General features: G+C 36.5%; 9 protein-coding genes and 1 non-coding gene across 10 annotated transcripts; 4 read left to right on the forward strand and 6 right to left on the reverse strand.

The window, feature by feature from the left end:
* Positions 1-4,531: 4,531 nt before the first annotated feature.
* Positions 4,532-7,345, forward strand: LOC106406264 (transmembrane protein 214). Its single transcript, XM_048761324.1, has 9 exons — positions 4,532-5,107; positions 5,266-5,403; positions 5,476-5,673; positions 5,762-5,899; positions 5,977-6,095; positions 6,192-6,324; positions 6,406-6,535; positions 6,608-6,834; positions 6,911-7,345. The coding sequence occupies exons 1-9, from the start codon at positions 4,640-4,642 to the stop codon at positions 7,166-7,168; spliced, it is 1,809 nt and encodes a 602-aa protein (XP_048617281.1). The 5' UTR covers positions 4,532-4,639; the 3' UTR covers positions 7,169-7,345.
* Positions 7,346-14,344: 6,999 nt separating this feature from the next.
* LOC125589092 (uncharacterized protein At4g22758-like) lies at positions 14,345-15,368 on the reverse strand. Its single transcript, XM_048761325.1, has 2 exons — positions 14,783-15,368; positions 14,345-14,680 (listed from the first exon to the last, which is right to left on the reverse strand). Exons 1-2 carry the CDS (start codon positions 15,009-15,011, stop codon positions 14,514-14,516), a joined length of 396 nt encoding a protein of 131 aa, XP_048617282.1. The 5' UTR covers positions 15,012-15,368; the 3' UTR covers positions 14,345-14,513.
* Positions 15,369-26,590: 11,222 nt separating this feature from the next.
* On the forward strand, positions 26,591-28,456 carry LOC106402937 (protein C2-DOMAIN ABA-RELATED 9). The gene is made up of 4 exons (XM_013843758.3): positions 26,591-26,972; positions 27,561-27,656; positions 27,829-28,132; positions 28,214-28,456. The coding sequence occupies exons 1-4, from the start codon at positions 26,859-26,861 to the stop codon at positions 28,255-28,257; spliced, it is 558 nt and encodes a 185-aa protein (XP_013699212.1). The 5' UTR covers positions 26,591-26,858; the 3' UTR covers positions 28,258-28,456.
* A 283-nt stretch (positions 28,457-28,739) lies between these two features.
* LOC106406504 (protein C2-DOMAIN ABA-RELATED 7) lies at positions 28,740-29,921 on the forward strand. The gene is made up of 3 exons (XM_013847185.3): positions 28,740-29,015; positions 29,316-29,411; positions 29,501-29,921. The coding sequence occupies exons 1-3, from the start codon at positions 28,905-28,907 to the stop codon at positions 29,789-29,791; spliced, it is 498 nt and encodes a 165-aa protein (XP_013702639.1). The 5' UTR covers positions 28,740-28,904; the 3' UTR covers positions 29,792-29,921.
* Positions 29,922-30,551: 630 nt separating this feature from the next.
* Positions 30,552-33,787, forward strand: LOC125589093 (phosphomannomutase/phosphoglucomutase-like). Its single transcript, XM_048761326.1, has 8 exons — positions 30,552-31,197; positions 31,570-31,833; positions 31,907-32,216; positions 32,299-32,505; positions 32,684-32,883; positions 32,964-33,076; positions 33,154-33,297; positions 33,420-33,787. Exons 1-8 carry the CDS (start codon positions 30,670-30,672, stop codon positions 33,493-33,495), a joined length of 1,842 nt encoding a protein of 613 aa, XP_048617283.1. The 5' UTR covers positions 30,552-30,669; the 3' UTR covers positions 33,496-33,787.
* A 495-nt stretch (positions 33,788-34,282) lies between these two features.
* Positions 34,283-35,812, reverse strand: LOC106405445 (MLP-like protein 43). Its single transcript, XM_048761328.1, has 3 exons — positions 35,271-35,812; positions 34,653-35,057; positions 34,283-34,398 (listed from the first exon to the last, which is right to left on the reverse strand). The coding sequence occupies exons 1-2, from the start codon at positions 35,647-35,649 to the stop codon at positions 34,780-34,782; spliced, it is 657 nt and encodes a 218-aa protein (XP_048617285.1). The 5' UTR covers positions 35,650-35,812; the 3' UTR covers positions 34,283-34,398; positions 34,653-34,779.
* A 608-nt stretch (positions 35,813-36,420) lies between these two features.
* On the reverse strand, positions 36,421-38,373 carry LOC125588546 (proline--tRNA ligase, cytoplasmic-like). Its single transcript, XM_048759949.1, has 2 exons — positions 36,668-38,373; positions 36,421-36,589 (listed from the first exon to the last, which is right to left on the reverse strand). The coding sequence occupies exons 1-2, from the start codon at positions 38,371-38,373 to the stop codon at positions 36,421-36,423; spliced, it is 1,875 nt and encodes a 624-aa protein (XP_048615906.1).
* Positions 38,374-38,424: 51 nt separating this feature from the next.
* On the reverse strand, positions 38,425-39,735 carry LOC125588547. The gene is made up of 2 exons (XM_048759950.1): positions 39,109-39,735; positions 38,425-39,054 (listed from the first exon to the last, which is right to left on the reverse strand). Exons 1-2 carry the CDS (start codon positions 39,733-39,735, stop codon positions 38,425-38,427), a joined length of 1,257 nt encoding a protein of 418 aa, XP_048615907.1.
* Positions 39,736-48,943: 9,208 nt separating this feature from the next.
* LOC125589401 lies at positions 48,944-49,050 on the reverse strand. The gene has a single exon (XR_007325594.1). It is a non-coding gene; the product is annotated as a small nucleolar RNA R71 (small nucleolar RNA).
* Positions 49,051-66,571: 17,521 nt separating this feature from the next.
* LOC106405444 (MLP-like protein 43) lies at positions 66,572-67,656 on the reverse strand. Its single transcript, XM_048761329.1, has 2 exons — positions 67,254-67,656; positions 66,572-67,033 (listed from the first exon to the last, which is right to left on the reverse strand). Exons 1-2 carry the CDS (start codon positions 67,570-67,572, stop codon positions 66,756-66,758), a joined length of 597 nt encoding a protein of 198 aa, XP_048617286.1. The 5' UTR covers positions 67,573-67,656; the 3' UTR covers positions 66,572-66,755.
* Between the last annotated feature and the right edge of the window lie 2,179 nt (positions 67,657-69,835).

A 69,835-nucleotide genomic window follows, 5' to 3' on the forward strand; every position in this document is an offset into this window, starting at 1 on the left:
AGTTAGACGTCTCAGCTGCAGGAGAATGTGGCGTTGTAGGAAGATCGTGTGATGGTGGAGACTCTGGCATTGGTGAAGGTGTACTCGGAGAGTCAGATTGCTCCGTCGGAGGAGTTATATCAGTCGAAGCAATAGGAGTTACATCAGTCGGAGCTAGTACTGATGTCGTAGGAGGTTGTTGCTCCGGCTGGGCCACCGTATCAGGTGAGACAGGTGATTGAGTGTTCTGTGGAGGTATGTCAGTGCTCCCCCTTGATGTCAAAGCCGGTGCCAACCAGTCATCGATTGGTTCATTCTGTTGCAAACTTGGTGGTGACACATAACTTGTATTTTCAACTCCAGGAAACTGATCTTCAAAGAAAGTAACGTCTCGACTGATAAAAAATTAGTGAGTTTCAATATCATACATTCGCCATGCCTTCTTACCAAACAGATATCCAACAAATATACACTTGCGGCTTCGTTCAGCAAATTTATCCTTGCTCCTTGGTCGCCACTGTGGGTAGCAAAGGCTACCAAATACTCGCAGTAAATCGTACACTGGTGGTTTTCCATGTAGGAGTTCGTAAGGGGTTTTACCGTTAAGTACTGGTGTTGGTGTTCGATTGATTATATGAGCTGCGACCAGAATATTCTCGCCCCAAAAATCTACTGGAAGACGAGCCTGGAACAAGCATGCGCGTGCCACATTCAGAATGTGCATGTGCTTACGTTCGACTCTTCCATTCTGTTGTGGAGTGTCAACGCAGGAGGTATGATGTATGATGTATGATCCCTTGTTCCTGAAGAATGATTTGAGCACCATAAACTCAGTGCCATTGTCTGTTCTAATCATCTTTACACTCCGATCAAACTGTTTCTCACTCATGGCGCAGAAGTTTTTAAGAAGAGTAGAGACCTCAGATTTTTCAAGCATTAAGTAAGTCCACACAGCTCTTGAATAATCGTCAACAGCAGTCAGAAAATAAACTGCTCCACAAGAAGCCGGCGTACGGTAGGGTCCCCAAACATCACAATGAATTAAACCAAAAGGAACTTCAGCTTTATTAAGACTATCAGAAAAAACAGATCGAGTTTGTTTTGCTTTAAAGCAAATGTCACAATGACTAGAAGCAGAAAAATCTATCTTAAGTGTATCAAAAACCGGTAGTGTAGCTAAAACTTTGTAGGAGGGATGTCCAAGTCGACGATGCCTTAAAACTGAAGAAGAAGTCGATTTTGCAGCCCCATGAACTCGTGCAACTTTAACACCTGTAAAATAGTAGACCCCCTCACGTTCTTCGCCTGCTCCAATCAGAGTCCTCGAAAAACGGTCCTGTAAAACACACAACGTATAAGTAAAAATCGCTATGCACCCAGTTTGTTTCAACAATTTCGAAACTGATATTAAAGTGCAATTAAAATCCGGCACAAAAAGAACATCATTCAACGAGTAGTCATTGCTAAGCTTTAATGTGCCCCGTTTCGTTGCATTAGATAGTTGGCCATTAGGGAATGTAACCGAAGAGGGAAAATCACTGATGTTGTGTAGTAAGGTAAGATCACCCGTCATATGATGCGAGGCGCCTGTATCAATAATAACATTAGTATATTTAGGTTTACCCGAAAAACGTTCTGAAGAGAGATTGGTTTGTTGATTCTGAAGCAATGAGATCAACGAGGCAATCTGATCCGAGTTGATTTGTGTTGTATGAGCTGCGTTGGCGCGACCACGCCCCCGGCCTCTGTTCCCACCAAATCGTCCTCCACGACCACCTCTATGGTTATTGTTTTGTCGTTGTTGCTCGTTATACCAGTCGGGATACCCATGTAGAAGAAAACATTCTGTATTGTCATGGCCTGTTCTTCCACAATGTGTACACGAGCGTGCAGGGTCTCTTGACTTTGGTGGAACAGAATCGGTGATTGCAGGAGGAGCTTCTTTTGTAGAATATTTTTTGACCGAGAAACCTAGTATGTCAGAACGTTGCTCTTTCGAACGAGTTGTTATCATGTTCTGTTCTTCACGGATCACCCTCGAGTAGACAATATTGAGATCAGGCAACGGGTCTTCATCTGTGATACGTGATCGGATGGACAGAAAACTCGAATCATCGAGTCCAAAGAGGAACTTGTGTACACGTGCATCCTCTTTTCTTTCTCAATATCAGAAGCTGCCACACACGTACTGAGAAACGAAACTTTAGTAATCTTGTCTTGGAGCTGATGTATATGTGCCCCATTCTTAACTGAGAAACGAAACTTTAGGGTTTCCCAAAGCTTATGAGCGTCAGGAACATGAGTGACCGTTGATCGAATTTTGGGGTCAATGGACGTTCTAATCCATCTGAAGATCATAGAATTTGCAGCCATCCATCGAGGTATATCAGGGCTATCATCTGCTGGTTTAGTGATAGACCCATCTATAAACCCGAACTTTCGCTTGGCTTGTAAAGAATTTAGAAGTTCCATTGACCATTTAGAATAATTCTCGTTTGTGAGAAGAACCGAAGTAATTAGGGCACACAGATTGTCATTAGAATTGAGATGATACGGAGAATCATCACGTTGTGTAGTTGTAACAGAAGAATCAAACATCTTGATTGATGAACAAGATTCATAGTTGAAGTAGATGTAGAAGTAGAATTAGTAAAATGGAAAAAAAAATTCATAGAGCTTAGCTCTGATACTATATAGCAGAGTATGCAGAAGAAGTGTGTATATTATTCATCAACCAAATAAGGTATATATACAACATAGAGATTGTATAAGCTAACTAGGAATAGGAAACTAGATTAGTCTAAATCCCCAAGTATTAGGAACCTATCATTATCCTCTCATTAATTCTTCAACTCCGTGTCTATTCTCGGAGCTAGTCGACTTGCGTCATAACCACTGGGGAGCGGACAGTTGTTCATGTCCCACCACACCACCGTTTCAGATGTCGCGTACTCAGCCGTCGCCTTCCTCACCCTCTTAATCATCCTTTTTTTTTTCTGTTTTGTTTTACTGACTAAATAGCGAATTCAGAGAATGTTCAACTGGTTTATTCATGGACCTCAAGGTCTTATATTTATATCGAATACAAGATCCAAACCTAATGGGATAAGGAAGTTTATCTAAATCGTATTTATCTATTTAGGAAATATAACATATTCCCACAGAAATTTATTTGTTCTAATAAAAACAGATACTAATCAAAACATCAGACAACACATTTAGGAAATATAACATATTCCTATAGAAATTTCTTTGTTTTAATATTCCTATATAAATTCTTATAAATATATAAATTTACAATTAAAATATATTTATAACCATTTACGAACAATTACTTACAAATTTTATAAGTTTTTGTTGTTCACCTTGTTTGCAACTTTATGATTACATGATTTAATAATACAATCTATCATTAAAATAAGTTTTTTTTTTATCTTATTAAGCTACTACAATCTAAAATTTGAATATAGTAATTTTTATTTTAGAATTGATAAAAATAAATAAAATCTAAAATCCCATCAAAATTGTATCAATTTGTAATAGTTACCAAAAGTCATGTAAATGATTTCTGTGTTAATAATAAGAAATGTCAAATATACATTTATACAATTATAAATAGATTTAGAAGCATTTAAATGATTTTTTAAAATTTTATAACTCTTATAAATGTATTTATAATCTCTTATAATTTTTTTTGTTTGTTTTGAAGAGAAAACTCGATTTTGTGTTTTGGTGAGAATACTCAATTTTCATTTTGGAGGAAAAATTAATTTTTTTTGTTTTAGCATGAAAATTCATTTTTTCGATTTTAGCAAAAAATTCAATTTTGTGGTTTTATGGAAAAACTCGATTTTCACTTTTAAAGTAAAAGTTCGGTTTTGCGGTTGTATAAAAATTGGCTGAAGCAAAATAAATGGGTTAAGCCCTATAAACTTCAGAACCAATTTTTGGTACAAACTTGTTAGGTTGAGCTAATATTAACGTCCCTGAGTAATGAACACCCAGAAATCCCTGAGTAATGAACACCAAGAAGTCGTATCTTTACGAGTATTCTTTAGTGCAAGACATTACCCACAACACTTATAATTAGTAGTACACTAATAATAATTGTTTCGCTTTCCTCTACAGACCTTTCTTGGGTTTGGCTATGAGTTGATTTTTGTTACGTAATGAGTGGATCTTCATAGCCAGTGATTTGTCAATGGCTTTATATGCAGCCTCCAATCTTGGGGACACGAAACAATTATGTTAATTTGGTTCGAGCGTAATGAGAGAGTCAAATAACATATGCACCCAAGGAAATTTAATTTGACTGAAAGCAAGATAATAGAGGAAATGATACATTTGATTAGAAAACAAACTACTACACAGTATCGATTGATCAAAATCATATTCACCACATAAGCGCAATCCGGTTTGAGAAATTAACCTTGTTTTAGTCAACTGGTTTTCGACGTGGCAAGAATTACTTTTATTGGCTGATGTGTTTCTCTGTTATTGGTTGAAATACTTATGTCTACGTGGGGACTTCAAATTTTTAGTTCCTCTATAGATTTTCTTCTTCCCCCTTTGGTTCGTCAAACATATCTCCCTGTCTGTTTTTCAAGCCCGAGAGAGAGGACAGAACCATCTAATAAGAAAAAGCGAACAACTTTTAAAAATGGATCAGATCGAATCTGTGGAGTACAACGGCTTCGAGATCTCCAACGGCCACGTCGACCACGGCTGGAAGAAAGTCGTCTACCCGAAACGCAACCGCAAGCAGAAACCCGCCGATCAAACGGCGACTAACGGCGGCAAAAATGCAGCTAACGGCGATAACGTGTTCCGTTCGCTGGAGGAGCAAGCCGAGGATCGGAGGAGACGGATCCTCGCGGCGAAGATGGCTGTTTCGGATTCGGATGAGGACGAGTCGAGATCTAAACGCCGATCCAACGGTTACGGTTTCGACGACAGCGAGGACGAGATCGCGGCGAGGAAGGAGGCGGAGGAGGAGAATGTGAAGGCGGAGGAGGCTAAGAAGAAGAAGGCGAAGGCGAAGAAGGAGAAGAAGCCGAAAGTGTCGCTGCCTGAAGCTGCGGCGAAGATCGATCCGTCGAATCTCGAAGCTTTCCTCATCGAAGCATCGGTAAGTTCATCATCATGCAGTGTTTCTGATCTGGAAATCGATTAAACCCCAATTGTAATCAAAACTCGAACTTTTAGTTGAATTCTGATCTGAAATCGAAAACCCACAAATCAAAATTCAAACTTTATATTGTTTGGTTTGGTTTGGTTTGGTGATAGGAATCGTATGCGAGTCAGCCGGAGATTCAGCTGATGAGATTTGCTGATTACTTTGGGAGAGCGCTCTCCGGAGTCTCTTCTGTGCTGTTTCCTTGGGTGAAGATGTTCAAGGAGTCTCCTTTGTCCAAACTCATCGATGTAATAAGCTTTACGTGTTTTTTTTGTATATTCTGATCGATGTCTAGGAGCTGATACCTTTTATGCCAACAGGTTCCGTTGTCTCATGTTCCTGAACCGGTTTACAAAACATCAGTTGATTGGATCAACCAACGTCCTATTGAAGCTCTTGGATCTTTTGTCTTGTGGGCGTTTGATTGTATTCTCACGGATTTGGCAGCACATCAAGTAGGAGGTGCTAAAGGTGGGAAGAAAGGTGCTCAACAACAGCATACTTCTTCCAAGTCTCAGGTAAATGTTAAAACTTTTTCCTGATCACTTGATTTGATGATTGATGGATCTCTCTGATCTTCCTTTGTTCTGTTCGTTTGATGGTTAGGTGGCGATATTTGTCGCATTAGCAATGGTGTTGCGTAGGAAACCTGATGCTTTGACAAATGTGTTGCCTACTCTGAGAGAGAATCCTAAGTATCAAGGCCAGGACAAGCTTCCGGTCATAGTGTGGATGATGGCTCAGGTTTGTGTTTATTTGTCTCCTTAGGACCAAAAGTGTCGGAATGATCTTTGTTCTGAGATTTTGTAAAATGTGGACAGGCTTCTCAGGGTGATTTATCCGTAGGGTTGCTTTCATGGGCACACAACTTGTTACCTGTAGCTGGTAGTAAAAACTGCAACCCTCAGTCTAGAGATCTCATCTTGCAGTTGGTTGAGAAGTGAGTCTAATAGTTTTCTTGTGGTCTCCCTTTGCATTATGTTTGACAAATCATCATCTTAATCTTATCTTTTTTTTATGTAATTTTTGGAATTAGAATTTTGTCGAATCCAAAGGCTAGGACCATACTTGTAAGCGGAGCTGTTAGGAAGGGAGACCGATTGATTCCACCTCCTTCATTTGAGATCTTGGTCCGGCTTACCTTCCCTGCTTCATCCGCAAGAGTCAAGGTAAGTTGTAGTAATTGAAAATTTATAGAACAAGAAAGCTTGATTGCGTTTGTTGATTCTGATTGTCTCTGATTCACTCAGGCAACAGAGAGGTTTGAGGCAGTGTATCCCTTGCTGAAGGAAGTGGCTCTTGCCGGTGCACCAGGGAGCAAGGCGATGAAACAAGTCACACAACAGATATTCACTTTTGCTCTTAAATTAGCTGGAGAAGGTATTAATAACCAAACCAAGTCTTGAATGAATCCTTGCTTCACTCTCTCTAATGTGTTACCCGTTGTTACAGGAAATCCTGTTTTAGCCAAGGAAGCTACAGCAATCGCTATATGGGCCTTGACCCAAAACGTTGATTGCTGCAAGCTCTGGGACAGTCTCTATCAGGAGAATCTTGAAGCTAGTGTTGCTCTTCTTAAAAGGCTTGTAGAGGAATGGAAGGAGCATTCCCTCAAGCTATCATCATCACCGAATAATACTGCTGCTCTCAATCGAACTATGAAGAGCTTCAGGCTAAAGGTATTAATGCCTCTAGCTAATGTCACCCTCCATTTGTATGTAATATCAGCTCTGACCTTGCCTTTGATGTTCTTAGAACGAGGAAGCAATCACTGAAGGAAAAGGCAACGGTTCTCTATACAAAGAAGCTGACAAGTCCTGCAAAGTGATTTCAGGGAGACTCTCCCGTGGAAGTGCCTGCCTCAAAGGAACAGCCATTACTGTTGTGGTTTTAGCAGCTGCCGCAGCATTTCTGTCTTCCAACCCTGAGGCTACATCCGAGCTGAAGAGCCTGGTGGACTCATTGGAGCTGCACCAATACTATAACCCAATCATTACAGCTTTTAAAAATTAAGAGAGGAGAGAAACAAAAACAACCTGGGGATGATAACCAGAGGTTAACTCTGATTGTAGACTGTTTAAATTTGAGTCAAAAGATAATTTTGTTTCTTTTTTGATCAAAAAGATAATTTTTTTTCTTTCCATCTTTTTATTTTTCCATAATGACAATAAAGTTATTTCTGTTTTATTATATGCCTTGAGTAAAAGAGCCTGCTCAAGTTGATTCATGCGACTAATGAGTATATAGAGTCACAAGCATCTTAATAGTCGTAGTCTTCTGGCTTTGCAAACGGGTACTTGAGGTAACCGTTCTTTATAGTGGAAGGGTTTTTTGGTTTGTCCCAAGGATGCTTCATAGATGGATCTCTTGGGAACTTTCTGAAGTTGAGAAATGCTGATTGTCATAATGACATATTATGCTTTGTCTTTGTGTTATGATATAGAATTTTAAGATGGGTTGCGTTGATTGTTCGGTAATGTTCGGTAATGTTAGGGATTTAAGAAGATGAAAGAGGATTTTTCGTGTTTAGAGTATACTAGGGGGTTTGTCCGGGCTACGCCCGGATTATTTGTTTATAATTCTTTGGGTTGTTTTTGGTACAATTTTTTTAAAAGTTATACATAATTTAAAATCAATAAATCCTAAAATGTCTACAACATTAGCAAATGAAGATAGAGATTTTTTTTATATTGTTGTCTCGTTAAATTTAACATTTAATCTTCTATATTCTTTTTGCATTTTCATACTAATTATATGTTGTTTAATTTGATGCATATGGTTTTTCTGAAGCTGCCAATAACATCAATAGTGTGGTTTAAGTAAAATAGTATTCGTAGTAAGTTGAGTCTGTTAACTTTTCTACATTCTTTCTAAAATTAATTACTATGGAACATTCACATACGATGGATGGGCTAAATGATGAGCTAATGAGAAATGTCATATTGATACCTAAACCGGCTTTGGATCTAAATTTATTTGGTGTTAAAGTTGATGATATAGCAACTTTTTACTGATAGAAATTAAAATTCACATGTGGCATAGTTAGGGATGCTTTAAGCAAAAATTTTTACAATAATAGTGATATACTTTTTATTAATTTTATTTTCATGATTTTTAGTGTTTTTAGATAATTATCCCTTTTTAATTAATCCTCTTTCCATAGAATTAATCTATAAATCCAGTGATTTTTTAAATAGTTTTTTGTTTGTTAGTCTATTTACTACTTTTATTTAAATAGTAAAATGTGGAAGCTACTACAGCATCACAATGGGTTTCTGAAACTGTGAAAGCTGGAAATTATTCTGAGAGCATTAGAAATGACCGATGTTTGTGATGGTCAATACCTTTCCATGTGGCTATGTGTAGCTCTCATAGTTTATTAGTATGTTCCCATTGGCTGGAAGAGTTGTTGCTAGAGACCCATGTGAATTTGTAATTGCAATGTGTGAGAGATATATTAAAACTTCGTCATTAAATTTTCAAGTACTACGCATCTTTCTCTCAGTGATCGATTCTTGTTTTAATCAGGTGGAGAACCTCTATTTCAAAATATGCACAACTATATATAAATTTCAAAAGAACCTCTAAAGGAAGTTTCCTAGGGTGTTAGGATTCGTTTTAAGTTGGTCTTTTTGGCATTTGTATTTAAATTTATATATCATAAATATATATTGAATAATTTATAAAATTAATTTAGTAGGCCAAATTTATAATTATTATTTGGATAACAAATTTTAAATATTAAAATTCATCATATTTATTGATTAAATTTATGTAAGGTATATGAATAAAATTTTAATTAAACTATATATATACGATCAAAACAAATTTTATCTTGCTTATTTAGGTTTTTTGTTAGAAATTTCTTAATTTTACAACTAATTTTAACTTTGTTTTGACTTAAAATTACAAAATTACCATTTTCTATTCTTCTTCAAAAAATTAATGTAAAACCGGACTTAATCTAGCTAAATTTACAATTATGCAATCTTGGTTTCATATATAAACCAATTTTTTTTTGTCAGAATCCAAAATTTTGTAGATATATTATTGCGAAGCAAAGATTAATAGATAGTTTCATCAAATCTTAAAATAATTATGGAAAATTAAATTGGTGAACATGATTTATGATTAACTGATGAGTTAAACAGGTTATTTTTCCATACCATTCCAAAGTGGTGATCAGTTGAAAGTATTAAACAGTAGAACGAGTAAATCACAGTAATTGATTAATAATAATTCTCATTGTTTAGAGTTATATTGTTATGATAGGTTACGAGAGTCATGTAAAGATATATTCTCTTATATGATTTTATCACGGATGTGGCAGCTCAATTGGTTTAAGCGCATGCGTTGATGTTGTTGCGTTCCTGGGTGTAATATATCGTGGGAGAGATACTTTAAGCTATGGGTATTGTCTCCATGGTATCAGTGTCTGCTGGGTCCCGGGCCTAGGGGATTATAGGCCTTGTCTCAGGAATCTCTGGATAATAAAAAAAATGTTAAGATATATAAATCATTTAAAATGCCGCCAAAAAATCTATTTAAAATAGCCATTAGTGTAAGAAATTTCAAATCAATCGAATGACCCCACAAAAAGTAATATAGAGTATAGATTACTGACTATATCACTGAGTTATTATAGTGACTTGTCGTCTATGTCTTCTGATATGCTATTTACGAAATCATTGTGAAGTAAAAAACTTGAATGATTTATACGAGTTTTCAATTAACTATTCAGAGATAGAGCTTCTTTATTTCGCAATATATATATAATAAAACACTATTTTATCACGACTCGCGAGATCAACATTAAACTATAAAATCACAGAAAGAAACTGAAACATACAGAAGCCACTATTTGAAACCTACACAATAATTAGCAATCATAAAATTTAGAGCAATACAGAGTAGTGCATAAAGAATTGTAAAATTCTTACATCAATGCATATCAAAAGCATGATGAAAGAAAAGAAATAAGCCATACTAAGGGCATTTCCAAGAATGACAATCACATTTGGCATTGAAATTACATTAAATTTAGTATTTTGGTGTCATAATTTTTTTATCATTTCTAAGATTAACACCAAATTTTACACTAAATGTATTATTATATATTATTTGATGTTTTCAATTCTTAAAGTTTTATATTTTTATTATTTATTTATTAATAAATAATTATTTAGTCACATTTCGATTATTATTTATATTTTATTATTTGTTAATGATAAATAATAATAGTCATTTAGTGATTTATTTTGAAAATAAAAATAAAATAAAAAGTTGTAATTTTTTTAATTATGTGAAGATAAAATAAAATACAATAACATAATATATTTATTTTTAATTACAAATTTGATAACAATGGAACTATATTATTAAATAAAACATAATAAAATATGTATTTTAAAATTTTTGTGTGATGAATAGTACTACACTAAATTTGGTGTAGCACTATTCACATTACACCAAATTTGATGGGATATTGTCAAAATTGATGTTTTATTGGAGATGAAATTACACCAAATTTAATATTTTGGTGTCTTGTTGGAGATGTCCTAAGACAAGAAGTTAACCATAAATAAAACAGCCATGATAAGATTAGCAACCAATGTAAGATTCTATCAAAATTATTTCAAAAAAAAAAAAAAGATTCTCTCAAACTGAGTAGGTGGGAAAAGTTAGATAGAAAATATGAAACATATCATTATACTTAACCTTTTGACACTGCTGCTCGTGTGATGGCAAAGAAGATTCAACTGAATTCCTACTTTCTGTGCTCTGATCTGGATGTAAATGTATCTATTACGACCAATAACTCCGACTATCAAAAAGAACAACTGGTTACTGTTACTTAATGTCTTCAATGAGTCATTGATCAGATTACAACCGACACATTAATAGTAGAGAACTACCAGAAATAAACTTCTCATAGGAATATCTTCGGAAGTAAATGAAAGTGATTTAGATTGCTGCTGTAAAACGTCATCTTCTTGTGAGACCTAAAATATGGGTGAGTTTTAAAATCGAAATCAAATATTCAATTTGAATCCATCAAGTAGAACGATTTGGGAGAAACAGTCTACAACATTAAAATTAACCACATACAAAATATATAGCTCAATTTAAAAATCAGAAAAATTCATAAACCATCGTTTACGAAGTCATACCTTCAGTAGACGCCTTAGTTTTGCAGAGCAAAGCTGGTAGCTTTCAACTAATTTAGAGGACACTTCCAAATCCCTAGCTTCCTGGGAGTTTGGCCGTGATCCCTCATTCGGAAACCAAATCATACTGTGTCTGCACATTCTAACACAGAACGAAAAATGTAATAAAGTAAATACGCTTGGTAAGAAACAGGGGACTATATAGTACATACCAAGAGAATCTGATTTTGTAGAATAAAACACAAATTGCGTTTCCATACGAATGGATTTTCATCAGCTATTCCAAACCCTTAAAAAAATGTGGAGATCGTGGATTTCTGTACTGCAACAGAATAAGAAAGAAAAGGAAGCGATGTAAAAAGGAGGTAAATGAGTCTTATGGCCTAATTAAACCTGTAATATGATCAACTAAGACTTGGATTCCCAATCGTATACGGCTAAATAAAACGGAGAAGCCGAGAAGGTATCGATCACGCTCTTGTAAGAAAGAGGAGATTGTTGTGGCATCACTAATAAAAGAGTTGACATGGGATGGGATCCTTTGGACTGTAAAACAATTGACAAATCAAAAAATTCAGTAAACTCCTCAAAAACTATAGCACTGAATTTAACTCATTCAAATATCTTATCATTGTCATCTTGTGTTTGTGACTTACCTCATGCACTCCTTACTAAAAAATACTTGCGCGTTCGGCTCAGCTTCTGGTTTGGTTACCTCTGACTCGATGATTCTCATACTGGAGTTAAGAATATGTTTTATACGCAGATCCAAAAACTACAGTAATTAATAAGTAGATGAGTGATCACTATATCATACCAATCATCCGCAGTATTTCTCCAGTGTCCTCTTAGCTTTTGGAGTTGAAAACTCATGTTTATAAGACTGAGGTGTAGATAAATAGATAATGGAATTGAATCAGTCTACAATTAGGCTACTTTATACGTGTTACATTTAAGAGAATGGGAAGGTGTGGGAGATGAAAAGAGATTATAACTGAAGGGTTTGGCTGAGAGATGGTCGTCAGAAGCAAAGCGTTACGTATGTATGAGCACAAGAAGAGTCACAATTAGGTTATAGTTTCTTTGTTTTTTTCTCTCGTCGGATTTCGGTTATAGTTTCTTTGTTTTTTTCTCTCGTCAGATTTGATGATAGTTCTTTAAGATGATGTGGCAATTTAAACCTTTGTGATAGGTTAATTATTTGAGCTGATGTGGATAGGCTAAAAGTTGATGATATTCTCCTTTTAGTATTGTTAGATTTTTCGTTTTATCAAAACGGTGTAGTTTAGTGATGTAACATATGTTAAACATTAATTAACGGAAAATTAATTAGAACATTAAAAATGCTTGGTTAACGATTGTTCAAGATTTTTTCGTGTTTTACTAAGAGTTAATGAATTAAATAGCCTGTTTTAGAATTCAACATTTTTTTGGCTTATTTTTGAAAGTTCAGGATTAAAAAGTCAATTTTCCCGAATAAAAATCCTCAAACACATTTAAATTTCTATTAGATAAATATATGCTCAGGACAAAACACGTTTCTCCCAGCGGTTGTTGGTGGGTGTGCTTGTGAGTGGAAGGTGTATCTCTCCTGATTGTTGTTGTCTTTAAAGACCTTTTCGTGAAGTAGTTTTGTCCATGCGGGGAGCAAATGTAAACGACATTTGATCTTAGAATATGATGAGATCTTGTGACATCGGTGCGGTGTCTTCCAAAGGCTTGAAAACGGAAAAGTGAAATATGGGCCAGAGGACGGCCCTCTTATATTCATCAGACTATTGTTAGGCTGATTAGGAAAAACAAATCGAGGACTAACCATTATGCTCATGGACTGTAGTTAATTTTTGCATCTATTGATTTTGCAAATGTTTTGTTCAAACTGAGGCCATTCAGCCCATTAAACTTCTAATCGATTTAAGTTTAGAAGCCCTGTAATTTATTGAATCTCTTGTTTATATTTTCCTCCTTTTATTATTATTTTTCCATATACTTTCTAGTTTCCGCACCGAATATATGCTAATTTTGTCCGCTTTTACAGATCTTAAAAATAGTCAAATGCTAATTCGCAACGAATTACAACAACCAACTACAAGTATATAAGGAAAAAAAGAGAGAAAGAAATGGATAATATATCTATGTAAACAAAAAGGATAAATCGTGTATGGTGAATGTGTCACCGAGAGCTTAGTCATAACACTTTACTAATATGTCTCAAAACCTTAACATGGTGTACACCGTACACGTGTGCCTTATAAACTATCTCATCGCCATTGCATGTGTAATACTTTGCTGGCCATCTATAGCGAGACAAAAAACATCGTGTGGTTAAAGTTCTGGTAGAAGTATCGCCGTGTTGGATAAGGAGAGGTGGAAAGACGTGGGGGGACTAAATAAAACAGTGCGTCGTTTTCGTGGTATGGAGAAAGAAGGGAAGTGAAGCACGGCAATACTTGAATAGAAATACACGAGGAGTTATTAGTAACTTAGTAGAAGAAGAGTACAAGTTGGTACGGAATCTTGGTGTGTATTGATGGTAGGTAGGTAATTCATTTGTACTTTTCTTATTTCTTCTGTTGCAAAGTTTCTTTTCCTTTTTTAATCAAACAGATTTTATCATCCTTTTCTTGATTCGACCATGACGTTTCCCCCTACACCACTTGACACTTTACGACAATAACACACACCGAAAGCATACGGTTAAATATTACTCTCTATCATGGGCACAAGTAGTAACACACTAATCAAGCTCCTCTAGAAGAAATTACTACGTGAATATCTGAAAACGTGTTTTTCGAGACAAATAATACTAAAAAGAGTCCACAATTTATGCCTGCAAATTTTCTCAGCTGCACCAACAACTTGCAGAAGGAAGAATCAAATTGACACTTCAAACAAATATAAAACAATTAACCAATCCCAGCTGAAAGTAGTAGACAAAACCAAGTTTGCTTGTACACACCAACAAATTCTATGTTCAAATTCTAATCTGCAAGATAAATGCAAAATCAAGAACGAAAACAAAAATTGAACTTTTTTTTATTTCCGTAGAATGAGAGATATAAAAGAAAAAAAGCTTCATCAAATGTCAACTGAAGCTTTTTGACAATTGGAATCAAATCATAAATGCAAAAATAAAAGAACATAAAAACCGATCTTGTCTTGTCTGAAATTAAAAAAAAAAAACAAAAGCTTTAATGGGTGGAGACTTTGAGGCTGAAGGACTTGTTGATCCAAGCTTTAAAGCTTCCTCCTTTCCTCGCTCCATTACCTTCCTTAACCACCTTCTTCTCCTCTGGTTTCTTACACAGAGTAAAGTTCCTCGCACCAAGCGACCCAATTGCGTTCCACGCGCTCAAAGCTATCACAATTAAAAAAAAAACCGGTTTAGTAAACCAATTCGATTAGAAAAAATAAAAACAATTCGGATTGATTAAAAAAATTGATTCCGGTTTATTATTACCTTCAGGTCCAACCATGGGACAGTAGAGGAGAAAGTCATTGAAGTCGGATCCGAGGAGAGGGAGACGACCTTCGCGAGCGTAGCACTTGAGAGCAGTGTCGATAACCGAAGCGACGAGATCATCTTCGTAAGCAACGAACCGGATCGGACCAGCGCTACCGAGAACGGTTACGCTGATGAGGATCCGGTTTCCTTTAGCGTTCTTCTTCTGCTTGTTGTAGAGCAACATCTTGAAATAGAGAGAGAGAGAGATTGAAAATAAACAAAAACGATAGATCCCAAATCAAAGAGAAACACTGGGGGAGAGGATTTGAGAGATTTCACGGGTCGAGGCCGATGCAGCGGAAGTACCAGCCTTGTTTGCAGGAGCCGAAAGAGGATGCAGAGAGGAGGAGGAGGAAGCTCGCCCTTTGGATTGGAAGGGAAAGCGTAAACTCACCGCCGATCGGATTCGTTTCCACCATTCACAAACGATTCCCACACTAAAAAAATTAAAGGACGAGAGCTATAGATAGCGTAATCGAGGAACTTTTCTCTTCTTCTGCGAGTTGTGAAGAATGAATGAATGTGATGGTTGGAGGAGAGAGGGGTATATAAGTATATAAATAGGTTGGTTTAGGGTTTAGGGTTCTTTTGGGAATTTTCTCGATTTTTGGGGGATTTTCCTTTTCTGTTTCCGTTTTGATGCTTTTTCCTTTTTTTTTGTTCACAAAACGTGCGTTTTTTGATTCTTACCATTGTCGTGTTTAATTTTGTTCCGTGTATGTACCGAGTATCGATCAGGAGTGCAGTACCGGAGTATTAGTAAACAAAATAAACTAATATAAGAGTCGGTTCGTTAATTACATTTGACATTTTAATTTTTTTTTTTAATATTCTTTGTTATGATTTACCTTTGTATTATGTTGATTATGCAATTGATTATTTTGGCTAATCCATGTATTGAATTAATCAGACATCATATGACGCAGAAAATAGATCTCTTTCTTATTAAATTTTCGCATTGTTTTTACCAAATTTTTTTTTTTTGCATTGTTATTATTATTTCAAATTTAAATTAATGGTTTTATTCTTGGAACAAAAACTAAGAAAAAATTATATCTTTGATTTTAAAAATAAAAATAAAATATATTGCAAATAAAAATATATTTAGACACGTTATATGTCTAGTATGTTAGATAAATAGTAAAATAATTCAACAGAAGAAACACTTGAAGTAAATAGATTTATTTTTTTATATAAAATCATAAGTTAACAAATTTACAAAACGTGAAATATGGTGGTGATATAAGGGGGAAGTTCGAAATACGTTTTCAGAATGCTAAAAGATGATAATAACCAAGCATTCAGTATATTTCATATAGGTATAATACATGGGAGGGATTCTAATTACTATGAAGATGCAAGCTTTATGTATGTATGCGTTTCCTATTACGTCTATAATTGGCAAGTCATTCGAATTGAGCATTTGAGCTGTAGCTGTGATTACATGCACGTACTTATACAAATAGACATGATACGGCAATTTTCTAGAGTGTCACAATATAATTACATATTCTAATAAAATATTTACAACATAAACACAACTTGACAATAATCGAGGATCTGGACGGCTATAGCCTGTATAGGGAGCATGATGAAGTTGATTTCTACTGCGACTCTTGTACATATCGAATTCTCTTCTTTTTTGGGTAAAGTTTAAAGTGGTATAGATGGTACACAGTCGCTATCGAAGTTGAGTACCATGAAGTGGCACTAGCAAAAGAGCATCACGTGTCATGCTTGGGCCATTGTCCTGAATCCTGATCCTTGCTGCTTTTAGGTTCCACCGATACAAACCTCCCCATAGTAATCTTCAAAAAGTTACACGTTTCCTCTACTTAAAACTTCATAATTCAAAAAAATATTAGGAGACATCATCTATATGGAATATATTTATAAAATTCCAGAGCATAAAGTAATAAGTTCGGGTAGAGTTATAACAAAATTCATCTTTTAGTTGCTGGTGATATTTCTTAGATACACGCAACATCTAACAATATGGTTAAATAGCACCGTCGACAGCTTTACCTTGAATCGCGGCGTATATCAAAATACATTATAACAGGGACTGTTTATTAACGGGAGGGTCGTTTAGTTAATTAACCACATCAGTTTTTTTAGCATGTTTCATGTTTATTCTTCATTATCTTCTAACTTTTTTTCTTCTAAGAATCTTTTCACTTTTAGAAGTGTTGAAATTCAAAATCTTTACCATAGTCAACACAAAGCAGAAAGCCTATCATTGTCTAACATGAACAAAAGTCGACAAGTTATGTGAGAATAAAATAATAATCTTGTATTAAGAGTGTTAAAAGTCGCTCTTTAACTTAGAATATAATCGAGACTAGTTAATAATTTATTTAATTTAGGTTAAACGAATAAATTGCCAGACAAACGCGTTAGTCTGAAGCAAAAAAAAAAAAACAAAGACATGATTATTTAGGAACGGCGGGAAACAAACTCTAAAAGATGTCTAGTCGTTTTGCAACGAGATCTTATCCTATGAAAAGTGCAATCGATTTCCTCATATCATGGTTAAATTATATGTGTAGGTAAATGGAATTAATATGGAAACAGAATCAGGTGCAGATAGCACATTATATGGGCCATGATATTTGAATGGTACAGAGCCAATAAGCCAAGCGAAAAGTTTATGACTAAAGATTGTCAGATAGAGAGAGCACATGACTGACGGATAGGACCAAAACCAACGAAGCATAGATAAAGATCGATGTCATAAGTTACAGCTATCAGTCTCATCTCCATGCATTATGATCGATCTATGTATATCACCTAACTTTTTATCATCTCTTCCATCTCTTATCCTGAGCCGCTCATTGTCGTCCCACTACAATGATTGTATATATGATTTAACGTGTAGTATCTGGCAAAATTATATCATATCTTTGAAATTTATTACAGAGTAGATCTTGATCCAATCCTGAATTCAAAAAAAGAAACTAAATCTTGGTTACACCGAGAAACATATGTTTGATATACGTCATAAATGTGCATGTGTTAATATGCAACTGATAAATACTTCGGAATAAATGTTATAAAAATAATGGAAAAGTCTTTATTCATAACATAGAAGTTCCTTATATAGAAGATTACACCGTCATAGATAAATGGAAAGATTACAAATCATAATCTCTTGGTTATGAACCATCCACAATCTGGTTCATAACATTCCTCCTTGGATGCCATAACTATTTAGAACTTGTAATGTGCTTTAATGTTGTCTCATTAAAACCTTACCAAGAAAACCCAATTGGGACAAAACCATGGTGAAGGAAAAAAAGTACAACATACATTACTCCCCCTGATTTGGACATTACTGAAGGTCCCTTGGACCTCTCAAATTTTCTACAATTCGTGGGTGATGAAGATTTTGGGAAGAATATGCTTCGTCCTCGAACATGATAGTTGGTTCTTCTTTACCATCGGCTATGCCACAATCTGATCGAACATATTTGTCATCAACCTCAAATACACACACACGAAATCTTGGATGATGTTGCTGTGATATGCGTGTACCACCCACCATGTGTAAAACATAACCTGTCTAAAAACAAATCAACAAAACCAAAGAACCCCTCTTTGGGCTGGTTAGTATAAAATAAACCAAAATCAAAGGCTTCTTCATCGTCTTTCTTATGGACCAATCAGATCAGTGTCTAAAACAAGATTTCTGCATCGTCCATCTCAGGACTAAATGGACTTCTTTATCGTTCACCTTTGGACTGAATGGATCAGTGTCCAAACAAGTGATCTCACGCCCATGTACTAGATAATGGATGAGACTGGTCCATATTAAATCTCTTGAGTACTCTTTTCTGTATATACTATTTGATGCACAAGGATTTCATTGTTAATGTACTCAAGCTGTAATCCCAAACAAAATTTTATTTTCCAAGATCTTTCATCTCAAACTCTTTCTTGAGATATTCAACTGTTTGAGAAATTGTATCCAGAGGTTCCTAGGATATTGAGATCATGTACTTTGATGATTATCAATATTGTTCTCGAGAACTTGCTATACTTTCAGTTCAATACCCTCTATTACTTTCATTATCCAGTGGACCATATAAATATGCAGTCACTACATCAACTTGCTGCAAGTCTAATTTTCTCTCTTATATAGCCAGACTTATGAGAAATCTAAAAGTAGTTGCATCCACCATCTTCTCATAATCGATTACTGGTCTTTGTGAGAATCCTTGTGCAACATCAGCTTTATATCTCACGATTTCTATTCCTCACAAGACCCATTTATATCCACTGGTTTTAACATCATATGGCGTCTTAATCATATGACCAACTACGCATTTCTTCCTTAAACTATTTAACCACACGTTTCCATTCAATCCAACATGTTCTACGAGTGCGCACTCTTATATTGACGTGGGTTCATGATCCTCGCTTATATTCATAAATCCAAGTGCTACCTTGTATGCAAATAAATCATCTTATGTTGACATTCCTTATTGGTTCCATTATGTTCCAGACATGATATAATCGATTGAGATTCATTATTATCAGGACCTTTAATACTTTGCAGCTTGGCGTCCCAAAGCTACATTGTTTGGTACCTGTACCTTAGAGCCGGCCGGTCTTATCTCCATGTCTGGGATGATTTCCTTAGTAACCTCAGATTTTGATTATCATTCTCTGCACCTTTCTTTTGTTTCCGAGGATTCTTATCTTTTGGAACCTATTTGGTCTACCACGTTTCATATGTTGTCTAGACTCCGTAGCAACTTAACTGTGTCTCTTCTTGGACATCAAATTCGTTGGTGCTTTACAAGCTGGTTTTTATATGACTTAGTCATTCTTTTTCGGGTCAGCAAATGTGTCTGGCATTTGATTCGCTATCTTTGTAAATGCATAATCTTTGGACGTCTATTTCACATTCTTTAGTCGGAGGATCTTGCCAAGATATTGATGGTTGATTCCATTCTATTTCTTTTACCATTCTTTTACCAGCTTTATTATGTTTTTCTTCTCATGGTCTTAAAATAATCCGTGTACCTGGCCTCAAATATAATCACCCATAGTTGGCTCAAAGTACTTTATTATTGTGGGAAAATAATATCCAACATATATCTCCATCCTCCTTTTGAGGTTTCATCTTAGTTCTCTGTGGTAGAGCAATTAGTACATAGACAGCACATCCAAATGTCTTATGATGGGGGTATGTCTGGCTTTTAACCCGTTAATAATTGTGATCAGGGATATCTATGCTCACTAAATGGTCTGATGCGTATTAACTTAGGTGCATGTAAATTTCGTGTGGTACAAGCTGTGAATGAGAGTTTTGACCTCATAATGGTCTATCAATCAGCTATTTGCGTTTTAAAAGATTTCGGCCAAGCCATTCTTGGTATGGACATGTATCACGGAATTGTCCACACTTACCCCCATGAACATACCATAGTCATTTAAACGCTTGGGACATGTATTCACCAGTATTCACCAGTATTATCTAGACATATAGTCTTTATTTATGAAAAAGGGGTTCGTAGCCGTTTTACTGGTGATGGCCTAATGATATTCCCTTGTGTACATGTTACACACGTGAGATTCTTTGGGATAACTCTTCTTATCTTTTAATGTGTGCCTTTTGAATATCAATTTTTGCATCATGTTTCAACCAGGATAGCCAATCCGGTTGTGCCATAAAGTGTATATTTTCGCAGGCTTTTAGCCTCTATCATACTGATCTATGCATAGTCTAGGTCAGTAGAGAATGCAAGTATAGTCTTTAGGACTTATTATGGCCTTGGACGATTTTATACATATATCTGAAGGAACTCTTTGTTTCCTTCGCCCATTGTTTCAATATGGAAACCATTCATTCTTATATATTTAAAACTCAACTAGATTTTGACCCGCGCTTTAAAAGCGCGTAAAGCGCGGGATTAATTTTATTTGTTAAAAATAAATTAAATATACATTAAAATTTAAATATATTTTATAATTTTTCATCTTTCAAAATGCAAATTTGTATTTTTGTCAATACATAACTTTATATATAATTTTTTTTCATAATTATTATGTAATATATAATGGTTTTGATTACTTTTTCTCATTTTCGAATCTCATTTCATTTTATAATCAGTACCTAGTATAGTTACTTATTTTAATTAAAATTTTAAAATTTAGATGAAATTAATGTTAAGATAGAGGCCGAACCGTAAACCCATGACCCACATATATTTTTTGTCCAAAATCCAAATTTTAAATAATTTTATAGTATAGATTTGAGTGTTGCAAAGAGTTTCGGAAATCTGTTTACAATATCTATACTAAATATTTTGAAATTTACTAAGTAATACGTTTATGATAATTGAAAGTTTGAACATAAAGTTAAGTTCATATCATTTTCCTAAAGCTAATAATTCGTTAAGGCTGAATCCATAACTTTGGATGGGAGAAGAGTTGGAATGCAACGATAGTACAAATTTTGTATATTTGTAAATGTCAATACATAATTTTGAATGAAAAAAAAATGATCGATTGCAAATATGGTACACGTTTCGTTATATACAAATGTGAATACATAATTTTGGATAGGAAAGTAGTTAGAATTATGCCTTTTACAAAAAAAAAATAGTTAGAATCCAATGAATATATATGTTAACATAATGTACTACCAATTGTAAAAGAGGAAACAATTTATTAAAATAAGAAAATAATCTAGAAAAGGTAATGACATTCCATTGTAAATAACTAAAAAATCAATGGCATAATCCTAATAGAGATTCTGCTTTAATAGTATAGATAGGCTGCTCTTGCTCTTAGAGCTGGGTGAATATAAGACATCACTGATTTCTAGATGCATACTCTTATGCAATAATATATTAGCCTAGCCATAGTCTTCTTTCAGATTGGCGATACCTGCTTTAGTACTTATATTGGCGTTTTTCAGTGTACTCATATAGAAAAATCATTCATTCATTTAATCCAAGCAGACAATGTAATAGAAATAAATTCAAGGAGATAAAAATCAGAGAAAGCATACAAGCAAGGCAATCACACAAGTTTGATGTGGAAATTAGATTATCAACTTGATTCTTTTAGGCAATCATAAGTCTCATATTCCATAAGATCATCTTGATCATGTTCGAAATTATTTTCACCATCTTTATAGACCAAGTGGGTTTCAAGATTCTTCCATTTCAGACTCTCTTTGATAGAGGTCACAAAATTTTTTGGGAGTCCTTCATATCTTAGCCCAATGGTTTCTCATTCCACATCTATGGCACACTGATTTGGTTGAGATTTGTGGTTTAAAGGATATACCACGGCCACTGCCTTGACCATGGCTCAAATTGGGTTGATACCCTCGGCCTCTGCCATAGTGATTTCCACGGCTAAATGTGTTATAGTGGCCATGGCCACGTCCTTTCCACCCTCCACGGCCATGACCGTGTGGTCTATCATTCTGGACGTGGTTACCTTTTTTTTTTCTTCTGCGGCCTTATTGGTATCAGGTAATGGGGTTAATCCAGGAGGTCTCAATTCACTGTTTCTCATCAGTAATCCATTATTTTGCCCATCTAGCAATAGACTCATCCACAGACTTATAGTCATGGATTCTGGGATTCCTCCAATCAAATAAGACACTTGGTAATAACACCGTTCTTTGGTGATCATATCTCGATTTTTAACTCTGTCCAAAAGTCTAGAGGATTCTCTGTAGTTAGATACTGATCTTTGAGACTCTTAATAAGATGATGGCTAATAATTAATATTGCCATGTATCAATCGCATTATTGCCTTTTATGATACATTCACCAAGTCTTTTTGACTTTAGGATAATCTTTGTATCCAATGCCCAAAGTAAAATCGTAAATAATTATCTCCAGAGAGATTTAGGGTAGCAAAATCCAGGTTGATTTTCGACATCTCAAATCATATATAACTCAATATTTAGGTATAATTTTCATGCGGGTTTACTCTTAACGACAATCAATTCGGATTTCAATCTTGTGAGGACAATGAGACTATCAATCTTAAAGCCTTTTAATCAATCAGTCAATTTCTAGCAAGTCTCAGCATTACTATTTTTATGTGCTCATAATATTATGGTTTATCAAGACTAGCAAAAACGGATTCAATTAATCATGCAATTAGAGTTTAACAATCAATAGATTTTAGCAAGACTAGTAAAAAGATTTATTAATCACTCAATTAGTTTCAAAGCTGATTTTAGCAATACTAGAATATAGATTTCAAGCATGAATTTCAATGAATCAGTTTCAATACTGATTTTAGCAATACTAGAATATAGATTTCAAGCATGAATTTCAATGAATCAGTTTCGAGGCTGATTGGTATTTAGCATAAACCATGTGTAAATAATTTATCTAGTATCTGAATTTATCAAACATCAAAAACATATAATCAGATCAATCAATTTAATCGAACTTAGCATACAATCTTAAACCTCAAAACATTAGATTTTATCATGAATCTATCAACCTAGCATACGGATTTTCAATCCTCAAAGACATCCAAATAAGATTAATATAACCTATCATACGGATTATTTAGGGTTTCTATTTAAAACAGATCATATTACAAAATTATCAATCCTAACAGATGATATTAAACCTCAAGAATCATGCAATCAGATCATTCGGATTTTAAACAAGTAATCCTCAATCAATCTATCAACCTATCGGATTATATAAGCAAAGCAAGCTGGCAACCTATCGGATTCAATCAATGTTTTAACATGCTGGTCGGTTTAAATAATTTTAAATCAGATGAACAATTAACCAAGCATGATGAGAAAATAAATCTATCAATTTAACGGTTAAACAATTCTAGCAACATAGCATCATATTCAATCAGATTTAAAACCTCAATGATCAAAACCGAAAACAGTTTTGATTTCAAAATATTTGATTAGGGTTTTAATATGTGATTTGATAATTATAGTATAATTAATTCTGATACTTATATTATTTAGGATTTATAGATATAGGGTTAGGGTTTATCGGATTTTAACTTGTAAAAACCGATTTGGGGTTTTAATCTTGTAGGAACATGATTTAGGGTTTGGGGTATCGAACTTTTAGAGCTTCGATTTACTCAATTAGGATTTTTGATCTATTACCCTATGGTTTTGATTCATAAAGATTAGGGTTTTAGGGTTTCATTCTTTATCAATCAATCCATGTTCGATTATGGGTTCTTAGGTTTTGAATTACCTTTTAACCTTAGATGATTGTTGAATCGGACCACCAAAAGAGTTGAGCCGCGAGCTGGACACGAACGGGACGCGAGCTGGAATGGATCGAGTAGCTTATATCGGGTCGCAAACGTCCTTTGTTACTTGATCGGCAACGCTTTGATTGTCTGACGCGAGTTGTCTGATGTTGTCGCGAACGAGGAAGAGGTCGCGTGCTGGAGCTGCTCTCGGGTCGCGAGCGTCTGAGTTAGGATCAGGAACGCCTTGGGCTGAAGCTGATCGGGGACGCGAGCTGGAACAGATGCGGGAACAAGAAACGCGATCGGGGTTTAGGGTTCGTCAGATCGCCGGCTAGGGTTAGGGTTAGGGTTTTAGGGTTTTTCGATTTGGGTATTAGCTTAGGGATTTAGAGATTCGTGCTGATAACGTGTTATAAAAGTAATGGAAAAGTCTATCTTTATTCATAACATAAAGGTTCCTTATATAGGAGATTACACCGTCATAGATAAATGAAAATATTACAAATCATAATCTCTTGGTTATGAGCCATCCACAATCTGGTTCATAACACAGAAACATATTTCGATATATATATATCCATCTTGTTTTTTTTACCAAAGTTATAGCCATTTTGTTGGCTCAGTCTGCTGAATTTATTTAGGTTATCCTTGTCCACACTAAACGATCTTGGCATCTTGCTCGTTCAATTCATATCAAACTGATGTTTCTCTCTCTAGTTAATCCAATTGTTTGTGCATATACCCCCACCTAGTGTTTGTTGATTTGAGATAATTTTTTGGAGTTTCACCAATTCTTATGTTTGGTGTATATGTTAACTTAGCACATTGTATATTTCAAGTGTCAAAGTGGTTTTATATAATTTTTTGTTAGCAAAAAAGTGGTTTTATATATGCATCTAAATTAGTACATCTAAATTAATTAGTTTGTGGACTTGGATGCAAGATGTATGCACTTATATGAAAAAATCATTCATATTGATTAGATTTTTTTTTGTTTATGGAATAAATTTATTTTAGTTAAAATAGTATTTTTTATAGTAGTATTTTACATGCATTCCGACTAGAAAAGAAAGCATATATGCATCTAATACATGATGTGAGCCTTGGGAGTAGATGATTGGCCAAGTAGCTAAAAATCTTTTTTTTTTTGAACCAAGTAGCTAAAAATCTTCCATGTCATTCCTAATTTACCTGGCTTCAAACCTGTATACGAAATTTATGCATTTACGATAGTAAGACCTTGTGATCATTACATTAGCCTAAATGACAAAAACGAAAAAAAAAATCTACATGTACATGTAAGTTAGAAAGCATTTGTACGTTAATAGAAAACATTATACACCAGTCGAAGAAACGGCCAAATTTTGAATTTTCCTTCAGTCAGAGAGAAGGGGTGGCGGGCATATAGAATATACCTTTTATTATACTAACCAACAGGTCATTTACAAATTGAACAACATATTCGAAATTAATATCATCCATAGAAGTAAACAATGTGACAGCTTATGATTTAAATTCAAACGTACGATAAGGAAGAATACAACAAATTAAATTAAAATAAAATAGAAACGGCTTCTCTTTAATTATTGTCCAGCCACTCTGTGTCTGTTCAGTTAGCCACTAGCCAGATTCCCCAATTTCATCATGTCCATTGATTTCAAGTTTTCAACACACACTTCTAGATTCAAAGGTACGTAGGTCCTTTCATTTCAGCATGCCACACGTTATTTTTGTCAACTTCAGTATATATATCGCACCATTTCCCCCATATTATACAATAATATCTTGCATTCAAATGTCAGACGCATCTATTATCAGTACACAATAATATTTCTGGGGTTTGCAAGTGAATTATTTTTATAATTTCTAATATACAAATACAATAGGAAAACATAAAATAAAAATCTAATAGTAGTACACATCAGACTGAATGTTTATAGCTTGGTAGTGATTTTTTTACTATAATTTAACCACCATAGCTTAATTTATAATTTAAAAAAAAAATCATTTACGTCAGAAGTTTGACTGAAAATTTATTAATTATACACCAGAAATTTGTGTGTTTAAAATCCTGTAAAATCGTTTCATCTAACATTTATACAGACTAACTGAAAGAATTATAAAAAAACCTCGGTACAGTGTATACCGTTATATATGAATTTTCATAAAACAATTCATAATGATATAACTAAAACCATTAAATATAAAATTTCAAATATAATACTTTTTACCAATTGGCGGATATCCCTAAGGTAAACAAAAAGAAAAAGAAAAGAGAAAAAGATATAAAATTGTTTATGTACTATTTTCTTATAATCGTTAGTAAAATAATAAATCAGTATTTAAATTTGACAACTTTGTTCATTGGTATTGTAGTCAGTATACGATAAAAAGCCAAATGGGTAAATAACAAAAAAAAAAGAGTTGCAAAACGAACTTGTTCATAGTTACTGGATAAGAATTTAAACGTATAGAAAATATAGGGACCAAACTCAAAAACAAAAAAGAAAAGTGGAGAAAGGTTAACGTTCATACGTGTGAGAAAATGCGAAAGAAGGAAGAAGAAGTAAAGGAGCAGCGATGAAATCGGTAACGCGAAATCTGGGGAATGGAGCTGTCGAGACTGTTTTTGGAACTCCGCGTCGATGTTCCTCGTCAAAACTCTTATCTCCTTCAGATCGTTTCCGGTTTTTATAAATCACATCAAAAGCCCTTTAATTTGGGTTTGAGAGGGTCCCGTGTTAATCTTCCGTTATCTCCGACTTGGGTTTTCGCTTTAATCGGATAAAAGTCTAAACCTTTCTCGCAAACGATGGAAGATAAACCTCTGGGGATTCTTAGGGTTCATGTCAAAAGAGGGATCAATCTCGCGATTCGCGATTCCACTAGCAGTGATCCTTATGTTGTTGTCACGCTCGGCAATCAGGTTTGTTCCTTTTAATCAAATCTTATTGCTTTATGATTTTTCGTATATATGATTTTTAATCGAAATGTAGGTTTAGAGTAAATGTGAATTTTTTTGTTGAGAAAGGATTGGCCTTTTTTAGAGCATTGGATGTATCAGTTTAATTGAATGTAGGTAAGTATAGGCACATGGAGGAGCCACAATGTGATGGACTGATTCACCACATGTGATGTGAGAAAGATTTCAGTTTGATCTTTGTTTGTGTTGTCTTCTTCTTTGCTAAACAACAAACTACAGTGGTTGAAGGGTCAATCTCCTTTTAACTGATAGCACTTGTTGTTACATGTCTAGTCTATTAATCTTCTTTGTACATAATCTTGTTCAATGGTCACCTCCAAAGCTAGTTAACGTTAGTCTCATTGCAAATGATAATTGTGATTTTTATCACTTAATCTTGTTGGAGGGTCGGTCACTGGTGCGGAAATTAACTGTAATCAAATAAAAAGATATATTCTCAGTTTAAAATGAAATAAAAGGAGACATGATTGGTTGTGTCAATGAGTTTTGGCAATTTTTTTTTTAACTGACTTTTCTTGGTTGTTCCTTCAGAAACTGAAGACGCGTGTGATCAATAGTAATTGTAATCCAGTGTGGAACGAACAACTGACCCTTTCCATCAAAGATGTGAATGACCCTATCCGTCTGGTAAGCTCTCACGTCTGTGTTTTTATGTTCACTTCCATCTACACAAGAATTTTAATTTGTCTGCAAGCTGTTTACTTGGGGTAGACTCCACTCTAAGCCTTAGCTATTAGCTTCACATAAGGAATGTTCCATGGTCTTTTTGGCTCATATTAAGCTCTGTTTGTTTATGCAGACAGTGTATGATAAAGACAGGTTCTCGGGAGATGACAAAATGGGCGATGCGGAAATAGACATGAGGCCTTTCTTAGAAGCGCATCAGATGGAGTTAGATTTTCAGAAACTCCCAAATGGTTGTGCGATCAAGAGGATCCGTCCAGGGAGGACCAACTGTTTGGCTGAAGAGAGCAGCATCACCTGGAGCAATGGGAAGATCAAACAAGACATGATTCTTAGACTTAGGAACGTGGAGTGTGGGGAACTGGAGATTATGCTTGAGTGGACTGATGGTCCTGGCTGCAAGGGTCTTGGACGCGAAGGTAATGTTAAACATCAATCCTCTGTTTTCTAAATTGTGAATAACTATAGTTTTCTGAAATGTTGAGCATTGGTTGTCTTAGGATCTAAGAAGACACCATGGATGCCAACTAAACGATTGGACTAAAGTGCAGAAATGTTGAAGAGAGATTGTGCATGGAAAGACGAGTTTGTCTTTTCGTCTCTTTTGATTATTATGACAGAAGACTCTGCTTTGTGTCTTTAGTTGTACAAGTCGAATACTCGAACCCAACCCTTATAATATATATATATTTGTATCTGTTTCTACTATTGAAGAAATAAAAGCAAAACCTGAATTTCTAGAATCTCTCCAAGTGTGTCTTTGGCTTTGCTAAACAATAATTAGATTCTTTGTTTTACTTTTGAAGTGTAATGAAGATGTATAGTGCTGCACGAAACACAAAAAGGTCAACGATGTTAACTCTCCTCCTGTCCTCCGCTGTCCAAGAATCTAAAAGATATTTATTACCAAAGTTGTTCGTGAGAGTAACGCGTTGATGAGAATAATAAGAAACCTTTTTTAATTACTAGAATATTATTTGATATTTATTTTTGTTGTTACTTTCCTCGTTCCTTCGTCCGCTGATAAGCCAAATATAAAGTGGTCTCTCGTTGAATTTGAGCCGGTCATATTTTAAGGAATATAAGAAACGTACAAGAGTCGGATACTAGAGGGACATCGATCGTTGTCTGTTTTCACAAGAAAAAAAACAGAGAAACTTTGTTTGGAGAGAACAGAGGAAGAGGTTGAAGATGGAGGAGCTTGCAGGGCTTCTGAGGATCCGAGTGAAGAAAGGGATCAATCTCGCTAGACGTGACTCTCTAAGCAGCGACCCTTTTGTCGTCATAACCATGGGAACACAGGTCTCTTTCTCTCATCCGGTTCGGTCTTCTTGGTTTCTTGATCGGTTTTGATGTTTCTGTCTAGGGTTCTTGAGATATATTTCTATTATTACTCTTTTCCAAGATGGAAAGATCGGAGAATCCACCTCTAAGAAACATGTTAGATTTCAATTTCTAGTCATTTATGGAAAAAAATAATAAATAGTGTTAGTATTTGATTTTTGATAGATTCAAACGGTTACAAGAGAGGAAGAGTATGTTAGGAATTTTTATCTTGCATGCAATCTAAACCAAAGTTTATAAAACGTTGAACTGCACCAGAAACTGAAGGGTCGTACTGTGGAAAACAACTGCAACCCTGAGTGGAACGAGGAGTTGACACTTGCGCTCAAACATCCCAATGAACCTGTGACTCTGGTGAGTAGATTTAATAGGATCTTGTCCTTTAGATCCATCAAAGTGTGATACTACTCTTAACTGTGGATTTTGCATGATTATGAGTGCAGATAGTGTATGATAAAGATACATTTACATCGCACGACAAGATGGGAGATGCGAAGATCGACATCAAGCCGTTCCTAGAGGTTCATAAACTGGGTTTGCAAGAACTTCCAGATGGGACAGTGATCAAGAGAGTTTTGCCCACCAAAGAAAACTGCTTGTCTGAAGAGAGCAGAATCGTCTACCATAATGGCAAGATCGTTCAGGACATGATTCTGGTGTTGAGGAATGTTGAATGCGGTGAAGTCGAGATTCAGCTGGAGTGGATAGAAATTCCAGGTGGTAGAGGACTCTAAGAAACACATGATATGTTTTGATGTTTCCTACTGTATTTATTTGTGTGTGTGAGTGTGTGTGTTTGTAATAAAAGCCACAGGTTCTGTAATAAAATCACACTTTGTTTAACGTAGCATAAGAATTAGCTCATGCACACTGAATTTCAGAAACAACTGAGCATGTTTGAGGTCTTGTTGGATGGTGTGATAGACGACAAGAGTATATATACATTTCTAGCATCTACCAAAAATGTATGTGCAGGGTTGTTGATTTTAATTGAAGATTTGTGTATTGTTGCACCAAACATTTTTTTTGGATTTAATTGCAATGCAATGACTTGTTTATAACCGTGTAAACTTATTTTGTTTCCGAACACATGTTAGATATTCTCAATTGTCAGAACAAAGAGCTATCAAGATCTTATCACCAAAGAGAATCAATCCATCAGCGTAAGCAAAACAGACTACTTACGTTGTTTGTAATGGGTTATGGAAGTATTTGGTTTTGCATTATTTAACCGAAACCATTTTTTGTTTCCCGCGAGTTTTCTACTTGGTTACATAAAAGAGAATATGCTGTTGTTGTTATGCTTATGCAGATGATGAAGAAAAAACAAAGAAAAATCTAATAAGCTTGGAAGTTTGCTTTGCAGATATTTTTGGTAAACATGTGAAACTGGAGAGATATTCAAACGTAAGGTTATGGTTACACCTAGTTACAAATCTTATCCATCTCCAAATCTTCCATTTGAAACACAAAAATCACAGATAGATACAAACAAGATTGCAAATAAAAATATAAGCTGTGAATTATATTAGGAGATATTTGTTTTGTATTTTCTTTGGATCTCTGCCTTCAAGTCTGGAACTTGAAAAAAAAACTCTGTTTCTAATTAGCTATGGCATCATCAAAAACTTCCTCTTTAGTGTCCTCAAAAACTGTAGTCTCTTTGTTTTTATCCTCACCGAGAACAGTCAAAAGCAGTTTCTTATCATTCACACCAGCTTCTCCTTCCTTTAAACCCCTCAGGACAAGATCCTCAAATGCAACCAAAATTGATGAAGTAACCAATAACATTCTCGACGAGGACATGGACCAGATTCGAAGGTTACAGAACGGTTCCGACGTGAGAGGAGTTGCATTGGAAGGAGAGAAAGGCCGGACGGTTACTTTAACCCCTGCAGCGGTTGAAGCAATCGCAGAGAGCTTCGGAGAATGGGTTGCGGCAACGGAGAGTAACGTAAACGGCGTTATTAGGGTTTCTCTCGGACGGGACCCACGTGTTTCCGGTGGGAAGCTGAGCACGGCCGTGTTCGCGGGTCTAGCTCGTGCAGGATGTTTAGCTTTTGACATGGGTTTAGCTACTACTCCTGCTTGCTTCATGAGCACGTTACTCCCTCCTTTTGAATACGATGCTTCAATAATGGTAACGGCTTTCAAGAATCCTTGTATTGTCACTCTCCGACTCAAAACTTACTGAGTAGATTGAATATTTGTTCTAAACAAACGCGAATTAAACTCGAAAAAATAAGAAAATTTAGAAAGAAACTAGACTTAGATAAATATCCGTTTTAAGGTTTGTATATTGATTGTGTGCAATTTCTTTTATTCATATTTATGAAAAAAACTCACTATTATTTTGTCTTTAAGAAAACATCCTTATCCTACTTCGATAGTCTGGTCAAATAAATATGGTATTATGTGACTTTTTTATTGGTGCAATGAAATTAAGTTACTCCAAAAATCAACAACATTGTTATGTGTGGTTCTGATATGTTTAGTCGTTGTGGTTTTGAAGATGACGGCGTCTCATTTACCGTATACAAGAAACGGTCTCAAGTTCTTTACCAAGAAAGGAGGACTAACGTCTCCTGAAGTGGAGAAGATTTGTGATTTAGCTGCGAGAAAGTATGCAAACAGACAGACCAAAGTCTCTACACTGATAAGAACTAGACCGCAGCAAGTCGATTTCATGAGTGCTTATTCTAAGCACCTTAGAGAAATCATTAAAGAGAGAATCAATCACCCTGAACACTATGATACTCCTCTCAAAGGATTTCAGGCAAGGGTCTAGCTTCATAATCTCTCTTTCTATGTCTTCTTTGTTTCTAACGTTTTTGGTTGGTGTATGTTAGATAGTAGTGAATGCTGGTAATGGGTCAGGAGGGTTCTTTACGTGGGATGTTCTAGATAAGTTGGGTGCTGATACATTCGGTTCGCTCTATCTTAACCCGGACGGCATGTTCCCTAATCACATTCCTAATCCTGAAGACAAGACTGCAATGTCACGCACCCGAGCCGCGGTTCTTGAGAACTCCGCGGATCTTGGGGTTGTGTTTGACACGGATGTTGACAGGAGTGGAGTTGTGGATAACAAAGGGAATCCTATAAACGGAGATAAGCTCATTGCGCTTATGTCAGCTATTGTGCTTAAAGAACATCCAGGTGGGTTTACACTGCTGGTCTCTATTGTTATATTTGATTATTTAATGTGACTTATAATACTATTTTTATTGTATGGATATAGGAAGTACAATAGTAACGGACGCTAGAACAAGTATGGGCCTAACTAGGTTTATAACGGAGAGAGGAGGGAGACATTGTTTGTACAGAGTAGGGTATAGAAACGTGATTGACAAGGGAGTAGAGCTCAACAAAGATGGCATCGAGAGTCATCTCATGATGGAAACTTCAGGACATGGTGCTGTTAAAGAGAACCACTTCTTAGATGATGGTTAGTTATCTACTAGTCTTTATTTGACCTAGGCCATAATTGTGTTATGTTCGTATGCGTTTTCCACGTAAACACAAACAAATAATCATGGCCTAAATCCCTCTTATTCCTATTGGTTTATTAGTTATATATGGTCTTCTTATGTTTTCTTTTTTCTACACACTGTGATACATTGTAGGTGCATACATGGTGGTGAAAATTATAATAGAAATGGTGAGAATGAGACTCGCGGGGTCAAAGGAAGGTATCGGTAGTTTAATAGAAGATCTCGAGGAACCATTAGAATCAGCTGAGTTGCGGATGAATATTTTGTCGGAGCCAAGAGATGCCAAAGCAAAAGGCATTGAAGCCATTGAGACATTCAGACAATATATTGAGGTATGATATAGCTATATTTGATATCCAATTGGTTATGGCGGTAGCTTTAGACTTGTGCAACAAATAAAAACGGTTACTAGGAAGGAAAACTAGAAGGATGGGAATTGGATTCTTGTGGAGAATGTTGGGTGAGTGAAGGCTGCTTGGTGGACTCAAATGATCATCCATCTGCTATTGATGCTCACATGTACAGGTAATTTACTTTGTTCACAGATTCTATGTAATGAAAAAATTCAATATTCTATTTAATTATTAAACGATAAAATGCAGGGCAAAAGTGATGGACAAAAAGAGTGGGGAAGAGTATGGGTGGGTGCACATGAGGCAGAGCATTCACAATCCTAACATTGCTCTCAATATGCAATCAGTGCTTCCTGGTGGATGTCTCTCCATGGCAAGTCTTTTCAGAGACCGGTAACTTTTTGTTCATCTTTATTTTTGATAATTTGGTCTAACACCGAACTAGAAACACTTGATGCTAAAATGTATTTTTGTGACAACGCTAATTAAATCGATTTCCATGTGTGTTAATTTAGGTTTCTGGAAGCTAGTGGGGTAGCTAGATTCCTCGACATAAGTGATATCGACAATTATATCGGATGTCAATCTTGAAGGCTCTTTAATCAAATTGTGAATGATGGCATTAAACGACAGTGTGAAGGGCTACTTTTTTCTGAAAAAGGAAAAATTCATGTGCTATGTTTTTGTATTCTTTTTGAGAATACACTTAGCTAGCCATTAACCAGAAAACGTCCGCCATTTCATTATATGATCATCAGTAACGTATAGTAATCGGTAGATGTAATTATAAAATGAATGTGTAATATACGTGGATATAATTGATGAACGATAATAATGTCAATGGAAAGTAACTGGGATGAAAGTTCTGGTTCCTTTTATTTTAGTTAGGACTTAACTACTTGGTTCAAATTTATGGTTCCCCTAAATAAAATATTGTTTTTTTTGTAACACGAATAAAATATTGTAGTATCTTCTTTCTATTGGTGTAAAGAAAACCTGATCTTGGATTCTGTAATATTTCTCTGCCCTATCAATTGAAAACCCATTATGCGAAAAACAGTTGCGGCATCACCAAGTTGATGTATTGAAAGTCCCTCTGCATAACATGTATATTGCATGGTATTTAACCAAATAACTAATATTTATCAATCGTATTTTTTATTCAAGGAATTCACATCATACATGGTACAACAGCAACTTCATTCTACAGGAAAAAAAAACAGCTAGTTTGAGAACCTACTTCATTCTCTCTCTTTGTCTGTTTTTTCTTTCCTTTTGTGAAATATTTTGATGAGAACCTTTCAGTGGTGGTGTCAATAGTTCTTTTAATGTACTGGCCTGCTTCTTATCTTCATGGAAGCATAAAGGTAGGAAATAATTCGTTAAACCAGACGTATACTATTATTAGCAAACATAACATACTTATAGTCTTATATATATTTTAGCAGCCTCATCATCGCTAGCAGTTACCATGTCCAACTTAAAACGATCTTAACTTCCGTTAAGAACTCAGAACCCCGGATTAATCATGTTGGGATTTATTAAGCTCATGTCCAACTCTATATTATCTGATTAGTACGATATTGTCCACTTTGGGCCTTAGAGGCTGGCTCGCATGGATTTACTTTTTGTTTCCTTCCCAAAAAGCCTCGTATTATTAGAGTTGGACAGCTCTTTATATATTAGACTCTCTTTGTCTAATTCTCCAATGTGGGACTTAGTTTGTTATATCACAAATCATGCTCTTAGTATACACTTATACACGCACATAATATCACGGCACACTCTCATCATTTATAATCTCTCACAAACTGGGACACGGCTCCCTAGTCCCTTATTGAATTTTAAATACAGAACTTTAGGCACACACACATTTTATTCCTCGGACAAGAGATGTTCGTCGATCTCTTTGGACATTTCGACACATAACTGGAGGAGAGTCTCGGGATGAGCAACCTCCTCGCTAATTTTCTCGTACTCAAGGTGCCAGTGCACAATACTCCCTGTCCCACCATGCTTAGGGGTCACCTGGAGCGTGGCCAAGAAGATTTTGTACTCTTTCATAAGATCACCTTCTATAACCCTTAACGTGATCAGGTTCTTCTCCGGATCCACCGCTTCGATCCTCTCCTTTGCCACCTTTGCCTCTCCATCTACCACAGTTATTAGTAGTTAATGTTTAAGTTTGAGAATCGACATATATAGTAAGTGAAACCCAAGATCGCTCGCTATACACTAGACTCGTCCCTTTTTAGTCACTGCATATTTTACAAGGCCGCTACATGCTCAAAAACCTAATTTTAAATTTTTTGTATACAAATATCCTGGTTACCTAAGGAAAAAAATATATAATAAAGTTAACTTGCCATGAAAGTAGTTCCAGAAGATGACGGACCCGGGTTTGCCCCAATCTCCTTCGTGCAGGTCACAACCCTGAATGTAGCCTGGAGATGCTTTGGAAACATGGTGTGGTCTCGCGGTGAACATGTTATGGAACTGCTCCGCGGAAGCTTTGATCTCCACGTATGCCTCAAGCTTCCCCAACAAGCTAGACGTCTCTGTTGTCTTCACCTCCTCTTCCGCCGGTTTGCTTGTAGCCTCAACCTTTTCAGGAGGTGCCACCGTCACCTTGGTCTCCCCTTCTTCGGCACTTGTAGCCTCCACCGTCTTGGTTGGTGCCACGGTCACTGGCGTCTCCTCCTTTTCCTCCATTTTCTTGGCAATTTCAGTAGCAGCCTCCGCCATTCTATCTCTTGCTGATTTGGTTAGAAAATTAGAGATTTTATGAGGGTCTGATACTCTTTTTATGAGTGAGTTCTCTTTGGAGTTCTATACCCCTTACATAGAGGAATTAGTGCGAAAACATTGAAGAAAAATAATACACATTTTTTTTTGTGTGACCAACCCCTCGTTATGACCAACAAGGGATAACGAAAAGATAAAGAAGAATTATTTTAATTAAATATTTCCACCTACTTGCGTGTCTAGAATTTTCTTTTGTATACATTCACGTATACTCCCTCCGTTTCACAATGTAAATAATTTAAACTAAAAGCACTAATATTAAGAAAGTTGATACTTTAAGAAAAATAATATTTAAGTAATTAGTTCAACCAATTATAAAAAAATTGATATTATTTGATTGATTACATCATATCCAATAAATGTAAAAGTTATCTAGATATTTGGAAACTGCTTACATTTTGAAACACAAGAATTTTCCTTAAACTACTTACAATAAGAAACGGATGGAGTATAAATTAGCGATTACGCAAAGCAAAAACAATGAATTATTTGCGTTGTTTATATATGAAATTATTGTTTCAATCTCAGTAATATGAACTCAATAGATCAATAAGAATAATCCAATTCTTATTATTAGCTTAAGAAAACTTTCTCAAAAACTTAAGCTCTCACAAAATCTCTCAAACTCATAAGTTATACCACACTTTGGCATCTCTTTATATAGAGAGATCAACTTCCTAATCTCATTAGGTTAGCTTATTTAGATAACTCCTAAACAAGCATATTTCCTATTTCTTTCACTTTCCAAATATCTTTAGGATAGCTTGCTCCACAAGCTTTTCCTTCAAGCTTACTTTCAACATTCTCCCCCTTAAACTTGAAATCCTTTTTCGCCAAGTCTTGTACACCGATGAGATATCTCGTTCCTTTGAACTTAATCCTTCAAAATGGTTTTGTTGACACCATGAACTGAGCCTCACAATAAAACAATGCCATTGTTTCATGATTTTGTGAATGCCATGTGTTTCTCTTTCTCTTCTTCTTACCATGTTCTTCATCATCCAAATGCACACTCCTCAACACATCTCTGAACTTCCCATGAGTCTTTGGAGACTTCGAATCCTCTTCAATATCAAACTTTCCATTTTCTTCAGATCCATTCAACAAAACAGAGTCCATAATTTGGGAAAGACTCGTCGCTCTCTGATCTATAACCGAACATATGCCAACCAGTGAAGCGTAAGACTTTTTCAACACAACATTTTTCATCTCAACTTCGTCACACCATGGAGATAAAGACAGCTTCTTCTGTCTCAGAGCTTCCTTAAACTCATCCCAAGTTTCAACCTTTTGAATGCTTTCTTCCATCAAATCTTTCACTTTTTTAACCACGTCCATTGTAACAACATCCATCTTTATTCCAGTGCCCCACCTTACTATTCTCACGTCATTCTTTTCCAACTCGCTTGGACCAATCTCGATTATAAAAAGAACACCTTTCATCTCCCAGTCTGCATACTTCCAGCCGCAAGCATAGTTGTCTCGTTCATCTCCTATAGCACAGACTCCAGCACCTTGCAAGATGGTTTTACCGGCTTTACATTCACCAAAGATCTTTTTGGTATCAGCACCTTTAAAAGGAACATGTATCACAACTGCTTGATAACGTGCCATATTTGGAAGTATCACTAAGCCTTTTTCATCTCCACGAGTCATAGCCATCGCACCTATCGACCTGGTACTTAAACCCCACGAGTTTTGCCACACCATTGACTTTATATTTTTCTCCAAACAATGTGAGGTTGCAACTTGTACTCCACGACCATTTGTTGGTATAAAAACCTCAACACTTGTGGTGTAGTCTGCACCAAGAAACTTCTCCGTCCCGCTCTTTACACCTTTTATAACAGGAACCGCAAGAAGTTTTTCATAGACACAAGAGTAAATGCTCAAAAACTCAAGAACCCCATCATAAGCTTCTTCCTTGGTGGCGAAGGTAGTGTGACCTTCCTGCCAATCAAACTCACGACCCCTTATCAATGGGATAGGGTCACTAACTTCCCATCTAACAACTTTAACCCACTGGTTAACCTTCATCCGAAGATCACAGTGTGTCCTAATCTTGGTTTTGTTGTAAGGGTAAATGATGGTCTCACTAGTTGGACGTAGAGAGAATGGGGTTAGGAGATCATGTTCACCAGCTCTTGTAACCCAAGCAACCTCAGGCTTAAACCCTTCAATGTGGTCCCTCTCCATCTCAAGAGAATAACATTTTAGGAGACAAGAGAATATCTTTTTCTCCACGCCATCCAACTCCTTGAGGGCTTCATTCATGTAAGTTCTTAGAATTTTCCATATCTTTGTTGATGATGGCTCTAGAATGTAGAGTTCTTTTGTGTCAGAGACGGTTACGAGTTCACTGAATCTGCAAACAGGAGAACAACAATTTGTGAAGTCTTCATCTTTCTTTGCAGAGAATACAAGACGGGTCTCTTTCTTCATCTCTTTGAGCAAGTAATCTCTTAAGAGATTTTTTCCTTCACCAAGCTCAGACTCTTTACAGAAATACTCATCAGCAATTTCCTTAAGCTCATCATCTTCTTTTAAATTCAAGAGATCTTCATCATCACTTTCTTTGTGTGTCAAAATCTCTTCCAACTGATCATACCATTTAGTGCGGCAGAAATCATGGTCCCTTGTTCCAGGCTGGTCACTTGTCGCCATCCAAGGGATGTTATCTAGGAACATCCCATGTTTTGAGTTCTTCTCTTTGAACTATTTTATTCTCAGGTTTTTTATAACAAGATCAAATAGGATTTGGTACTCCTCCATCGTCCAAAAGCCTTTCTTCTTAGACGTCAATTGTATCCAAGCGTCTTTCACATGGTTCATGTGTTTACCCATTGCATCCGCAAAAATTCTCCACTCGTTGCCGTGTTTGTTTTGATACTCAGTATATGGCCTCCAAGGCAAAGCAGCTGTTATTTCTTTTAAACTGTTACAGATTTGTTTGTGTGATTTGCAGCTCATAACCATGTTTATCCTTTTGTCTCCTAAAGCATGGTTATCAATGTATTTCAATACAGTTTTCTTTATCAACTCGTCTTCTTTCTCTGTAAAACGCTTACGGCTTACGATATCAACTTTTTCTCCTTCTTCTTCATTACTTTCTTCAGACTCCGCAACAAAAACTTCAACTTGCCTAGGAAGCTTATGATTTTTAATGCTCGTACGTGAAAGGGTTGTCACAACTTCATCACTCTTACTACCCTTTTGCTTCTTCTTCTTCCTTCTCTCCTTTCCATTGTTGTTCTTTTCTTCAGCCTCTGGATTTTCACTTTGCTCCTTCTTCTTCTTCTTCTTCTTCTTTGCAATTTCCGGAGAGTTCAAGCGGTTTCCTTCAACCTATGGATCTGCCGTTTGCTTCTTTTTTTGGCAAGTTTCATCATCATTATCAACCTCCCCTTTAGCTTGAATATTACGAGTGCTTGCATCAACTTTACTCCAATCATCTTCACTCATCGTCGTCATCTCTTCATTCGTGTCAGACTTCGGTGAATCTAACTTGAAGCTCTTCGCCACCATAACTAATACAATTCGCCGTGACGTTTGCTCAAATTTAAACCCTTTGTCTGTTGAAAAGCAGAAACATGCGCTTCGCATAATCAGATCATCTCCTCCATCATCGCTCTCGACCTTTTTTGCTTTATCTGATTCAAACGTCTTCTCCAACCGAGATTTCTTTGCATCATCTTTTCTTTTCCATCTTTGTTTAAAACGATTCAGAAGGTGACTTATCTGTTTCAGACTATCCATCAAGATGGGGTGTCCCAGTTGCTCCTTCTCTTGCCTTACGGATGTACCAAACAGATTGAGTAATCTGACTTTCAGATCATCCCAGCTACTAAACCCATATCGTGAAGTCTCATCTCTATACCATGACATAGTATCATACTCAATGAACCCATATGCAAACTGTCTTGTTTCAAAAACAGTGAAGTTGTGAGCTGCGAAGAATGCGTCGATCCACTCAACCCACATCTCCGGATCTTCACCGTAGAACATCTGAACGTCAATCGATCCCATGGCTCGTCACAAGCTCTGATACCAATTATTGTTTCAATCCCAGTAATATGAACTCAATAGATCAATAAGAATAACTCAATTCTTATTATTAGCTTAAGAAAACTTTCTCAAAAACTTAAGATCTCACAAAATCTCTCAAACTCATAAGTTATACCACACCTTGGCATCTCTTTATATAGAGAAATCAACTTCCTAATCTCATTAGGTTAGCTTATTTAGATAACTCCTAAACGAGCATATTTCCTATTTCTTTCACTTTCCAAATATCTTTAGGATAACTTGCTCCACAAGTTTTTCCTTCAAGCTTACTTTCAACAATTTCTGATGTGGTGTAATATATTACAAAAGAATAATGATTTCCCGTAAGCAAGTGTATTTGATTTCGGAATGCGTTTATAAACGCTCCCCCAAGTTCGATCCTACTACCTACTACTACTAGCAACAAAGTCATTTGCACGTTGGAAAGCAGGGAATGGGTTTGTCCACAATCCACAATCGGCTGCCGTGCATCCATGCATGCATAGGCCCTATAAAGCAGGTTGAACCAGGTTCCTACAAACCGGTGCTAGGGCCCAGTTAAAAAAATCGTTGGGCTGAGTTTTCTCTGTAGGGCTGACTCATTACTGGAATTAGTTGGAAGTCTAAGCAATGGAAGGGATTAGGAGACATGTCACGTTTTATGGTTTTCTAACTTGTAAAAAAAGTGTGTATGGGGTTTGGGGTTTTTACATGTGTGTGTATTTGTGTATACATAAGAGTTTTGATCTTGGCAAGACATCACAAAACCAATTCAACAAAAAGACAATAACCTGGTGATAAATATAAATAACCATAACAAACATCATTCTCAGTGGAAAATCTCTCAAAATATATGTTCATATGATATTAACATAATTTTTTTATTTATAAATGTCAGTGCTTCCTTGTGGATGTCTCTCCATGACAAGTCTTTTCAGAGACCGGTAATTTTCTGTTCATCTTTAGTTCTGATAATTTGGTCTAACACCGAACTTGAAACACCTGATGCTTAAAATGTTTTTGAGTGACAATGTTAAGTAGATTTACATGTGTTTGATTCAGATTTCTGGAAGGGTAGCTAGATTCCTGGACATAAGTGATATCGACAATTATATCGGAAGTCAATCTTGAAGGATCTTTTATCAAATTGCGAATCTATCTGTATTATTAAAACTGAATTACACATTCATTGTTTGGAAACTTAAATAGTAGTTCTAATGAAAATTTGTTTGGAAATATAGATAGCAGTTTGAAAAAAAAGTTTGTTTGAAAACATGAATAGTAGTATAAAAATATAATATTATTTGGAAACATGGATAGTTGTATCTTGAGAAAAAAAGTAACGAGCTTATGTTAATAATAAAAATCGAAAGTCCATTATATTATGATAAATTATCTATTTGAGCCAACTTTAAAATATACGTAAATTGACTAATCTAATTACCTAAAAGCATTTTTTTGTCTAAAACAATCATAAAATAAAAGGGGAATTTGCCAAAACTAACCCACAACTTGATTTTAACCACAAACCTATACCCAAACTTGAATCAAATGCAAAACTAACCTAAAAGCCTTGTGAAATTACAGCTCAGCCCCTTGTGACCAAACAAAAAAACAGAAGCCATTTTTACGAATATAGCCCCAATGAGTCGTCTGAGATGTTGGAAGTCGTCTGGACGACTTCAAAGTAAGTCTTCTGGCGTAGCTGATCTTAAAAATAATTTATAAATTTTTTAAAAAACATTTTGATAAGCGAAAAATTAAAATCATGTAATTATAAACAGTTTTAAGTGATATAAATTAAAATATAACAAAATTGAATTGTTTTCAACATAGATGAGTGTAGGTAGTGAATCATGATATTATTTGGTCTAGGGTTTGGCAACATATGTTGTAGTATTGTATGTATTCTTAGGGTTAGATTTTTGAAAGCTTGAATGTTTTTTTGGAAAATTAATTTTTTACCTATACGTGTTTATTTTTGTGTATAGTAAACACTTTTTTGAAGTTTAATTTGATTTTATGAAGTGTTTAGTTAGTTAATTAAGTTTAGGGGTTATGTTTAGGATCTAGACGACTTACATTTCAATCGCCTGGTGAAAAAATTAAAACAGTCAACTTACATGTAAGTCGTCCAAATATTACCGCCTAAAATTTTTTTAAAAATTATTTTTCCGCTTAAATAATTTAAACCAGACGACTTACTTGTAAGTCGTCTGAGAAGTCTTCTATTTTAGTTTTCCGCTAAAAATATTAAAGTCTTCTGGACGACTTACAAGTAAGTCATCTAGGAAGTCGTCTAGGAAGTCGTCTGAATCAAAAATATTTAACCTAATTGGATTTTTTGTCTCCCTATATAAAGAAAAATTTACACATTCTCTCTCTTCCTCTCAAATGGCTGCAACAAAAATGTAATGTTCATCATTCTAAAACTCTTCAACCTCTCTCTAATCTCTTTGACTTGAAAACACCAAACTTTATATGAATTTTTCAGTTTTGTCTCATGTCTTTCTTACTAATCTATCTTTTTTTGCAGGTTTTTAATCAGATGGTACTCATTTTCCACTCATTTAAAGGTAGATCTATTAATTTTGGATATATATTTTTGTGTGTTCTATAAAGATAGATTTATCTAATCTTTCACTCATTTTTCTGTTTTTAAGCCATTTGAACGTTTGTGGATATGCAGGTTTTTCAGATCTGGATTTGATATGCAGGTTTTTCAGATCTGGAAGACTTCTGGGACGACTTACCTGTTAGTCGGCTAAAATATAATGCACTAGACGACTTTCAGGAAGTCTTCCAGAAGACTTCCAGGAAGTCTTCCAGACGACTTCCATTTCAGTCGTCTGGACTTCCTGGAAGTCGTCTGGACTTCCTGGAAGTCGTCTGGACTTCCTGGAAGTCTTCTTCCATATCAAGTGGAGTCCAAGCTTGTCTTTGTAGAGGAATGATCTATAATAGTTTTGTTTGTGGTCTGTTTGTGATTTGCATATCTACTCTTTTAGTTGTGAATTTTTTGTAAAATCAGTAATAATGTTTCCCACGATGTAATACATGTGCTAACAATGTGTTTACACATTTACAAATCAATGAATCAATAGACTTCAATAGCCTTTTTCTTATCTTTGGATTTCTTATATGCAATAATAAACTCCAATGACCTTTTTCTCATCTTAATAAACAAGAATGTTGGTAGCTTCATATTGATACAACATTTTAAGAGGCATTTTAACCATTCTTCCAACTCATAACAATAATCATCATTAGTGTCTATAACAAAGACGCACTTCATGCGTTTTAGTTATCTCGAGCAAGTTCCGAACTTGTCTATCACTTGTAACATGAATAGGAGGAAGGTCTTTAGCCATATGTTGTAATGAGTAGGTTAACTCCACAGACTCTGTGTTCATGTCCAGGTTATAATCTTCTTGAGCCATTGCAACAAGATCAGCATGTGTTGAACCTTCACTCAAAAATAACATTCACGCTCTTTTGAAATGATCAACCACAAAATTCCAACATCCATCTTTCAACAACCATTCTCCATACACTGCATGTAACTAACACATCATTTGAAAAAGTCAAAATAAACACATTAGCAAACTTAGAACAAAGAAAACGAAACTTTATTAAAGATCGAAGCAGACGACTTCAATCTAAGTCCTCCTGACGACTAAAATATACGTCGTCTGGTCAACACATAGGTTATTTTTGCAATTGATTTTGAAATCTGTTATTTCAGACGACTGAAAAATAAGTCGTCTACTTTTGTTTGGTTAAAAAAAAAACTCCAAAAAAGCTAGACGACTTACATTTCAGTCGTCATAGGTTAGTTTTGCATTTGACTGGATTATTTCAGAAGTTTAACTTTCCTGGACGACTTAAATTTCAGTCGTCTCGTGAAAATTAAAATAATAATATTTTTTAAAAACTAGACGACTTACAATTAAGTCGTCATAGGTTAGTTTTGCAATTTTAAAAAAAACTTCAATATTTAATTATATATAGACGACTTACAATTCAATCGTCCGTCAGACGACTTACATGTAAGTCGTCCAGGATTTACGAGGTTTGACCAGAATCTCGGAATAAAATCTTGGACGACTTACATGTAAGTCGTCGGGCAGATGATTGAATTGTAAGTCGTCTGGGTATAATTAAATATTGAATTTTTTTTTCAATTGCAAAACTAACCTATGACTACTTAATTGTAAGTCGTCTAGTGTTAATAAAATATTTATATTTCAATTTTCACTAGACGACTGAAATGTAAGTCGTCCGGGAAAATCAAACTTCTGAAATAATCCAGTCAAATGTAAAACTAACCTATGACGACTGAAATGTAAGTCGTCTAGGTTCTTTGGAGATTTTTTTGTAACAAAAAAAAATCAGATGACTTAACTTTCAGTCGTCTCAGAAAACAGATTTCAAAGTCAATTGCAAAAATAACCTCTGCGTTGACCAGACGACTTCCAGGTAAGTCGTCTACAGCCAGACGACTTCCCATGTAAGTCGTCTGACGAACATATCTGGAAAAAACTCGATGTCATACCTTAAATTGGTGAGATAACTTCCTTAGCACACATAAGGCTTCTCCAAGCACACAGAATCTCAAACGAAAGTAACCCACCCAGAATCGATCGTTAGCTTCTATGACTCTATGAACCATAAAAAATGTAGAATCAAAATCTTGGGGTTTTTAGCTCATTGTAGAGAGAAAGTGAGAGATATGTTGTGTTTAGTTCACAAGAATGGAAAAAGAAGAAGGGTAACTCGATTTTGGGAGCATTAAGAGCTTCAAATTGGTTGTTCATGGTGGTTGGGGTATTGATGACAATGACAATCTTGTAATTACTTGAAGATGATGAGGGTGAGAGAGTAAAAATGTCATTTTCAAAAAAAAAAATTGATGGCAATTTCGTGAATTATATGAACTTGTGGGGTGAATAGGGCAAAACTAATTTCCAAAAAAAAGGGAGGTTAGTTTTGTGTTTGACTTTGAGTTATAGGTCAATTTTGCAAAAAACCCAAAATAAAATTTAAACTTTATATACATATTTCAAATCAAAATAATAATTTAAAATTGATTTATATCCAAAATTGATTTAAAATATACATATATTCAAAAATTTATTTTTACTAAAATATTTTCCAATAACCATTATTAAAATAATTTTTTCAATATATATAAGAAAAATACAATAAAAAGCCCAATTTCATATACCAACTTAAATTATGGTTTTTATATTTCACATTAAATTTTAAAAATATTATATATTATTATTTATATGATGATACATATAAAATACTATTAATTATATGATTACTTATATGATGATACATATAAAATACGATTAATTATACGATGACATATATATGATATATAATAGTGACTAGGTTTGGGCTTTCGGATATCCATTCGGGTTCGGTTCGGATTTGTTTGGATTTCAGGTTCTGGGGTCAAAGATTTCAGACCCATTCAAATATTTCTAAATTTCGGTTCGAATTCTTTTCAGATCTCTGTGGGTTCGGGGTGGGCTCACATATAAATTTGAATAACATATGTTAGAATACCTAAATTTAACATATAAATTGGGTTGTTTTAAATATTTGGATCAAGAATCAATAATTATTTTGAATATTTTTGGTGTCTTGAGTATACTTTAACTAATTTAGATATTTATTTTTGACAATTTGTAGATATTTTCAAGTATTTAAACCAACTTAAAAGTATCATATGTATTCTGGATGTTTTTATATACATAAATCTAAAAATAATTAATACGTATAAGTATATAAATCTTTTTTGGATACATTTGAATATATGAAATTCTTCGGTTCAGATCAGATTTGGTTCGGATCAGATTCGGTTTCGAATCTCTAAATATCAAAATTTTGAATAATTTGGATATTAAATCAATTTCGGTTCAGTTTTGATACTACTCTTTCGGATTGGGATCGGTTCAGTTTTTCAGATTTGGATTTTTTTATCTAGCCCTAATATCTAATATTGACATGAAAAACAAATAGCAACAGAAAAATACATTCGCGCGGGTACGCGGGTCAAAATCTAGTGATGGCATTAAACGACAGTGAACTGTGACGGCTACTTTTTCTGTAAAAAGGAAAAAAAAATCATGTGCTTGTTGTAAACTTAAGGATTTAGAGCTGTAAGTTTCTGTATTTTATTAATGAATAAGTGTTCCCTTTATATAGGGGATTACAAGATAGATAAAAGGAAAGATTACAAATCATAAAAATAAAGAAAAAAAGGAAATCCTAATCATACAAGGAAAAGGAAATTGGGTTTCCTTTTTTCCTAAACCATGTAGCCGTCTCTCTCTCTCTAAGTCTCGCGGCCGCCGCCTCTCTCTCTAGGGTTGGGCCGTCTCTCTCTCTAAGTGTATGGGCCGGTTATGGACCGGGCCGGTTATGGACATCCACCAATTGATTTATAACACTCCCCCTTGGATGCCATAACCATATAAGGATTGTAATACGCTTAATGTTGCCTCATTAAAACCTTATCATGAAAAACCCAGTGGGACAAAAACATGATGAAGGAAAAAGAGTACAACACATATTATTCTCCCTGATGTGAACCTCAGTGGAGGTCCTTCAGCCTACGCATCCCAATCTGATGCGTGAGCTTCCTGAACGTGCAGGTAGGAAGTGCCTTGGTGAATAGGTCAGCTGAATTGTCACTGGATCGTACTTGGACGACCTGGACCTCACCGGCTTTCTGAAGCTCGTGAGTAAAGAAGAACTTAGGCAATATGTGTTTCGTCCTATCACCTTTTACGTAACCGTCCTTGAGCTGAACAATGCACGCAACATTGTCCTCATACAGCACGGTTGGCTTTTTGCACTCGGTCATCCCGCAATCAGCTCGGACGTGTTGGGTCATCGACCTCAACCAAACACACTCGCGGCTGGCCTCATGTATGGCCAAGATTTCCGAGTGATTAGATGAAGTGGCCGCGATGGTTTGTTTCATAGAACGCCATGATATGGCCGTACCTCCATGTGTAAAGACATATCCTGTCTGTGATCGAGCTTGATGTGGATCTGATAAATAACCAACATCAGCAAAGCCAACTAAACCATTGATATTCCGTGTTTTTAACGGTTTTAAACTCGTTTTGGAGCAATTAAATGGTCGGTTTTAATTAATGTTTTGGTCTATTTGATGCGTTTTGGTGTTCTTAAGTGTAATATGCAGGCTACTAGATTGCTTGAAAGAAAAGAACGCATTCGGGATTTATTCAGAAGCAAGATAGACCGAACAATGGACCGAATGAAGTATTGATCGCACAGGACATAGGATCGACCGATCCGGTCAATGTGGATCGACCGATCCTGTGCTTTCATGCACAAGATCGACCGATCCGGTCTATGTGGATCGACCGATCTCAGGCTCTACGGGCTCCACACGCACAAACGAGCTTTTCACTCCTTTTTACCCACTCCCCTCAATAATTGAGGGAGAACTCGACCTTTGGGACTCAGAAAAAGACCAGGGGCGACCAAGGAGGAGATTTACAAGTTCTAGAGAGAAGATTTGAGTGTTTTGTACTTGTTTTGGTGTGATTTGTGAAGATTTGTAAAGGAGTTCATCTCAAAACCATTTGGAGAAGATCTTCTGAACCTTTACTCTGTTTTAATACAATCTTATCATGTTTTCTTCATCAAAATCGTTTTGTTCTTGCTTAGTTATGTGTGAGTAGTCATCTAGTTGGGTTTAGGGGTTCTCATAGAGGATTTCTTGATGTTTTGATCCATAAAACGTGTGTAGACTAAGGGATTACGTTTTGGTTCTTCATCTAATGGATTTCTTACTGCTTGAACTGAATTGATCACTTAGTTCATGATTTCAGATTGTTTGATGCACCGAAAGTGATTGTTTGAACTTCCGAAAATACTTTAGATGAGCAAAGTGTCCTTAACCCTCGGAAGTTGATGTTATTGCGCTTTGTGAACATATTGAACCTGTTCTTAATGCTTGTTTAGAAATTGAAACTCAGCGGAAGTTAGTGTGGAGATTTCTATAACATAGAGAATTAGCGCTACGGAAGTAGGTTAATTCTAATATCGTGTTTGAGTTCTAGACGGTTCTTAATATATCCCTGTGTCTGCCATTAATTGTATCTTGATTAAAAAGAAATCCCTGAGAATTCCCAATGCCCAACGTTTGTTTTAAAATAGTTTTCAAATCGTTTAAATCATCTTTTTACATGCTTGTTTATGCTTTGTGACACTAGAGAAAATTAAATAAAAACCATCAAAAATATATCTTGATTCGCTGTAGCTATTAACTTGTCTGCAACTCTACGTGTGATCATCGGTCCCTGTGGATTCGATCCCGTATTACTACTGCGTACTTTACTGTGCACTTGCAGTTAGATAATCGGGTTAAAACTCGAGACATCAAGTTTTTGGCGCCGTTGCCGGGGACCATTTGGTCACCCTAGAGTTAATGATCAGTTTAAGACTATAGCATTTTTTTTATTTTGTCTAATGTTTCTGTCTTTCTCTTTCTGTTTGTGTTTTCAGGTGAATGAGCGGATTTCATACTAGAAGCAAAGGATCATCGAATTTAATACCTTTGGAGTTAGAGCTCGGCCGCCTAGAGAGACAAGTGAAAAAGAAAAGACTTGAGTCCGCTGAAGAGGTTGAAATGGCTGAACACCAAGAAGACCAATTTCAGGACAACCCGCAAAATCCAATTCCTGTAAATGAACGAGAAGGCAACAATGCTGGTGATAATCAGCAGGCTGGTGTAGCTGCAAGACAACAGGCTGGAGACTATGGCATGCCTAGGATGACGCTTGCACATTATGATACACCAGATGCATTCTATGCCGATCGTTCTGGGATTCGCCCACCTCCCATTGAGAGAAGAGACTTTGAGATCAAGACTGGTCTCATTAATTTGGTGGAGAAAAATCCGTTTCATGGAAACCCGTCTGAGGACCCGATGTATCACTTGGAGCATTTTGAGCGAGTCTGTGACACCAGCAGACATAATGGAGTTCCTCAAGGCGCTTTGAAATGCAGGTTGTTCCCGTTTTCCTTAGCTGATAAAGCTATCAGATGGTTAAAGTCCATCCCTCCAGGATCTCTTACTACATGGGAAGAGACAAGAGCTGCTTTTCTACAGCATTTCTTCACCAAGTCAAGGTCCACATATCTGAGAAGCAGAATTGGAAGCTTTCAGCAGCTTGATTCAGAAAGCTTTCATGAGGCTTGGGAGCGTTTCAAGGAGTACACACAGGACTGCCCTCACCATGGTTACACTGATGTGAGCTTGCTGAACATTTTCTATAATGGAGTTCATGAAGAGAGTCAAGATGCCATGGACACAGCAAGTAATGGTGATTTCATGACCAAGACTGTTGAAGAAGCTTACACCTTGCTGAACAACCTGTCATCCAGCAAAGCAAACCGCAAGTCAAGGTTTGACACCAGCCAGAAGGGTGTTGGTTATGAATCCAAGAAGATAGATGAGCTGAATGCCAAGATTGAGATGCTTCTCAAGAGAGATCAGAAATCTGTGAAATTTGTGGAGGAGCAAGGCTATCGTTCCTCACAAGAAACTGTTGGTGATGATTCAGATGATATGCAAGCTGATGTGAACTACATTGGTGGTCAAGGAAACTACAACAGAGGCTACAATCAGAACCTTGGATGGAATCAAAATCAGCAAAATAATCTGTCTTACCGGAGCAACAATGTGGAGAATCCACAACATCAGTCCTACCCTCAGGCAGGAAACAGGCAGAACCAGAATCAGAACCAGAGTGTGTTCAACCAAGGATATCAGAACAGAAATCAATATCAGGGGAACAACTCGGGCAACTCAGGATTTCAGCAAAGGCAGCAGTACAACAACTATCAGAATCAAGGAAATGCCTCTTCGTCACAGCCTTCTCAGGATAACGAAATTAAGAAGATGCTGCAAATGGTGCTAGAAGGTCAGAAGAATAGCACTGCAGAGATAAACACCAAGGTGGATAACATGTATGGAGAGCTTAATGGGAAGTTTGAAGCTTTGAACACCCATTTGAAAGTTTTGGAAAAGCAAGTTGCTCAAACCGCCTCCAGCAGCAGAACAGCACCTGGATTTCTACCAGGGAAGTCAGAGACGAATCCCAAGGAGTTTGTGAATGCTATAACACTTAGGAGTGGAAAAACGATTGAGGAATCGAAAGAGAAAGAGATCGACCGATCTCAAGAACAGATCGACCGATCCAAGGGGAAGGAGATCGACCGATCCGGTCCATCTGGATCGACCGATCCCGTGTCGACGAAGCCAAATTCCTCTGAACCTGAAGAGGTGTATGTGGCGCCTCCTGCTTATGTTCCTAAGGCTCCATACCCATCCAGACCAAGGCAGAAGATCAAAGAACGTGAGTACGAGAAGCTAAAGAACCTTGTTGGGGAGTTACATGTGAGATTGCCATTTGTTGAAGCGGTGAAGATGGTACCTTCTCTTAAAAGGTACATGAAGGAGATTCTTACCGATAAGATGAGCCTAGAGCGGGGTGTGTTGATGCTCAATGAGGAGTGTAGCGCAGTTCTACAAAATGTCATGCCTAAAAAGCGTGAAGATCCCGGAGCATTTGTTCTACCATGCCGCATTGGATCACTTACTTTTGAGAAGAGTCTCTGCGATCTGGGTTCAGGAGTGAGCCTAATGCCTTTCTCTGTCTCTGAGAGGCTAGGCATGACGAACTACAAACCTACAAGGATCTCCTTGGTCCTTGCTGACCGATCAGTGCGAAGACCAGTCGGTGTACTAGAGAACATCCCTGTTGGTGTTGGAAAGGGATACGTGCTTACCGATTTTGTAGTTCTGGAGCTGGAAGAGGAACCTAAAGATCCTCTCATTTTGGGCAGACCGTTTTTAGCTACTGCTGGAGCCATGATTGATGTACAGAATGGGCATATAGACTTACGTCTAGGAGACATGGCGATGAGATACAATGTGGAGAAGGTGCTGAAAAATCCGACTATTGATGGACAGACTTTCTGGGTTGATACATTGACTGAACTGGTGGAGGAAATGGATGAAGAGTTGCACACTGATGATCCTCTACAAGTCGCATTGACCCAAAGGAGAGTGAGTTCGGGTTCATGAACCAAGAAGTGGTTGGATTTTCTGAGATTTTGGATTCAGCCTCACCGATTGAGAAGCATGTCGCCTATGTCAGCCTTGAAGACTCAGGCACCGATAAAACCGTCAAACCGTCATCCTCCCAACCAGATTGGAGTGAGGAGAATGCTCCAAAGGTGGAACTTAAAGCCCTCCCAGCTGGGCTGAGGTATGCATTCTTGGGACCGAATTCCACATATCCTGTTATTATTTGTGCTAACCTGAATAATGTGGAGACCGCTTTGCTTCTTTCAAAATTGCGAAAGTATAGAAAAGCATTGGGGTACTCTTTGGATGATATTACAGGTATTTCTCCAGATCTTTGCATGCACAAGATTCACTTGGAGGATGAGTCAAAGACGTCCATAGAGCACCAGCGAAGACTGAATCCCAAACTGATGGAAGTTGTGAAAAAGGAGATTCTAAAGCTGTTGAGTGCAGGGGTGATCTACCCAATTTCAGACAGCACTTGGGTGAGCCCGGTTCATGTGGTTCCTAAGAAGGGTGGCATCACTGTCATCACAAATGAGAAGGCTGAGCTGATTCCTACCAGAACAGTCACAGGGCATAGGATGTGCATTGACTACAGGAAGCTAAACTCAGCCACAAGGAAGGACCACTTCCCACTTCCTTTCATTGACCAGATGCTGGAAAGACTAGCCAACCACCCCTACTACTGTTTTCTCGATGGCTACTCCGGGTTCTTTCAGATACCCATTCATCCAGACGACCAAGAGAAGACAACATTCACCTGCCCATACGGTACTTTTGCCTACAGGAGAATGCCCTTCGGATTGTGCAATGCTCCTGCACTTTCCAGAGATGCATGATGTCGATCTTTACTGATCTTATTGAGGACATTATGGAGGTTTTTATGGACGATTTCTCAGTCTACGGTTCTTCATTTAGCGACTGCCTTGCTAATCTGTGCAAGGTGCTGGAAAGATGTGAGGAGAAGAACTTGGTGTTAAATTGGGAGAAGTGTCATTTCATGGTGAAAGATGGCATTGTTTTGGGTCACAGGATATCAGAGCAGGGTATCGAGGTTGACAAAGCAAAGATTGAAGTTATGACCAGCCTACAGCCTCCCAGGACAGTGAGGGATATTCGGAGTTTTCTGGGACATGCCGGTTTCTACAGGAGGTTTATCAAAGACTTCTCTATGATAGCGAGGCCACTCACCCGTCTGCTGTGCAAAGAAGCGAAGTTTGTTTTTGATGCTGACTGCCTCGCTGCGTTTCAGATTCTCAAGAAGTCTCTAGTCAGTGCTCCCATTGTGCAGCCACCAGATTGGGACTTGCCATTTGAAATAATGTGTGACGCAAGTGATTACGCGATTGGAGCTGTTTTGGGGCAGAGAAAAGACAAGAAACTCCATGTGATCTATTATGCCAGCCGAACGCTTGATGATGCTCAAATCAAGTATGCTACCACTGAGAAGGAGTTGCTGGCAGTAGTTTATGCTTTCGAGAAGTTCAGGTCCTATTTGGTGGGCTCGAAAGTAATTGTGCACACAGATCATGCAGCCTTGAAGTACCTGATGACGAAAAAAGATGCTAAACCGAGACTCTTAAGGTGGATCTTACTCCTACAGGAGTTTGATATTGAGATCAGAGACAAGAGAGGAGCAGAAAATGGAGTGGCAGATCATCTTTCCCGAATGAGAGTGGAAGCTGAAACACCACTGGATGATACATTACCCGAGGAGAATGTCTATGTGATCACCTTGCTGGAGGATGAGTATTTGGATCAGGCTGATTGCTGTGTCATGAGACAAATTCAGGATGATCTCCCATGGTTTGCAGACTTTGCAAACTACCTATGTGCTGGAATTGAACCACCGAACCTGAAGGGGTATGAGAGGAAGAAGTTCATGAGAGATGTGAACCACTACTACTGGGATGATCCCTTCCTCTACAAGAGATGCTCAGATGGTTTATTCAGGAGATGTGTTCTGGAGAATGAGATGCAAGGGATTCTTTTCCACTGCCACAGTTCAGAATACGCAGGCCATTTTGCAACATTCAAGACGGTTTCTAAGGTCCTGCAGGCTGGTTACTGGTGGCCTACACTTTTCAGAGACGCCCATGAGTTTGTCTCAAAGTGTGATGCATGTCAGCGGAAGGGTAACATCAGTAAGAGAAATGAGATGCCCCAAAATTTCATCCTTGAAGTTGAAGTTTTTGATGTATGGGGAATTGATTTTATGGGCCCTTTCCCATCTTCTTATGGAAATGAGTACATCCTGGTTGCGGTTGATTATGTCTCCAAGTGGGTGGAAGCAGTAGCCAGCAAGACAAATGACTCTAGTGTTGTCAAGAAAATGTTCAAGACAGTCATTTTTCCAAGATTCGGGATCCCGAGAGTGGTTATTAGTGATGGAGGCTCTCACTTCATCAACAAGACGTTCGATAAACTGCTGAAGAAACATGGAGTAAAGCATAAGGTAGCTACACCTTATCATCCTCAGACAAGTGGGCAGGTTGAAATATCGAACCGAGAAATCAAGGGGATTTTGGAGAAGGCTGTAGGCAAAACAAGGAAAGACTGGGCTGTGAAGCTTGATGACGCCTTATGGGCGTATAGAACCGCCTACAAGACTCCCTTGGGCACCACTCCTTTTAATCTGGTCTATGGAAAGTCTTGTCACCTACCTGTGGAATTGGAGTACAGTGGTTTTTGGGCAACGAAGTTGATGAACTTCGACATTAAAACCGCTGCAGAAAGGAGGATGGTTCAGTTGAACGAGCTGGACGAGATTCGGTTGAACGCCTATGAGAACACCAAAATCTACAAGGAAAGAACTAAGGCGTGGCATGACAGAAAGATAATCCCGAGAGACTTCGCTGCTGGAGACAAAGTCCTTCTGTTCAACTCTAGACTCAAGCTATTTCCTGGAAAGCTTAAGTCTCGTTGGTCCGGACCTTTCACCATCACAGAGGTTAGACCTTATGGAGCTGTTGTCTTGGAAGACAATGGGAGGAAATTCACCGTCAATGGGCAGAGGCTAAAACCTTACTTCACAGATGCAAAACCCGAAGAAGGAACCAACATTCCTTTAACGGAACCCGATCTCGCCTAAGGACAACAAAATAGTCAGGCTCGCGACTTTAAACAAGCGCTGACTGGGAGGCAACCCACATGGTTTGATTTTCTTTCTCTTTTGTGATTATGTTTTCTTGTGTGAATTGATTTTTGGTTGTGTTTTTAGATGATTTTTAGGCATGTATCACGATCAGGCATAGATCGATCGATCCACGATACGAAGCGCGGTCGATCCATGTCACGGATCGGTCGATCCTGGAAACTAAGAGCGGTCGATCCAAGGTAAGGCATGTCCAGTTTAATTTCACTCAATTTAAACCGGAAAACACCCATACAAACAACCAACTCGCGAAAATCAGATCAAAACACTCATAATTTCATCTTCCTCTCCTCTCAAACTCTCTCAAACCTCTAAAGAACATGCAAATCGATTTTCATCATATCTCAACCGATTTTTGTAATTCTTGGTGCTAAACTCATTAGTTTTTCAAGCTCTATCCATTTCTACCATCAGTTTTCATCAAGACACAGGTATGACTCTCTAATTTTAGAATCAAAAATCGCCCTAGGGTTGGATTTAGGGGAATCTCCGAATTCTAAATGGAATAGCATCTAGGATGGTTTATTTGTGATGATTATACTCATGGGTTACCTAGATTGCCAATTTGTAGGATGAATTGCGATTTTGCCTTAAAAAAAAAAAAAAAAAAAAAAAATTAATTTTCGAGTTTAATTGAAAAACGAAAATTGGAATGGAGTGTGATGTGTTATTTTGAGTTTAGAGAAGAGATGTGTGCTAAATTTTAACATGTTTAGGAGGTTGATCAGAAATGATTATATAAGAGTGTTTTTCTATATGTCTCTTACTTGGGTTTCGATGAATTAATTTTGCAGATAATGCCTAAGAGACAGAAGAAGCAGGGTGAGCGTGGGGATTCCTCGGTACAGACTGCTAGGCTCAGCACAAAGGGCAAGTTCCGAAAGACGGATAGGTCTCATCCTGCGAATCGAGAGATAACCAAGCAGTGGGATATACATGATGATGATTTCTATGAGCAGATGAGGGGAGTGGAAATATGTCCGTCGCGCTTCGCTCACAGAGACACTACAGATGCATTGGGGATAACCGAGGATATTGAAGCCTTGTTCGAGAAGATTGGCATGGGATACATTTTCGATCTTCACTGTGATTGCTATGCTGACTTGACCAGGCAGTTCCTCGCATCAGCCCGTCTCTACCATCCTGACGAGGACAACCCAGTTGCTGATAAGGCGATGTTCTCCTTCATTGTGAACAGGCAGTTCCACTCCATGACCATCTTTCAGCTGTGCGACGTCTTTGGGTTCGGGAAAGGACGTCAATCTTGTGTTCCTGACTTCCCGGAACACAATGATTTCTGGACATTCATCGCTTCAGGAAACTTCATCTCTCGAGAGGCCAAGCAAGCGAGAATACGTAGCCCTGTTCTGCGATATGCAGTGAGAGTGATCAGCAGTGTAGTCTATGGGAAGACAGAACCCGCTGCAGTGACAAAAGATGAGCTAGCTCTTCTGTTCATCGGGGCTGGACACCTATGGCCTCAAGGCGCAGACATTACCTATGTTAGCGGGAAGGACATAAACATAGGAGCTGTGATAGCGGAGAAGCTTGCGTACTTCAAAGTTTCAGATACGAAGAGATGTGGGTTTGGAGCGGTTATCACACAGATCTTAAGGCATTGTGGAGTGTTTCTTCCACCTGTTGACAGAGTGGTGGATAAGAAGGGGATGTATCAGAACTTTTTCGACATGAGAGCACTCATTAGCAGCCACTACCTCACCGGCCCTTGGCGAGGAAGCATCGACAAGTCCGCCCCTCATATCTACCAGTTCCAGAACCAACAAGGGAGAGAGCAATTTGTCAAGCTACCCGATACCGCCATCACCGAGCTGACTGATCCAGGTGCTATCATATTTCTACCACCGCCTGCATCTCTCTGCACCAGACCCGCGACACTGAAGAAGAAAGGAGTCGCATCATCATCGACACACCAGCAGACACCACATGATGATATAGAGGAGGAACCTGAAGATGAGGAAAGTCTTTTCCCCACGGATTTCACTCCGTATATGCTGCCACCAGCACCTCCCGCTACTGCATCCGCTGCTGAGATCAACGCTTGGTCGATCAAGAGCCATCAAACCAACAACTCCATACTGCTGAAGATGTGGAAGGGAATCTGCAACATTAAGAAGGGATGCGCATCACAGCCAGCTGTTTCTGGAGATAGCGATGACGACTCAGGCGCTCACGACACCGCTGCTGGACCTGAGGCAGCGGAGGACTCTGATGATGATGGAGCCTTGGAGAGGCGCTCCAAGAGGCGTACTGACCGCAACGCCTGATCGGTAATCTCTCTTGGAATTATTTTCACACCGAGACGGTGTGAAGTAAGTCTGGGGGAGGATGCTACTTATGTACCATATTGCTTTTATTTCTTTTATTTTCTTAGTTTATCGGATTTGATTGTGTTTAAAAAAAAAAAAAAAAAAAAAAAAAAAAAAACTCTCTACGTATTTTTCTCAGACCCTGTGATGATTATTAGACTATTTCCTTGTGTGTTGTGCATTACATTTCATATTGACCATTTTTCAGGACTGTTAGCGCAGACAAACCGAGGAACCACTTGACCAAGCAACCTCTCCTTAAATCTTTTATCAAGTCTCGGTGAATTGTAATCGACTCAAATATTTTTGACCATTAATGAATTTAATTTCTTTTGACCAGGAATCAACATCAGGAAACGGTACACCATATACACATTCAGGATTTTCTTTACCACATTTTACCACTCTTTAATAATCCTGAATGGCCAGACTCATCAATAGTTTGGTACCACACCTACACCTTACCCTTTTATTTCATCTCCATGCATTCTTACACACTGATTATATGTGCATACATGTGCAAAAACAATGGAGAGATTAGGGTAGACATGGTTCATCCGACTGCTTAGGTAGGATCGGAACATTTAGGTGGTTAGACACGGACCTGTGTGTCTAGAGGTGTAAATAGAAAAATTGGGTGTTGTAAGTGTGTGATTGCATCGCAGTGTATATATTCGATTTCGGTTTGTATAAGTTTTCGTTCTGAAAAAAAAAAAAAAAAAAAAAAAAAAAAAAAAAAAATAATAATAATAATAAATCATAAAAAAAAAAAAAAAAAAAAAAAAAAAAGAGTTCATGTTTATATCTCATTCAGTAGATTTGATTTAGACATTTTATTTTTATTTTGTGTACCAGAGATGATGCGTTGTTTAAATTTGGGGTTAGAGTTTGAGATTTGTTGGGTTTTGATCATTTGAGACTTGAGCAGTTCGAAAACGTGGTTATCAATATACTCGGTTTCTCCAGCGATTTTGCATAATGTTTTGCATTTTTTTTGTTATCGCTGATACCCACAAACACTTGAGCCTCACCTAATTAAACACTAAAACAGCCTCCCAAACACCGAGCCCGTTATACCTGATGGAGATATCTTTGGTGGAAAGGTCACGCCCTTTTTAATGAATGTAAAGAGTTGATTACTTGAAACTGAGACTTGCAGGTCTGAAATATGGAAAGGTTTGCGCGGTCTTGGTGGGGATTTGGAATGAAAGCCTTGACAGTCTCTGATTTAAGTGGTTAGCGAAATCACAAGGTAAGGTCTACTGAGGGTTAGTGAGCTCCCAAATTTTAATCCTCTTTACTTGAGGACAAGCAAAGATTCAAGTCTGGGGGAGTTGATATTCCGTGTTTTTAACGGTTTTAAACTCGTTTTGGAGCAATTAAATGGTCGGTTTTAATTAATGTTTTGGTCTATTTGATGCGTTTTGGTGTTCTTAAGTGTAATATGCAGGTTACTAGATAGCTTGAAAGAAAAGAACGCATTCGGGATTTATTCAGAAGCAAGATGGACCGAACAATGGACCGAATGAAGTATTGATCGCACAGGACATAGATCGACCGATCCGGTCAATGTGGATCGACCGATCCTGTGCTTTCATGCACTAGATCGACCGATCCGGTCTATGTGGATCGACCGATCTCAGGCTCTACGGGCTCCACACGCACAAACGAGCTTTTCACTCCTTTTTACCCACTCCCCTCAATAATTGAGGGAGAACTCGACCTTTGGGACTCAGAAAAAGACCAGGGGCGACCAAGGAGGAGATTTACAAGTTCTAGAGAGAAGATTTGAGTGTTTTGTACTTGTTTTGGTGTGATTTGTGAAGATTTGTAAAGGAGTTCATCTCAAAACCATTTGGAGAAGATCTTCTGAACCTTTACTCTGTTTTAATACAATCTTATCATGTTTTCTTCATCAAAATCGTTTTGTTCTTGCTTAGTTATGTGTGAGTAGTCATCTAGTTGGGTTTAGGGGTTCTCATAGGGGATTTCTTGATGTTTTGATCCATAAAACGTGTGTAGACTAAGGGATTACGTTTTGGTTCTTCATCTAATGGATTTCTTACTGCTTGAACTGAATTGATCACTTAGTTCATGATTTCAGATTGTTTGATGCACCGAAAGTGATTGTTTGAACTTCCGAAAATACTTTAGATGAGCAAAGTGTCCTTAACCCTCGGAAGTTGATGTTATTGCGCTTTGTGAACATATTGAACCTGTTCTTAATGCTTGTTTAGAAATTGAAACTCAGCGGAAGTTAGTGTGGAGATTTCTATAACATAGAGAATTAGCGCTACGGAAGTAGGTTAATTCTAATATCGTGTTTGAGTTCTAGACGGTTCTTAATATATCCCTGTGTCTGCCATTAATTGTATCTTGATTAAAAAGAAATCCCTGAGAATTCCCAATGCCCAACGTTTGTTTTAAAATAGTTTTCAATTCGTTTAAATCATCTTTTTACATGCTTGTTTATGCTTTGTGACACTAGAGAAAATTAAACAAAAACCATCAAAAATATATCTTGATTCGCTGTAGCTATTAACTTGTCTGCAACTCTACGTGTGATCATCGGTCCCTGTGGATTCGATCCCGTATTACTACTGCGTACTTTACTGTGCACTTGCAGTTAGATAATCGGGTTAAAACTCGAGACATCAACCATCTTTGTTATGGTTAATATAATATAGACTCAAGTCTTTCGTTCCTTGCAGGTAACGAAGAACATGTTTGATCCCATTCCAATGCCTCTGGGTCGGACATGAACTAAACCTAGATAGTAGGTTCACGGCAAAGCTTATATCAGGCTGTGTGTGAGTTTCCAAGTACATTAAAGCTCCTATGGCACTGAGATATGGCATTTCGGGACCAAGGACATCCTCATCGTCCATCTTGGGACAGAATGGGTCAGTGTCCAGGCCGAGTGATCTCACGACCATGGGACTGGTCAGGGGATGGCAATCGGCCATGTTAAACCTTTTGAGTACCTTTTCTGTATATGCCATCTGATGCACAAGGATCCCATCATTTGTGTACTCAAGTTGTAATCCTAAACAAAATTTTGTTTTCCCGAGATCTTTCATCTCGAATTCTTTTTAAGGTATTCAACCGTTTGAGAAATTATATCCAGAGGTTCATACGATATTCAGATCATATATTTCGATGATTATCAATATTGTTCTCAAAAACTTGTTGTACATTCAGCTCAATACCCTCTAGTACTTTCATTATCCAGTGGACCATATAAATATGCAGTCACTACATCAGTTTGCTGCAAGTCTAATTTTCTCTCTTATATAGCCAGCCTTATGAGAAATCTTAAAAGTAGTTGCATCCACCACATGGGAGTATATCTCATCATAATCTATTACTGGTCTTTGTGAGAATCCTTGTGCAACATTAGCTTTATATCTCACGATTTCTATTCCTCATAAGACCCATTTATATCCACTGGTTTTAACATCATATGGCGTCTTAATCATATGGCCAAATACGTCTTTCTTCTTTAAACTATTTAACCCCACGTTTTCATTCAATATGTTCTAATAGTGCGCACTCTTATATTGACGTGGGTTCATGATCCTCACTTATATTCATAAATTCAAGTGCTACCTTGTATCATCTTATGTCGACATTCCTTATTGTGTTCCATTATGTTCCAGACATGATATAATCGATTGAGATTCATTATTATCAGGACCTTTAATACTTTGCAGCTTGGCGTCCCAAGCTACATTGTTTGGTACCTGTACCTTAGAGCCGGCCGGCCTTATCTCTATGTCTGAGATGGTTTTCTTGACCTCAGATTTGTTTTATCATTCTATGCACCTTTCTCTTTTGTTTCCGAGGATTCTTATCTTTTGGAACTTATTGGTCTATATTGTATAGACTCTGTAGCAACTTGACTGTGTCTCTCGTGGACATCAATTTAGTTGGTGCTTTACAAGCTGGTTTATATATGACTTAGTCATTCTTTTTCGGGTCAGCAAACGTGTCTGGCATTTGATTAGCTAGCTTTGTATAATCTTTGGACGTCTATTTCACATTATTTAGTCCGAGGATCTTGCCAAGACAATGATGGTCGATGCCATTCTGTTTCTATTACCAGCTTATTATTTTCTCCCCCTAATGTTGGATAGTCGGATCCATTAAACTTTGCAATCCGTGTTCTTGGCCACTAAATAGATCACCCATATTTGGCTCAAGGTACTTCATTATTTGTGGGAGATTCATATCCAACATATATCTCCATCCTCATCATCTTCTAAGGATCCATCTTAAACGGCACATATATTTGTGGTGGCTTATCCAAATATCTCAAGATATTATATGTCTGGCTTATGACCCGTGATAAATTTGAGATGGGAATATCTATGCTCACTTAATGGTCTGATGCTTATTAGTTAAAATGCATGTAAATTCGTGTGTCCCCAAGCCTTGGACTGAGAGTTTGGACCTATGGATAATGGCCAATACAGATTTATAAAAGGATTCAGCCAAGCTATATATAGTATGGACATGTGCGGATTTGTCCTCACCGCCCCCTCATGGACATACTATAATCTTTAAGTGCTTTGGGACATCATGGCCTAATGAGTTTCCCTTGTGTTCATCCTACACACGTGAGATTCTATGGGATAACTCTTTGTGCCGTTTCCAATATCAATTTCGCATCATGTTTTGGACCAGGATGGCCAATCCGGTCATGCCATAAAGTGTATAATTTCGTGGGTAAACCATTATGGTTACCATGACTTTTGCCTCTATCATACTTATCTTGGCATAGTCTAGATCAATAGAGAATGCATATATAGTTATTTTTTAGGACTCATTATGGCCTTGGGCGATTTTATACATATATCTGAAGGAACTCTTTGTTTTCTTCGCCCATTGTTTCGATATGGAAGCCATTCATTCTTATATCTCTATATAATTTCAGTGGGTTTTTCTGGGTGAATATAAAGCATATAAATGCTTGCCCTTATACATATCTGGCCATAGCCCTTAATGTGTATCATACCGCAAATCATATTGGCGTTTTCAAAAAAAAAATCATTCATTCGTTCGTTTTATTAAGTTTTAATAAAACAAATTCGAAGAAATGAAAACATAGAAACCCCAAAACATAGAATTTTTTTTTTAGATTACAAATGTCGAAATCAATCTTCAGTTTTTTTTAGACAATCTGAAGTTTCATAATCCATAAGATCGTCCTTCTCATGATTGAAGTCGTTTTCATCATCTTGGTAAGTCATATGGGCTTCAGGATTCTTCCCTTTCAAGCTCTCTTGATAGAGGTCAACTAGATGCTTGGGAGTCCTACAAGTCTTAGCCCAATGATTACTCATTCCACACCTATGACACACTGATTTGCTTGAGTTGATCGGGTGTTGAGGTTTGAATGAAGATCCACGGCCGCGACCATGGCCTCGTCCAAATGAGCCACGGTCCCGTCCATGGTCTCGACCATTTCCTCGCCCGCGGCCAAAGGATCTTCGACCGTGGCCACGTCCGTTCGATTTGTCTCGACCACGGCCATGCTGGCCGTTTCCTTGGACGTGGTTGAACTCTTTATTGTACTCTGTAGCGTGTGCATCAGGTAGTGGAGCTGATCCAAGTGGTCTCATCTAACTGTTTCTCATTAGTAATTCATTGTTCTGCTCATCGAGCAAGAGAAAAGAAATCAGATTAGCATAGGTTTTGAAACCTTTATCTAGGTACTGTTGTTGTAACAGCACTTTGCTTGCATGGAAAGTGGAAAAGGTTTTTTCAAGCATATCCTGTTCCGTGATACTTTCACCACACAGTTTCATTTTAGGAACAATCTTAAACAGTGCAGAGTTATATTCGTCCACAGACTTATAGTCTTGGATCATCAGATTCGTCCAATCAAACCGAGCTTTTGGTAAGATCACCGTTCTCTGGTGATCATATCTCGATTTCAATTCATTCCAAAGATCTAGTGGATTCTCAATGGTTAGGTATTGATCCTTGAGACTCTCAGCTAGATGATGACGAATGATCAAGATGGCTCTGTAACGATCCTTTTCATTGGCATTATTATTCTCGGTGATACACTCACCGAGTCCCTTGGATTTCAGGATGATCTTTGCATCGAGCGCCCACTGAAGGTAATTGTCTCCAGATAGATTTAGGGCAGTGAAATCAAGGTTATTGATTTTCGACATCTGAAGTTATAGATTAATATTTTTAGATCTTTTAGGAATAGTTTTTTAATGTTTAAACGATTAGAGTTTTATGTTCAAACAATCAAACAAGCCTTCACAGCCAAGATCTATGCCTCATAGCCAATGAGCAAGCCGCACGGCCATGGATGCAAACTAGTTTGTTTTTTATGCATTTAGTTTGTCGTGTAATTGCAATCCTAACATGGTTTGTTTCTATCAGTTCATGATGCAATCAAAACAAGTAAACTTATCGGCCAAGCAAAGATCAAGCCACACAGCTATTTGATTCAATTCAACATCATTCCTAGAATAAGTTCTAAGTGTAATTGCAATCAATCAATGTGATTAAGTTATGGTATGAATGCAACAAGGCCATACGGCCACGAGTATGATCAAGTCTATAATAGTTTAACCTAATATGTAGTTTCAGATTTTGATTTTAAATAATCTAAACAAGGTCATTAGGGTTTTAGTTTAAACAAGCCAAACAATCAGATTCGAGTTTGAACAATCCTAACAATAGTTCTAGGTGATCAAATCAACCAATCAATGTTCAATTTCAAACAATCAAAATCGATTTTCAGAATTAGGGTTTTAGGGTTTCGATTTAATTAACAAGCAATTTCAAATTCAGGATGATCAATTCAATTTCAATCAATCAATAAGTTTTAATCAATCAATATTTTTCGAATTAGGGTTTAGGGATTTTCGAAAATTTGATCTTTGATCTAAGGGATTTGATTTGAGATTCAAAACCTTTAAGGTTCTGATTTTAATTGATCAATGGATCAATCTCGTTTTTAGGGTTTGGGATCGAACTTTTAGAGCTTCGATTTACTCATCTAAGGTTTTGATCTATTGTCCTATGGCTTTATCTTAGAGATTATATTTTAGGGTTTCATTCTTTACAATCAACCAGATTCGATTCATGTTCTTAGAATTCGAATTACCTTAGGTTAGTAGATTGTAGAAACCGGACCACCAAGAGAGAACCTCGAGCTGGACAGCGAGCTGGAACGGACGCAAGCTGAACACGAGCTGGCCTGGACGCGAACAGATTGAGGTTGGAGACGCGAGCAGCTGATCGTCGAACGGGAGCTGTTGCAGTCGGGATCACGAGCGGCTCTGATGCGAACGGGGCGCTTGCAGTCTGGAACGCGAGCTGTCCTTGATGCAGGATGGAGCTGAGTTTGTCTAGGATCAGGAACGCCTTGGGGCTGGATCTGATCAGGTGGACACGAGCTGGAACGGAGTTGCGAACGGATTAGGGTTCGTCGGTATCGTCGGGTTCGGATTAGGGTTCCAAAGCAAATCGGCGCACACTATATCTGTGCGTGAGGGCGCGTCGGTGGTCAGATCGACAAGCGGTTTGCACTGACTGATTCGTCTCGGCCAGGGCTTCATTTGATATCTTGATCGTTTTCTGGGTCCTCACGGTTTGGGAGAACGGCCTCTTCGAAGTTCCAAGGCAGATTCCTTTTCATTTAGGGTTTTAGGGTTTTAGCGATTTGGTTTTAGGCTCAGGGTGTTAGAGGCTATCGTGCTGATAACGTGTTGTAAACTTAAGGATTTAGAGCTGTAAGAAACTGTATTTTATTAATTAATAAGTGTTCCCTTTATATAGGGGATTTACAAGATAGATAAAAGGAAATATTACAAATCATAAACATAAAGGAAAAAGGGAAATCCTAATCATACAAGGAAAAGTAAATTGGGTTTCGTTTTCTCCTAAACCATGTAGCCGTCTCTCTTTCTCTAAGTCTCGCAGCCGCCGCCTCTTTCTCTAGGGTTGGGCCGTCTCTCTCTCTAAGTGTATAGGCCGGTCATGAACCGGGGCGGTTATGGACATCCACCAATTGATTTATAACAGTGCTATATTTTTGTATTCTTTTTGACAATACACTTAGCTAGTCATTAACCAAAAAACGTCCGCCATTTCAGTATATGATCATCAGTAACGTATATAGGCCTGGTCATGGTCCAGTGCGGTTTCGGTTGTGTCCAAACGAATTTATTGAAATCAGACTCATTCGGATTATATGAAAATTCTGTTTGGGACCGGTTGGGTTTCTATTAGATTTGGGTCAGGGTTAGTAAATCTTCAAAGAACCGGTACAACTCGATGTACTTTCAGATTCGGGTCTCAATCGGTTCTCGGTTTAAAAGTGCTTGATTTGTATATACTTTATAACCAAAACATAAGTCAAGTTGGTTCTTCGATTTTAAAATATATGATTTGTACCTATTTTGTAACCAAAACATAAGTAAAATTAATTCAAAAATAAGAAAAAAAATGATCTTTCAAAATCAAACGAAAAATAAACATATTTATTGATAGAAGAAAAACAAATAAATAAAAGTATAAAACGAAAATCAAGTTTTCATGAAATTAAAAGTATTATTCAATGAAAACAAAACCAAAATCTAAAAACATCAAACTTCAACTGCTACCTTCAGCCATCAAACTTCATGTAATAGATAATTATTTTAAATGTTTAATAATATTTTAATGTATATTGGATACATATTATGAATGTTAGAGTTCTATTTGATCTCTATGTAGGTTCGGGTTCGGTTCAGATAATACTGTAACCTGAAATATCATAAAACAATATCCATTCGATAGATATGAATATAAAATCAATGTGTAATATACGTGGATATAATTGATGAGCAATAATAATGTCAATGGAAAGTAATTGGGATGAAATTTCTGGTTCCTTTTATTTTAGTCAGGATTTAACTACTTGGTTCAAATTTATGGTTCCCCTAAATAAAACATCGTATAGTATGTTCTTTCTATTGGTTGTAAAGAAAACCTGATCTTGGATTCTGTAATATTCCTCTGCCATGCTATCAATTGAAAACCCATTGTGCAAAAAACAGTTGCGGCATCACCAAGTTGATGTATTGAAAATCCCTCAGCATAACATATATATTGCATGGTATCAACCAAATAAGTAATATTCCTTGCGTTTCCAAAAGATCCATGTTTTAGTAAAAAAATTATTTCAAAAATATACACTTTTTATATTTTCAATGCATAAATTAATTGCAAATTGTAAACTTAACAAAATATAAAATTTTATTAGTTAAAATTTGTGCGGAATAGCTAATTACGGAAAATAATGTATTGGTAACTAAAATATGATAAGTGAGAAAATATTATCAATCGTATTTTTTATTCAAGAAATTCACATCATACACTGTACAACTGCAACTTCATTCCACAGAAAAAAAAAATACAGCTAGTTTGAGAACCTGCTTCATTTCTCTCTCTTTTTCTGTTTTTTTTCTTTAATTTTGTGAAATATTTTAATGAAAACCTTTCAGTGGTGGTGTCAATAGTTCTTTTAATCTACTGGCCTCCTTCTTAACCACAGGGCAGCGTAAAGGTAGGAGATACTCCATCCGTTTTTTTATATAAGTCGTTTTAGAAGAATTTTTATGTTCCAAATTATATGACATTTTCGGTTTTCTATGTAAAATTTATTAACACTTAATGTTGTATGACCAATGATAATATACATTCTATTTTATTATTGGTTGATTTGTGGTTAGGTAAATAATTAATGATATTTGAAAATATAAAAAATTAATGATTTCTTAATCTACGTTCACAATTCTAAAACGACTTATATTAAAAAACGGAGGGAGTAATTCGTTAACCCAAACGTATAATATTATTAGCAAACATAACCCACTTATAGTCTTATATATTTTATAGTAGCCTCATAGCTAGTACACGTCGCTTTTCAAAGTTACCACGTCCAACGTAAAACGATCTTAGAGCATGATTAAAGGGGTATGCAAGGTGGGTTTTTTAGGGAAAAATGTGGTGTGGGCCCCACCAAAAGGGGGAGACCGTCTCTTCTGTCCCGAAATAAGGGACGTTTTTTGTACTGTTTCGCGGGCCCCACTGACACGTGGCGGCCCGCGATTGGTTCATTTTTAATTTTTTTTTTTTTAAATCAGCAAAAAAAAAAAAAAAAAAAAAAAAAAAAAAAAAAAACCCAAGTTGGGTATTTGGGTTGAGGGTGCTCTTAGTAGTTAGTATACACTTATACACGCATATAATATCACGGCACACTCGCATCATTTATAATCTCTCACACACTGGGACACGGCTCCTTATAGTCCCTTATTGAATTTTAAATAAAATACGGGACTTAAGGCACACACACATTTTATTCCTCGGACAAGAGATGTTCGTCGATCTCTTTGGACATTTCGACCCATAACTGGAGGAGAGTCTCGGGATGAGCAACCTCCTCGCTAATTTTCTCGTACTCAAAGTGCCAGTGCACAATACTCCCTGTCCCACCATGCTTAGGGGCCACCTGGATCGTGGCCAAGAAGCTTTTGTACTCTTTCAACAGATCACCTTCTATAACCCTAAACGAGATCAGGTTCGTCTCCGGATCCACCTCTTCGATCCTCTCCTTTGCCACCTTTGCCTCTCCATCTGCAACATTTATTAGTAGTTAATGTTTAGGTTTTGAGAATCGACTAGTTTTGTGATCAAAAAAAAAAAAAAAAAAAAAGAGAATCGACTAGTCAGTGAAACCTTAGATCGACATACACTAGACTCGTCTCTTGTTAGTCACTGCAAAAATCTTACAAGGCCTCTACATGCTCCAAAATTTAATTTAAGTAAAATTATATAGAATAAAACGTTAACTTGCCATGAAAGTAGTTCCAGAAGATGATAGAGCCGGGTTTGCCCCAATCTCCTTCGTGCAATTCACAGCCCTGAATGTTGCCTGGAGATACTTTGGAAACATGGTGTGGTTTCGCGGTGAACATGTGATGAAACTTCTCAGCGGAAGCTTTGATCTCCACATATGCCTCAAGCTTCCCCAACAAGCTAGACGTCTCTGTTTTCTTCACCTCCTCTTCCGCCGGTTTGCTTGTAGCCTCAACCTTTTTAGTTGGTGCCACCGTCACTGGCGTCTCCTCCTCTTCCTCCATTTTCTTGGCAATTTCAGTAGCAGCCTCCGCCATTCTATCTCTTGATGATTTGGTTAGAAATTTAGAGGTTTTATGAGAGTCTGATATTCTTTTTATGAGTGAGTTCTCTTTGGAATTCTATACCCCTATATATTGAGGAATTAGTGAGAAACTATTGGAGACAAAAAATACACATTTTTTGTGTGGCCAACCCCATCATTCATTGAGTCTATGACCAACAAGGGTAACGAAAAGATAAAGATGAATTATTTCCATTAAATGTTTCCACCTACTGTTTTCAATGCCTGTCTAGGTTTTTCTTTTGTAAAAACTAGGAATTAATCCGAGCTACGCCCGAAATTTTTATTTTTTTCTAATTTAACTTGTTAAATTATTTATATTCAGGTTATGATATATATTTATATAAATGTTAAGATGCATGTCATAATTAAAATTTATTTTTAAATTTTAACACGTTAAATTAACATATTTTTTACTATTTAAATATTTTTTTGTAATTTTGTTGGCTATCTAGTTATCATATTTGGCAAAACTATCCGTTGAGTGTTAGAATAAATGTTTTAGATATTTAATTAAACTGCATAGTATTTTCGGATCGACCACATGCTCAACAATCGATCGATCCGTAAAAAGATGGTCGATCTCCTTTGCCAGGTAAGTACAATTTTAGCAAAAATATCTTTGATTTTCAAATATTAAGTATATAACTATTCTTTTGAATATTGTTTTTTGAATTGTATTTTTTGATTAAACTATTGTATTATAATGTTTATGTAAATATTTTTTGTGATGTTTGAATTTGTGATGTTAGTATACTTAACCTAGATGATATTGATGTTTAACAATTTATTTTTTTCTGGAAATAGAAAATAATGATATATCAAAACGTATCTAATACTTGTTAAATGATAGTATAATGTAAATTACATCCATTATTTGAAAATAATCATTTGTTGTTTTTATTTTTTTTTAAATCAGAAATTATTTTTATTTAAAAACATTATTCATATATAATATAATAGTTTAATTTTGGAAGATTAATCTATATATACAAATTATGTATATTTTTTAAAAATAATTTAAGATATTATATATTGAGTAACTGAATAAAAGCTAAATTTCTTATCTTGAAAATGAAATATTTATATTTTTGTCTTCATGTTATACTCACCAATCCAGCATTGATATTTATAACTCAGTATGTTTTAAAAAAACTTAGTTTTAAGTAATAAACAAATTTAATAAATTAAATTCATCACCTATAATGTTCTGTAAACTATATTTGAAAACTCTCTAAAATTATATTTTAAGCATAATATTACTACTATTTAATTTAAGTTATTTTAAGCATAATATATGCTAAACCAACTTAAATTATATTTACAATAGGACCATCCTAAACCGGTTAATAAACCATAAACAATACTAAACCAGCATGAACCAATACCTGATTCGGCGAGGAAAGAAGTGTTTCGGGATAAACGCTTGAATGGTTATTAACTGTAATGGTTTGATTATGAAAGAGTTAGTATGAATATAAACAATAAAATTATGGATTAGATTAATTTAAATTTGTAAGAATACCTTTGAACCTATGAAAAACAATTCAATTCCCATGAATAAGTATGGCTTTTGGAAGTTGCGGGTTTTCCAACAATGAATCCACCTAACAAAAAGTTTGTTGTTATAAAAATTCTCCTTCAAGGTCATTAAAAGTTTTTGGGACGGCAAGAGTTGATGGTGGAACCATTTTTTTGCTCGAGTGCTTTGAAGTTTTCCTTGATAGTGTGAGGTTGATGTTGATGGAATAATGAATTTTATACGGACTTTCTTGATGTAAAACTATACATTTTTTTTTGTTTAATGTGGTATTTCCATTTTTATATAATTTACTACCTTTTTACGATAGATGTACATTTTAAGATAGATGTTTAAATATTAATGTACTTTTTTCATTTTTTAAAATGATTATTTCCAATTCTTATATTTTTTATTTACGTAATATCTATATTTTATATTTTAAAATAGATATTTAAATCTTAATGTACTTTTTCCATTTTTTTAAATTGTGTATGTATTTATATTATATATTTTACATTTTAAGATAGATGTTTAATGCTTAATGAACTTTTTTCATTTTTTAAAAAAAATTGTGTATTTACTTATTATTATATATATAATTCATATATTATATATTTACATTATTTACTTATTATTTATTTTCCTGTATATGTATTTCCATTTCTTGTACTTTTTATTTACTTAATATCTTTATTTTACATTTTAAGATAGATGT

Source organism: Brassica napus, chromosome C6, assembly GCF_020379485.1.
Source record: "Brassica napus cultivar Da-Ae chromosome C6, Da-Ae, whole genome shotgun sequence".
Classification (NCBI taxonomy): domain Eukaryota; kingdom Viridiplantae; phylum Streptophyta; class Magnoliopsida; order Brassicales; family Brassicaceae; genus Brassica; species Brassica napus.

What these genes read in the sequence shown, in the direction of transcription:
- LOC125589092 (XM_048761325.1), bottom strand. Translation starts at nt 15,011, where the DNA reads ATGTTGCTCTACAACAAGCAGAAGAAGAACGCTAAAGGAAACCGGATC. An exon ending in TCCCATGGTTGGACCTGAAG is followed by an intron (nt 14,681 to 14,782) that starts GTAATAATAAAC and finishes TAATTGTGATAG; the next exon opens with CTTTGAGCGCGTGGAACGCA.
- LOC125588546 (XM_048759949.1), bottom strand. Translation starts at nt 38,373, where the DNA reads ATGGCGACAAGTGACCAGCCTGGAACAAGGGACCATGATTTCTGCCGC. An exon ending in AAGAGAAAGAGAAACACATG is followed by an intron (nt 36,590 to 36,667) that starts GCATTCACAAAA and finishes ACCATTTTGAAG; the next exon opens with GATTAAGTTCAAAGGAACGA.
- LOC106402937 (XM_013843758.3), top strand. Translation starts at nt 26,859, where the DNA reads ATGGAAGATAAACCTCTGGGGATTCTTAGGGTTCATGTCAAAAGAGGG. An exon ending in TTGTCACGCTCGGCAATCAG is followed by an intron (nt 26,973 to 27,560) that starts GTTTGTTCCTTT and finishes TTGTTCCTTCAG; the next exon opens with AAACTGAAGACGCGTGTGAT. An exon ending in CAAGGGTCTTGGACGCGAAG is followed by an intron (nt 28,133 to 28,213) that starts GTAATGTTAAAC and finishes TGGTTGTCTTAG; the next exon opens with GATCTAAGAAGACACCATGG.
- LOC106406504 (XM_013847185.3), top strand. Translation starts at nt 28,905, where the DNA reads ATGGAGGAGCTTGCAGGGCTTCTGAGGATCCGAGTGAAGAAAGGGATC. An exon ending in TCATAACCATGGGAACACAG is followed by an intron (nt 29,016 to 29,315) that starts GTCTCTTTCTCT and finishes GAACTGCACCAG; the next exon opens with AAACTGAAGGGTCGTACTGT. An exon ending in CCAATGAACCTGTGACTCTG is followed by an intron (nt 29,412 to 29,500) that starts GTGAGTAGATTT and finishes TTATGAGTGCAG; the next exon opens with ATAGTGTATGATAAAGATAC.
- LOC106405444 (XM_048761329.1), bottom strand. Translation starts at nt 67,572, where the DNA reads ATGGCGGAGGCTGCTACTGAAATTGCCAAGAAAATGGAGGAAGAGGAG. An exon ending in CTTCTGGAACTACTTTCATG is followed by an intron (nt 67,034 to 67,253) that starts GCAAGTTAACGT and finishes TAAATGTTGCAG; the next exon opens with ATGGAGAGGCAAAGGTGGCA.
- LOC106406264 (XM_048761324.1), top strand. Translation starts at nt 4,640, where the DNA reads ATGGATCAGATCGAATCTGTGGAGTACAACGGCTTCGAGATCTCCAAC. An exon ending in CTTTCCTCATCGAAGCATCG is followed by an intron (nt 5,108 to 5,265) that starts GTAAGTTCATCA and finishes GTTTGGTGATAG; the next exon opens with GAATCGTATGCGAGTCAGCC. An exon ending in TCTTAAATTAGCTGGAGAAG is followed by an intron (nt 6,536 to 6,607) that starts GTATTAATAACC and finishes CCGTTGTTACAG; the next exon opens with GAAATCCTGTTTTAGCCAAG.
- LOC125589093 (XM_048761326.1), top strand. Translation starts at nt 30,670, where the DNA reads ATGGCATCATCAAAAACTTCCTCTTTAGTGTCCTCAAAAACTGTAGTC. An exon ending in AATACGATGCTTCAATAATG is followed by an intron (nt 31,198 to 31,569) that starts GTAACGGCTTTC and finishes GTGGTTTTGAAG; the next exon opens with ATGACGGCGTCTCATTTACC. An exon ending in TGTGCTTAAAGAACATCCAG is followed by an intron (nt 32,217 to 32,298) that starts GTGGGTTTACAC and finishes GTATGGATATAG; the next exon opens with GAAGTACAATAGTAACGGAC.
- LOC125588547 (XM_048759950.1), bottom strand. Translation starts at nt 39,735, where the DNA reads ATGGGATCGATTGACGTTCAGATGTTCTACGGTGAAGATCCGGAGATG. An exon ending in ATATTCAAGCTAAAGGGGAG is followed by an intron (nt 39,055 to 39,108) that starts GTTGATAATGAT and finishes GCAGATCCATAG; the next exon opens with GTTGAAGGAAACCGCTTGAA.
- LOC106405445 (XM_048761328.1), bottom strand. Translation starts at nt 35,649, where the DNA reads ATGGCGGAGGCTGCTACTGAAATTGCCAAGAAAATGGAGGAAAAGGAG. An exon ending in CTTCTGGAACTACTTTCATG is followed by an intron (nt 35,058 to 35,270) that starts GCAAGTTAACTT and finishes TAACTGTGGTAG; the next exon opens with ATGGAGAGGCAAAGGTGGCA.